This window comes from Lontra canadensis, unplaced genomic scaffold (genome assembly GCF_010015895.1).
Source record: "Lontra canadensis isolate GAN:19392208 unplaced genomic scaffold, GSC_riverotter_1.0 scaffold38, whole genome shotgun sequence".
In the NCBI taxonomy this organism is placed as follows: Eukaryota; Metazoa; Chordata; class Mammalia; order Carnivora; family Mustelidae; genus Lontra; species Lontra canadensis.
Window position 1 is genome coordinate 3246958 of NW_022631032.1, and position 69923 is coordinate 3316880.

Here is a 69923-nt window from a genome sequence, read left to right on the forward strand (position 1 = left end):
CTTATTTCTAAACTTAGGACAGTGAATTCCAGGGGTGGAATTCAGATTTCAGGCGTAAAGGAGCAGTAGAGCATAAAAGGAGCCAGTCTTTCATATGCCCAGTCAGTAGCAGTTTCTGGATTATGCCATGGGGCCATGTCTTACACAACTGTGCGGGACACTGGCTGGGCACAGGATAAATTGTGAGAGACCTGTACCCACGGGTCCGTTTGTTGGTTACTAAACTTTAATTCTAGGTGTCCACCAGGGGGCGTCAGAACCCAGGGCTGCGGTGCTCAGTTGTGAATAGCCACTGTTGATGGAGGGTTTGAAATCTGTTGGCTCATTTGGTCTTTTATGTGGCTGGGCAGAAGCGGCAGGCGCGTGGGAGCAGCTGGCAGCACTCCTCCCAGTGCCCCAGTAAGGTTTTGAAACTGTCTGACTTTGCCTGGGGGCATGTGAGCCCCGCCCATCTGAGCAGTTCCAGGGAGCTCTGACTTGCCCGATAGGGAAAGGCACGGTATGTTCTTAGTCCCGGGAGGACGTGGCCTGGGTTAGCAGATAGCCTCATGCCTCAGAATTCCTTCAGAAATCCCTCTCCTCATCTCCACTAAGAGACAGATGGTCCCTTCCTGACTAAGAAATCTTCTTCCCTTTGTCAAATTGAATTGTTTGCTTGGATACCAGTCGTGACCCCACACCTCACTCCCCTCCTGCTCAGCTCAAGCTTTCTCCTAGGCACTGGGGATGTGCGCGGGACCAAGCCACTGCCTTTTCTTGTGGCCTCCTGGAATCACTGAGCAACATTTGAAAACTGTGGATGCTGAGCCTCACCCCAGAGATGAGAATTTAATGACTCTGGAGTAGAGCCTGGGCAGTCTGTGTTTTAGTTTTGTTTTTTGTTTTGAGTAGGCTCCACACCCAATGGGAGGCTTGAACTCATGACCCTGAGATTAAGAGTCACGTGCTCTACCGATGGACGGACCCCCTCCCTCGCCTGAGCCAGCCAGGCGCCCCTGGGCATCAGTGTTTTTTAAAAGCTTCTCATGTGATTCTCATGTGCAGCATTATAAAAAATCTGTGGGTCCAGCATGCCTGGGTGGCTCAGTCGAGTAAGCATCTGCCTTTGGCTCAGGTCATTATCCCAGTATCCTGGGATCAAGTTCCACATCGGGCTCCTTGCTTGGCAGGGAGCCTGTTTCTTCCTCTGCTCCTGCCTGCCTGTGCTCTCTCTCTCTGACAAATAAATAAATAAAATTCTTTTTAAAAAAAGGTAGGGGGGAGCGGCTGGGTGGCTCAGTGGGTTGAGCCTCTGCCTTCTGCTCAGGTCACGATCTCAGGGTCTTGGGATCAAGCCCTGAGTCTGGCTCTCTGCTCAGTGGGGAGCCTCCCCCTCCCTGCATCTCTGCCTACTTGTGATCTCTCTCTCTGTCAAATAAATAAATAAAATCTTTTAAAAAAATAAAAAAAAAAGAAAATCTCTGGGTCCAAAGCCTTGCTCTTCAAAGTATACAAGCTTCATAGAAATGTAGAATCTTAGCATCTCCTTCTGTACTTGCTGAATCAGAATATGCGTTTCAACAAGATCCCCAGGTCCCTTGGTTGCTGAATGACCCTGAAGTTGGAGAAGCGCTGATGTCATAATACCCTGGCTGCTCCCCCGTGCTCTCACCTGGCCTGAACCACAGCCTCCACAATGCTGTCAAGCCGGAGCAGGGGTTTTTGGGAGCACAAGTTTTTGACTGTGACCTACAGAAATAGATTTACTATCAAGGAGCAGAGCACATGTGTGTATTTAATGGAACAAAAAGATGTCACAAGAAAAACCCCTTTACTACCTGTAAATGCAGAAAGAACCCTTCATCATTGTGCATTTGGGGAGGGAGGAAGGTCATCAGAGAGAAGTAAATCCTGAGGATGAAGGGCATGCTAGATTAATATAATACTTACTTAAAAAATTAAATGTGGAGGTCCATCTAGATGCTCATTATATATGCTCTGTTTCTTGATCTGGGTGCTGGGTATATTCAACTTTGTAAGGTGTGCATGTTTTTACACTTCCCTGGATGTATGTCACACTTTAATAAAAAGGTCAAAAAATTACATTCTCATATTTTCTATTTCATTATTGTCCTCTTCCACTAAAAAAGGGAAAAAAATCCAGTCAAAACCCACTGAACCCATTGAATTCAGGTCACCTCCTGCTCACAGGTTGCAACAGTAGTTTAAAAAAACATTTCTCTATTAAAAAAAAGAAAGAGGACAAAAACCTTCAGCCCAATCACTCAGCAGCATCCACTGCTCTTGGCTGAGCACCAGTTTGCAGGTATGAGCCAGGCTGCCCATCACTGCCCCACGGTTGCCTTCCTTGGCCTCCTGTATACCCCTCAGTGCAGCCATCTCACGGTGGAGAGTCTTAAAGGCACCCCCACAATCTTGCCTCAGGCAGCTTGGTCTGCCTCCACTTAGAACGAGACCCAACAAGCCCTTCCCCCGCTCCACAGTCACTCTGCGGTGGGCAACTCTCAAGTTCCGATCTGGGAAGAGACTGGTACAGGCACGTTACAGGGTTGGGGTTTATCCCCACAGCTGCCTTCTGAAGCTCCTGAGTTTTAGGCTTCTAGACTATGTCTCACTTCCTCCCATAAGCTGTCAGCTCCCTGGGGGCAGAGCAGTTTCCCTGGGTGTCTCCAGGCTACTAGTAGTACTGGGCTCGCAGAACAGTGCAGAGAAGGAGACAGACTGCCTCAGATACCTCTCAGTACAGCCCCCAGGGCTCAGTGGTGGTTGGGGGGACAGTCCAGGAGTTGGGACTAGGCAGGATGAGGAAAGGGAGCAGGAGACCTCTTTTTTGTGAAACTAAAGCTCCAGATAACCTTGCACTAGGGATGTAAGAGGCGTGGATCTGGCTTGTGGGCAACTGGAGGGGAGGTGGAAGAAAGGGGAGTTGGCCTCCCTAGACAAATACCTAGCAGGGCAGACCAGGATACAAGTGCCTCGACCTCTTGCTTTGTTTGATTTGGAGCTTGATTTATAGGCTTGCATCTCTTGAGCCCCCAAATCTAGTCAGCCCCAATTCATCCCAAGGTGAGGCTCCTGGGTTTGGCATTGCCTTCCGTGTGTTTGTGCTTTTGAGCAGACTCTGGAGTCAAAAACTGGATCAGGATTCTGACTTTAATACTACCAGCTGTATGACCCTGTGCAAGTTACTTAATGAGGTAAAGTCCGTCTTTAAAATGAGGATTGTAGGGGGCGCCTGGGTGGCTCAGTCCTTAGGTGGCTGCCTTTAGCTCGGGTCATGATCCCAGAGTCCTGGGATGGGATCTAGCCTCTAGCCTGAGCCTTGTGTTGGACTCCCTGCTCTGCAGGAAGCCTGCTTCTCCCTCTTCCACTCCCCCTGCTTGTGTTCCCTCTCTCGCTGTCTCTCTCTCTCTCTGTGTCAAATAAATCAATAAAATCTTTAAAAAAGTGAGGATGGTAATGAGTACCTCATTCGATTGTGGTGGAGGTTAGATGGGAATACATGCCAAGTAGGGCCTTACCCACAGGAAGCTTCCCTAAACCTTAGCAAGGGTCATTACTGAGGTAGTGTGAAGGAATTTGGGAGAGGACGCCTCTCAGATTCCTTCCCCTCTGGCTTTTCCCCCTGAGATCAGGCAACAGGGTCAGTCCTGCCTGCCCTAGACTCTTGGACCAGGTAGGGTGTATTCACCCTCTGCTCGGTGGCTCTGGCTTCCTGATTAAGGCAAGCTGCTTCACACGCCATTATCAAATGATTTAATGGAGGGGCACCTGGTGGCTTGTTGAAGCATCTGACTCTTGATTCTTGATTTCAGCTCAGGTCATGATCTCAGCCTGGGATCAAGCCTTGCACTGGGCTCTGTGCTTACCAGGAGGCAGCTTGAGATTCTCTCCCTCTCCCTTAGCCCCTCCCCCTGCTTATGCTCTGCCCTCTTTCTCACTCTCTCAAAAACAAATAAATCTTAAAAAAAAAAAATCATTTAGTGGAAAGTTGCCCTGCCTACCTCAGAGGGCAAGATACCATGTGCAAATCCACCCCATCCAGCCCCCCATATGTGTCTGGAACCCATCCCTTTTTCATTGCCCTCCTGCCCTCTGGCCAGGGCCCTGGGGCCCAATGCCCGACAATAGGGGTGCTGAAAGAGCCATCCTTACACAGATTGTTGATGTCTGATCCTTGGGACAGTTCTCTTTGGACTTGTTTTATTATTGTACCCATTTTATAGATGAGGTAGTCAGTAACAGTGCCAAATGGCTTTAAGCTTTTGGGTTCTAGGCACTATGGCTCAAGGCTGCCTTCAGCTAGCTTGGATCTGGGTCTGAGGGCTGCACTACCACTGGGAGGAGGAGCTCTGAATTTCCTCCTTCTTTGTGGCTACAGGGAGGAAAACACCCAAGAGGGAGCGGGGCAGGAGGGAGGAAGGCCTCTTTGCCAGGAAAGGAAGTGTTAGAGCCTGAAACCACCTCTCCCTTGTTGAAATGTCCTCCCTTGGCCCCAGGGAAAGGACGGGGGGGGGGGGTGTCCCAGGTTCCCAGGCCTCTGGGCTCCTGCTGAGAGATGAGTCCCGCTCTGCAAACACTCCCTGGACTGTGGCCTTGGAAGCTTTCCAATCCAGCCTCCCCATTTTAGAAACAAAGCAACTGAGGCCAGATGGAAGTGACTTTTCATACTGTTCACAAGGTAAGTCGGCAGCAGCTGAACTGCTGCTACTGAGAATTCAAGACTCCTGTTTCAGTGCTCCTCCACTGGGCCTGGTTGACTGCAAAGTCTCAGTGTGAACTCCCTACCTTCAGCTTCACCTCTGCCTGTAGGCACTTAAGAAGGCCCAAGGTGGATCTGGGGCGGGGAGATTTCTGCCGCGAGAAGAAGAAGCATTGGTGGTGGGACTGAAGAAAGGAAAGAGGGGAGGAGCAAGCGAGACCTGGCCCCCTTAAGAGGGCGGGCCAACCCCGCCGGACCCCGCCCCCCTGGGGCGGCGCACGCGCAGGCGGGCTCCAGGAACTCAGGCGGGAGGGAGGGTGCTCCTGGCTCGCGGGCCGGCGCGCGGGGCCGCAGCACCTGCGGGGGCCGGCGCTGGGCGCGGCGCCCGGCGGGCGGACTTCGACGCCGGGAGTCTAGGGCTAGGAGGCAGGCCTGGGACGTGGGGGTGGCCGCGAAACCCGAGGGGGCGCCAACGCGCAGCCCCCTCCCCAGGGGTACGGGGCGGAAGGAGCCGGGCGGGGGACGGTGTGAGCGCGCGCCGAGGGCAGCACCATCTGGAGGGGTGGGACCGCGCGGCCTCTTGGGGGCAGGCGAGTGCGCTGGGCAGTGAGGGCGGGGGGCGTCGGGCGGGGAGCGCAGGAAGAACGCGGTGGGCTCAGCCCGGCGCTGTCGGAGCAGCAGCCACAGCGGGTCGGGGTTCTCAGCTGGGGCCCGCAGCTGCTCCGCGGGCTGAAGCTCGGCGTGGAGGAGCAGGGGGGCGTGGGTCCGGCCGTGCAGGAGGAGGGCGGGGTGGGCCCGGGGGTGCAGGAACGGGGCGGCCGTGGCCGGGAGCCCAGCCTGGGGGTGGTGTGGGGTCTGTCAGACGGCGCGGACTGGAGGCGCCCGCCGCGGTGGACGGGCTCGGCGGGCTGGCCTGTGGTGCAGGAGGAGGGGCTGGGGCCCCGCAAGCAGCACCAGGAAAAGGGGGGAGGCAGCCCCGCAGTGCAGGAGCGTGGGGAGGCCCGCGCCGGGGTGCAGGAGCAGGGGGAGGGGAGCCCACGCAGGCTGCTGCAGCAGCAGGAGCCGCTCTCCGAGTTCGGGGACCGCTCCTGGGAGCGCGGGGAGGGGCTCGAAAGTTCCGGGGAGCAGGGGGGGCGTTACTGGGAGAGCTGCGGGCACCTCAGGCGGGAGGCGGTGGTCTTGGGAGCGGCCCCAGCACGCCGTGAGAGACTCGAGCTAGTGGGGAGGGCCCGGCCTGTGGGGCCCCAGGGGCCTGAGGGGGAGGGGCGCCTGGGGGTGCAGGAAGCAAATTGGCTTCCTGGGGTGCAGGAAGGACAGGTGGTGCGGGCTGTCCAGGAGACATACCTGGACGAGAAGGGGTCGCGGGAGGGAGAGGGGCCCCCTGAGGGGCCCAGGATCCGGAGGCGCCGGCGGAGGAGGAGGTGGTAACCTGCAGGCCGGCTGCCCCGCACGGGGATCGCTCCGGGGTCGAGGGGAGCGCAAGATGTAGGGGTTTGGGGATCGGAGCGTCGGAGCGTTGGAACCCACTGCGCGAGAGCAGGCAGTGTGTCCTACTGGATCTTCTGCCACCTCAGCCTGGACCTCATCGAAACTGTGTCTGCGGGGAGGCAGCAGAAGGCAGCAGGTAAGGAAACCGAATTCTCTTCGCAGTGGGAGTTGGTGTGTTTTGAAGCAGGGGGCTGCAGTTATTTCAGGAGAGGGTGGTCTCCAGACTGCTCGCGTCCCCCCTCCTGTGTTTAAACCTGGGGAGGGAGGAAGCAGTGCAGTTTTTGAACAGCAAGACCGGATCCCTCCCCCAACCACTAAAAATGCCAACTGGAGTGATGGGGCATTTCCTTAGAGTCTAGACTGGAGATGAGAGTGTCTGGGCGGCTGCCAGGCCTGGGCAGAAAACAGAGAGGGGTAGCCCCAGGCTGAGGTTGCAGAGGCCTAGGTGGTCACCCCTCCAGCTGTCTACCCCTGTTGATGGGGTGCCTCCGTGCCAGGGCCAAGATGGTGCAATCAACACAGGTTTCCTCAGGTCCTCCAGACACATTCCATAAAAGGGAAGGGGCAGCACTGCATTAACAGGACCTTATCTAGGAACCCTCTTTGCCACGTGATCTGAGATGTGAGTGTGGCCGCTCGGGACTTGAGCACGAACCTGACCTGCTCCCATCACATCTATTCACAGCTGATTAATAACCCAGGGCCCAGGGCCAAGGATGAACAGGGACAGAAGGGCAGAGAACTGCTGGTGAGGCCTTCTCCGTGTGGGCTCTCAGGAGGGGTGGTTGAGGAGGGGATGTCCGTTCTGCTGGACTCTGGGCATCATCTGGGGCCCAGAGCTCAGCCTCACCCCATGGAGGTGGACAGAGGGGCAGCTGCGGCATCCTGGATTCTGTACCAGCCCGGGCCAGCTCCTAGCCCAGCCTAGAAGTGGGGGCTTGCAGGAATGGGGACTAAATTTGGCTTCTTGTGGTCCCCCATGGCCTGGGTGCCAGACCTGCTGATTCCTGGCCCAGAGGGGCTTGGTTGGCCGGTTTATGGACCTTATCTTCTTAGGGTTGTTCACCTCCTGGCACCATGTGAATTCCTGCTTCTTTCTCTAGCCCTTGGGTCAGGGTGGGTGCCGGGTTGCTGCCGGCCTTAGCTGGGTCCCTTCTTTGACCCAACCAAAAGTGTGGTCTTGGAGTAAGATGGCCCCCCCCCAGACCCTTGTCTGAGCCTGTGTGGGTGGAGGTAGTGCTTTCTTGTTGGGGCAGAGGGCTCGGCAAAGCCTTCTGCAGGTGGCTGCTGGAACAGTGCTGGAGGAGCCGGTTAGTCTGCTCCTCACGCAAAGCCCAGACCGTCTGTCAGCTTTGTCCCATGCCTGCCTGTCACCCCGCCACCCCCAAACACTCCTGCACTGGAAGTTCAGCTGCTGTGTCCATGGTGCCTGGCTCTTCTGGGATGGCCAGACTGGTTCTGGCTCTCTGGCTTTGGGGAGACTTGTCTTTTCTAAACACAGACACACAAGCATTTATCTTTATCGTATTTCAGGTCAGCTTTTTTGAGTTTGTGGTAGATGAGGAGAAGCACTTTGACAGACCCAAGTTTAGGCCACTTACTAGCTGTGTAACCTCCTGGGGCAAGATAATGTCTCTGGGCTCCAGTTTCCATGCAGGACACTCTGTCCTGACTGTAGAGGGCTCAGACGCCTCTCTGGCAGCCTGGTTCCCTTTTTTTTCAGGGACCCTGGCTCCTCCTGGCGGAGGTTGGAGAGGAGGTGTCATGCTCCCAGATCTTGTCCTCTGGTTCCTAAGTCCAAGATTAGCCCCTGCCCTGGGCTTCAGTCTGAAAAATGAAGTGTTTATTCTTTTCGGGTTTTTTTTTTTTTTAAGATTTTATTTATTTATTTGACAGACAGAGATCACAAGTAGGCAGAGAGGCAGGCAGAGAGAGAGAGAGAGGAGGAAGCAGGCTCCCTGCAGAGCAGAGAGCCCGATGCGGGGCTCGATCCCAGGACCCTGAGACCATGATCCGAGCCGAAGGCAGAGGCTTTAACCCGCTGAGCCACCCAGGCGCCCCTATTCTTTTCGTTTTTTAATAACAGCTTTATTAAGGTATAATGATATACAGTGAATGGAACATATTTAAAACAGTAAGTTTTAACATATGTGTATATCTGGGAAGCCATCACCACAGTCAAGACAATGAACATACCCATTATTCCCAAACTTCCAAAAGTTTTTTGTGTCTCTCCCCGATTCCTTCATCATGCCCCTCCTTTGCTCTCCCTTTTCCCCAGGCAATAGACCGGTCTGCTTTCTGTCTCTCTGTGTTAGTCTGCATTACCTGAAATTTTATGTCAATGGAATCAGACAGCGTGTTCCCTTTTTTTGCCTGGCTTTTTTCCACTAAGCATAATTATTTTGAGATTCATTCATGTTGTGTATTTCAGTAACTCATTCTTTTTGATTGCTGAGTAGCATCCCATTATATGTATAAACCACAGTCTATCCATCCTCCTGTTAATGGGTTCTTTTTAGTTTTTGGTTATTACAAATAAAACTGTGAACATATGTATTAGTTTTTCTGTGGAGATCTTTTTTTTTTAATCTCTCTTTGGTGAATCCTTAGGACTGGAATTGTGAGTCATACGGTAGGGATACATCTAACTTTTAAAGAAATTGCCAGACTGTTTTCCAAAGTGGCTGTACTATTTTTTACATACCTGCCAACTGAGGATGAAAGTTCTAGTTTGTCCACTTTTTTGTCAACACTTGGTGTGATCAGTCTCTTTAATGTTAGATATTCTAATAGGTCTGTATTGATTATCTCATTGTGATTTTAATGTGCATTTCCCCAGTGGCTAGTATTACTGAGCATCTTTTCATGTGCTAGATTGCCATTTGTGTATCTGGCCACGTGTCTGTGTGTCTGTTCGGATCGTTTACTGGCGACGTGTCTGTGTGTCTGTTCAGATCATTTACCCAGGGGCGCCTGGGTGGCTCAGTTGTTAAGCATCTGCCTTCAGCTCAGATCATGATCCCAGAGTCCTGGGTTCGAGCTGACATCGGGCTCCCAGCTCAGCAGGAGGGCTGCTTGTCCTTCTCCCTCTGCTTGTTCCCCCACTTGTGCGCGTGCACGTGCTCTCTCTGTGTCAAATAAATAATCTTTTAAAAACAACAACAAAAAAACCCCAAATAGTTTACCCATTTTTCAGTTGTGGGTTTTTTTCATATTCAGTTTTGTGAGTTCTTTATATATTCTGCATACAAACACTTTGTTGAATATGTTGGGATTTGCAAATATTTCCTTCCAGTCTTTGGCTTGCATTTTAATTCTGTTAACAGTGTCTTTTGACAAGCGGAAGTTTTCAATTTTAATGAACTCCAGTTTAACAATTTTTTAAAAAAAATTTGTATTAACAATTTGTTCTTTTATGGTTTTGCTTTTGGTGTCATGTCCAAGAAATCTTTGCCTAACCCAAGTACAACGGTTTTCTCCTATTTTTCTTCTAGAAGTTTTATTATTATTTTTAAAGATTTTGTTTTTAAGTAATCTCTACACCCAGCGTGGGGGCTTGAACTCACAGTCCCAAGATCAAGAGTCTCTCTACTGGCTGAGCCAGCCTGGTGCCCGCTTCTAGAAGATTTATAGTTACGGTTTTGCATTTAGGTCTGTGATCCATTTGGAGTTAATTCTTGTCTATGGTGCAAGGTGAATTGAAGTTCAGCTTTTTGCTTGTGGAGATCCAGCTATTGCACCACCATTTGTTGAAAAGACTTGTCTTTCTGTGGAATTGCCTTTGCACCTTTGTCAAATATCAATGTCTGTGTATGGGTAGATGTAATTCTGGACTTTCTTTTTGTTCCATTGATCAATTTGTCTGTCTTTATCCTAGTACCACACTATCTTGATCACTGTAGATTATGGAAAATCTTGAAATCAGGGTAAGATCTTGAATTTTATTCTTCCTTTTCAAAATTGTTTTAGTTATTCCACATTCTTTGCACTTTCCTATACATTTTAGAATCCATTTGTTAATTTCTACCAAAAAGCCCACTGGGATTTTGATTGGGATTGTGTTGAATGTATTGATGAATTTGGGGAGGTATCCATTATCTTATCAATGTTGAACCTTCTCACCAAATAAACAATGTGTATGTCTGTATTGGATTTTAATGATTTTCACCAATGTTTTGTAGTTTATACAGCTCTTTCACATCTTTTGTCAGATATACTTAAGTATTATGTATTTTTTATGTTATTGTAAATGGTATTTTTTACATGGTATTTGGCCTTTTTATTTATCTTAACTGTAGTAAAATATATATAACATAAAATTTACCATTTTAAGCATCTTTCAGGGTATAGTTCCGTAGTGTTAGGTACATTCACATTGTTGTGCAACTATCACCACCATCTATCTCCAGAACTTTTCATCTTGCAAAATTGAAAGTCTGTGCCTATTGAACAATAGCTCTCCATTCCCCCTCCGCCCAAGCCCTTGGAACCATGTTCTACTTTGTCTTTGTGAATTTGACTATTCCAAATACCTCATAGGAATAGAATCACACAGTACTTGTCCTTTGGTGACTGGCTTTTTTCAATTACCATACACAGTGTATTCAGGGTTCATCCATGTTGTACCATGTGTTAGAATTTCCTTCTCTTTTAAGGCTGAATAATAATCCATGGTGAGAATATACCACATTTTGTTTCTCTATTCATTTACTGGTGGTTGCTTTCACTTTTTGGCTGTTGTCAGTAATGCTGCTATAAAATGGTATTTTTAAATTTCAATTTCCTATTGTTTGTTGTTAGTATATATATAAACACAACTGATTTTTATATATTGACCTTGCATCCTACCACCTGTTAAATGTATTCTAGTAACTTTTTTGTAGCTTCCATTGGATTTTATACATAGACTGCCATGTCATTTGCTAATAAAGACAATTTTTCTTCTTCCTTTCTATTCCTTATGCCTGATAATTACTTCTTTTTCTTGTCTGATTGCATTAGCTATATCTTCTGGAATAGGTTGAATAGAAGATGAGATTACTTGTTCCTGGTCTTCAGGGGGAGACATTCAGTGTTTCACCATTATGCATGATGTTAGTTGTAGGTTTTTCATCTATGATCTTTATCGGGATGAAGAAGCTCACTCTTTTTCTGTTTTGCTTTTGTCAAATGTTTTTTTCCTGTGACTGTATGATTTTCTTTTTTAGTTTGTTAATACGTTGAATTAACTGATTTGTTAAAACTGATTTTCAAATGTTAAACCAACTTTGCATTCCTAGGACAAACTCCACTTGGTCATGGTGTATTAGTCTTTAAATGTATTGTTGGATTCTATTTGCTAAAGAATTTGTTAAGAATTTTGCATCTAGGAAGAGATTATGCTGAGTGAAATAAGTCAAGCAGAGAGAATCAATTATCATATGGTCTCACTTATTTGTGGAGCATAACAAATAGCATGGAGGACAAGGGGAGTTAGAGAGGAGAAGGGAGTTGGGGGAAATTGGAAGGGGAGGTGAATAATGAGAGACTATGGACTCTGAAAAACAATCTGAAGGGTTTGAAGAGGTGGGTGGGTGGGAGGTTGGGGGAACCAGGTGGTGGGTATTAGAGAGGGCACAGACTGCATGGAGCACTGGGTGTGGTGCAAAAACAATGAATACTGTTATGCTGAAAATTAAAAAAAAAAGTTAAAAAAAAAAAAAGAATTTTGCATCTAGGGGCACCTGCATGGCTTAGTTGGTTAAGCAACTGTCTTCGACTCAGGTCATGATCCCAGACTCCCAGGATCAAGTCCCACATCGGGCTCTCTGCTGAGCAGGGAGTCTGCTTGTCCCTGTGACCTCTCCCCTCTCATGCTCTCTCTTTCCCATTCTCACTCTCTCTCTCAAATAAATAAATAAAATCTCTTAAAAAAAAAAAGTACACAAAAAGTTAAAAAAAATTTTTTTTGCATCTAGGGATGTCTGTGTGGCTCAGTTGGTTAAGCATCTATCTGCCTTTGGCCCAGGTTATGGTCCCAGGGTCATGGGACCAAGTCCTGCATTGGGCTCTCTGCTTAGCGGAGAGCCTGCTTTTCCCTCTGCCTGCCACTCCCCCTGCTTGTACTCTGTCTCTCTCTCTGACAAATAAATAAATAAAGTCTTTAAAAAAAAAAAAAGAATTTTTCATCTTTTTTTTTTTTTTACTTAAATTCAGTTAGTTAAAATATAGTGTACATTAGTTTCAAATGTAAAGTTCAGTAATTCTTCAGTTGCATGTAATACCCAGTGCTCATTAAATCGTGTCCCCTCTCTAATGCCCATCACCTAGTTACTGCATCCCTCTCCCCACCCACCCCAGCAACCCTCAGTTTGTTTCCTATAATTAAGAGTGCTTTTATGTTTATAAGGACAGTTTTCTTGTACTGTCTCTGGGAATCATAATATACATCTTTAACTTATAGTCTGCCTTTAAGTATAAATACCCATATTTTTATTAGTAATAGTATAAATAGATAATAGTATAAAATTTTTATTTCTCTCTGTTTATGCTGTTGTCAAAAATTACTCTTATACACGTTATAAACCCACACTATACTCATCTTATTTTTGTTTAAACAGTCAATTTATCTTTTAAAGTAATCTAAATCATAAAAACATCTAAACTATTTACCCATGTAGTTGCTATTTCCAGTGCTTCACTTCGCTTCTTTTCTTTTTTCTTCCTTTCTTCAAGATTTATTTATTTATTATTTATTTCAGAGAGAGAGCGAACAAGCAGGGTGGGGAGGAGCAGAGGGAGAGGGAGAAGCAGGCTCCCCGCTGATCAGGGAGCTAGTTGTGGGCTCAATCCAAGACCCTGAGATCATGACCTGAACTGAAGGCAGGTGCTTAACTGACTGAGCCACACAGGTGCCCCTCTTTTTTTTTTTTTTTTAAAGATTTTTCTTACTTGGGAGAGAGAGAGAATGCACAAGGGCAGGGGGAGGAGGGGCAGAGAGAAAGGGAGAAACAGACTACCTGCTGAGCACAGCCTGATGTGGTACTTGATCCCAGGACCCTGAGCTCATGACCTGAGCCAAAGGGAGATGCTTAACCAACTGAGCCACCCAGGTGCCCCCTTTTCTTTTTTAAGATTTTATTTTGAGAGAGAGAAACCATGAGCAAGAGGAGGCATGGGGTGGGCAGGGTGAGGGAGAGGGAAAGAATCTGAAGCAGACTCTGTGTTGAGTGTGGAGCCTGACCAGGGACTTGATCTCACAACCTGCAGATCATGACCTGAGTAGAAACTAAGAGTTGGATTCTGACTGAGCCACCCAGGTGCCTCTCTTTGTGCTTCATTTCTTTGCGTAGATCCATATTTCTATATGGTATTATTTTCCTTCTATCTGAAGGACTTCTTTTATAGTAGTGCAGGACTGCTGGTGATGAATTCTTTCAGCTTTTGTAGGTTTAAAATGTTTATTTAGTCTTTCTTTTTTCTTTTTCTTTATTTTTTTAATAATGGAAATTGAATTTTTTTTTTTTTTTAGATTTTATTTATCTATTTGACAGAAATCACAAGTAGGCAGAGAGGCAGGCAGAGAGAGAGAGGAGGAAGCAGGCTCCCCACCAAGCAGAGAGCCTGATGCGGGACTCAATCCCAGGACCCTGAGATCATGACCTGAGCCGAAGGCAGAGGCTCAACCCACTGAGCCACCCAGGTGCCCTATTTTTTCTTTTTAAAGATTTTATTTATTTGAGAAAGAGAGAGAACATGAGCAAGGTGAAGGGCAGAGGGAAAAGCAGACTCCCTGGTGAGCAGACCCCAATGTGGGGCTTGATCCCAGGACCCTGGGATAATGACCCAAGCTAAAGGTAAATGCCTACCTAACTGAGCCACCCAGGCACCACTAGTCTTAAAACAGATTTCCATTGGACTAGAATTCTAGGTCATTAGTTTATTCTTTCAGTACTTAAATAATATTTTGACACTGTCTTCTTATTTCCATTTCTATAGGAAATCTGCTGTCATCTTTTTTTTTTTTTTTTTTTTTTTTTAAAGTAAGCTCTGTGCCCAGTATGGGGCTTTACCTCACAACCCTGAGATGCTTAACTGACTGAGCTACCCAGGTACTCCTAAAAAATTTATTTTTAGAGAAATTGTAATTGAACTTCTGGAATAAAAACTACATTGTATGAGGGGCTTCTGGGTGGCTCAGTCAGTTAACTATCTGCCTTCAGCTCAGGTCCTGGAATTGAGCCTCATGTCAGGCTATCTGCTCAGCAGGTAGTCTGCTTCTCCCTCTTATTCTCCCTTTGTGCTCTCTCTCTCTCTCTCTCTCTCTTAAATAAATAAATAACTACATTGCATGAGATGAAAAAATAAACTGAATGGAATTAAAGACAGATTAGACACTGCAGAAGAAAAACTTGGTGAACTAGAAGACACAATAATAGAAACTCAGTCAAGTGAATGTAAAGGTCTAGGTCGGAAATTGCCTTCCTTTGGCATCTTGAGGATATTGCATTTAGGTTCTAGAGTTAACACTGAAGTCTAAAGTCACTCCACATCCTGTGTGGGACCTATGTGGGACCCTTTCCCTTGCCCAGAAGTATGTAAGATCTTGTCTTTATCTCCAGTATTCTGTTTCCTAATGATTTCCTAAATATGTAGCCCATTGTGGGTCTGTTTTCATCTTGTGCTGTATGCTCAGTGAACCCTTTTGATTTGGAAGCTTGTACTTCAGGTCTGGGAAGTTTTCTTGTATTATTTTGGCCATTTCCCTCCCTCCCCTCTCTCCTCTGAACTCCTTTTGTTTAGGTATTGGACCTTCTTGTACTGATCATCTGGTTTTATTTCTTTCTTTCCTTTTTGCCATCTTTATGTCTTTTGCTCTTTATTGTGAAAGACCTGAACTTATCCTCCATCCCTTCTATTGTAACTTTAGCAATTTTGATAGCAGTAAATGTCTGTTGATATTATTTTATCCCATGTTTGGCGTGGATGAGATGGACACAAAACTACTAAATTCTACTTTAGTAATAGGAACATTGGGAAAATGGATTAGGATTTTTGGTTAGGAAAATATCCACATTCACTAAAACAAACAAAAAACTCCTCCCTAAAAGGGCTTAACCTGAAAGTTTTAAGGTCCAAAGTAACAAAGAAATTAGGAAGGTTAGGGTAAGTGTGAGAATCTAATAAGGACAACATTCTCAGAATGAATATCTTGGGATTCAGTAGAATGATTTCTCCATCCACTGACATTAACAGGACTTACACAGAATTGAGGAGCATCGTTGGTGTAGGAAGTCATCCCGTAAACTGATGCTCATGGCCATGGTGAGAAGGGCCTTCAGAAAGAGTGGTCAGTGTCAACAGTGGGAGAGAACATGGGAGAACAGGACAGTTCTGGCCAGGTCAAATGATTGACACAATTACAGGCTTTCTGTGGAGCATTGGTTCTCAACTCTGGTCTGGATTCATCTGGAGAGGCTTTAAGCTATGTCTCAGTCTCATCTAGGCCAAGTTGATTAGAGTCTCAGTGGGTGGGGCTGCCACGTGGACACTCTACTAGCTCCAAGTAATTTTAATGCCTAGCCAGTGCAAAGAACAGCTCCAGAAGACCCTTGCTTCCCAGAATGTGGTCTGCTGGACCAAACCATGTGTCATTTGGGAGCTTGTTAGAAATGGAGAATCTTAGAGCCTACCTCATATCCATGGAATCTGAATCTGCATTTTAACAAGGTCCTGGGTGATCTGTGTGCATTAAAGCTTGAGAATCACTACTTCATTTATCCATTCAGTAGATACTATGAGTGAGCACTTGCTGTGGGCCAAACTCTGCTGGTTGGAGTGGGGATGCATCTGTTGAATTTTGTATGTCAAATACAAATACAAACACCTACTTTGTTTGTAATCCCCCCCCCACATAATATCCAGAAAGACAATATCTTGTCTCTCTGAATATATATTAATGAGCGTTTTTTTGTCTGAAATTTTCTTCTCCTGCATAGTTTGTTTCCTCTTGGTTGTCTTTTCCTATGTATTTTGCTCTCTCTCTTCCATGTTAGAGGCTTGCCTTGGGTGTCTGGTGATTTTGTGTTGTCTGCTCTCAGCACTGGATGGGCTTGTTGATGGAGCTCCTTTGTGTGGTGACCTGGATGGGCCATTTGTTGAGAACTGGTGTTTGTATCTTTATGTATTTCTTGATCTGGTCAGAGTCACCAGAAAAGACACTCTTTTTGCTTTTTTAATAAATTTAAAAAAATATGTATGTATTTGACAGAGAGAGACACAGCGAGAGAGGGAACACAAGCATGGGGAGTGGAAGAGGGAGAAGCAGGCTTCCTGCCAAGCGGGGAGCTCCATGCGGGGCTTGATCCCAGGTCTCCTGCCAAGAGGTGGAAGGCAGGCACCATGTTCGAGGAAGAAGTAAAGAAGGGGACTGGGATCTCAACATCTATGTGTGCTTTCCTTATTTTTGATGTAGCGCGCGCGCGCACACACACACACACACACCCCTCCCTCCTGCCCCTTCCTCCCCTCCCCCATTCTCCAGTCAGGCCCTCTGTGCCTGAAGGGATGTTCCATTTATCCCCTCTAGGGGAATCCCTGCCTTTTGCAGGATGGTAGAAGGATAGTAACCCAGTGGCTTTGTATGGGGTGGTGGTGGGGGGTGTCTTACTGCTTCTTAAATAGCTTTAAAGTAATACTCTATATTTTTAGCACTTTACCCTCTGCCACGTCTTCCTCTTGGAGAGGTTTTTGAGACTGACATTTCCCAAGCTGTTTGAGGTTTCTGTGGGGTCAGTTAGATGCTTCTCACCTTGGTTGTGACTTTTCTCAGCTTGGCTCCCACTTGTCACTGGCCCAGCTGCTTTCCAGCTTCCAAAATTTTGTTGTGGTTCTTTCTTCTGCTGTCCTTCCCATCCTTAGGGATCTCTGCTGTTCAAAAAATTTCTCTTAAAGTTTTTATTTTCTCTTTTTAAAATTGTAGTTTTGGTGGGGCTTTGGGAAGGAGTGGAACTATGTGTGGGTATGCAATCTCCTGTCTTTTTCTGAAACCTCTATCCTCTCTTGAAACTTCCTCACAGAATCCCTGAATTCATTCAGTATATATAAATATACATATATATATATATATATACATATATATATATATATATTTTAAGATTTTATTTATTTATTTGACAGAGAGAGACACAGCGAGAGAGGAAACACAAGCACGGAAAGCAGGAGAGGGGCCAAGTCTGGAGTCCAATACGGGGCTCAATCCCAGGACCCTAGGATCATGACCTGAGCTGAAGGCAGACACTTAATGACTGAGCCACCCAGGCGCCCCCATTCAGCATATTTTTAATGATGGGACTCTGTGGGCCTGCATCTTTGAGCCAAGAAATTCAGTGTGCAGCTGTATAGGAGCTGAGTTCTGGTTTTCTCTCTTACTCTCTGTGTGACCCTGGTCACCTCTCCAAACCTCAGTTTTCTCATCTGTAAAATAGGAATAATGCAGGATAGTAAGGGGAGGTTTGTAATCAGTCAATGCAGATAAAGCTTTTTTGTTTTTAAATTAAATTAATAATTAGATCAAGATCATTAGATCTTAGGTCAATATCATTAGAGCTAATTAATAATTAGGTCAAGACCCAAACTGAGATCAAGAGTCAGATGCTTAACCCACTGAGCCACCCAGGCACCCCTAGATAAAGCTTTTAAAGAACCTGTACATAGGGGCACCTGGCTAGCACAGTGGGGTAAGCATCCCATCTCTTGATCTTGGGATCTTGAGTTTGAGCCCCATGCTGGGTATAGAGATTATTAAAAATAAATTAGTTAACAAAAAATCCATTGCTTTCCATTACAAAAAAAAAAAAAAAAAAAGAACCTGCACATAGTGTCTTCTTGAGGATGCAGACTGTAACTTCTCCTGCCTTTTTATTTCCCCCAAACCCTTGCACAGGGTTAGCACGTAGTAGGTACATGGTAAGTGACTGAGGAGGGGGTTGGAGTAAGAGTTTTGGCCTGGTCTCTTCCTTCAGCAGTGGTGCCTTCTGGGAGCCCTGGAGCCAAGGGCCTCAGCTTGGTGTGAGAACACCAGGTTCTACCTTTCTCTGCCTGTCTCCTATTTTCTGTGTCTCTTAATAAAGCAGGTCTCCTCTCCTGGTCCCTCATCTTTACTCCTCCCTGGCTTGGCATGGCTGCCCCTCTGTGGCTAGAAAAGAATCACTCCCCCAGGTCCAAATGATAGCTCTGTGAGTGCTTTGAACTGGGCAAGTCCCTTCCCTTTCAGGTTCTCAGTTCCGTTATTGCTAAAGTGGAGAGGCAGGATATAGTGGGTGGGAAGTAGTTCAGCATTTCTTTTGCTCCCAGTTTCAGACTCTTCCTCTCCTGCGTCCTGCCGCCTGTCCTGCACTGGGTGTTGCCAGTTCCTGGGGTTCTGGTTATGGATGTGGTCCAGAGGGGACGAGCAGTCCCTCTTGCAGAATAAATGCTCTACCAGTCCCAGCCCTGGCTTCTTTCCCCACCCCACCTCCAGGGCTCAACAATGGGCCCCTTCAGCTCTAGGCTTTTGCTGAAGGGGTGGGGGTGGGGCGAGGTCTGAGCCGGCAGGCGGAGAACTAGGCAAGGACCAGCCCTGGAAGAGCTCTGGGAGTGGCTGGCTGCCAGCAGCTGGACTGCCTCCCTCCTCCCTCCCCGGGAGTCACTGCATCACTGGTGCTGTCGTGACGATGCCTGGGCCAGAGGATTGGCAAGAGACGGCCCTCTGCAGAACCCGCATCCCAGCAGTGGCAACAGGACGTGCCTGGGGTGCGTGTGCACAAAACCCAGACAGCTGCTGGAATTTATCCTCTGCCACACATGGGTGGTGTTCTGTTGGTGGGAGGAATGCTCCAGGAACGTGTTAGGGCTCTCAGGGTCCTGTCTCTGGGCGTCAGGGTTGGCAGGCCACTCTTGAACTGCTGGAGCATGAAACAGCACCAGAATACTTTCAAGACCAAGTTGGTACAAGTGGGGAGGTGTTGAGTTTGATGGGGGTCTGTGCAGTGGTGTTCAGTCAGATTCTTTCCTTTCTTCTCTGGAAGTCACACCTCTGCTGCAGTCGAAGACGATGAAGCTTAGTGGGTCCCTGTATCTGCTTCTGTGCCCTGCCTTCCCCCCAGCTTGGTAAGGCTGGGATGCCTGACAAACTGGACTTCCTTCCCATTAACGCTACGGTGTGTGTACTCCGGCTGTCCCTGCAGAATCTAGTGAGAATGCAGCCTTCTCCAGAAGGCGGATTCTGGGCTCTCTCTGCCGGAGGGACTGCCCGTGTCCTCCCAGGTGCTGAACCGGCTTTGCGGGAGCAAAGTAGCTTAGTGGTTCTGGGACAGGAGGGGCTGTAATGAAATTGGCAGCCCCTCTCTCCGCAAAGGTGCTTGCTTTTCTGGATTAGAAATACTGGGAGGGAGCAAAGCCAGGGTGGGTGGAGAGGGGGGAGACAGTGAACCTTATTCCTGGTAGCTGCTGGAAGTAAGGCAGCCTTCCTTTCTCCAGGGTCCATCTTATGGGTTTGAAGTCCCTTTCAGCAAACTCTCTTGGCCAGGTACCTTGTTGGCTTCTGCCTTCAAGTTGACAGATGAAAACAGATGGTGACTTTACAAGGTACAAACCACAGTAGAGGTTTGTGTTTAGAACTCTCAGTAGAATTATGTACCAATACAGATTGTTATAGGAATAGTTACCCATTAAGGATCAGAGCATGATGGATAATTAAACATTTTCAAGGTTCATTTGTCTATTTTTCACATGTATTATACTGTAGTTGACTCTTGAACTATTTTGGGGTTGGGGCTGCTGACTCCTCACACAGTTGAAAATCTGCACGTGACTTTTGACTCCCCCAAAACTTACCTACTGATAGCCTACTCTTTTTTTTTTTTTTAAAGCATTTTTTTTAAGGGAAGGCAGATATATATATATATATATATATATATATTTTTTTTTTTTTTTTAATTTATTTGTCAGAGAGAGGGAGAGAGAGCGAGCACAGGCAGACAGAGTGGCAGGCAGAGGCAGAGGGAGAAGCAGGTTCCCCGCCAAGCAAGGAGCCCGATGTGGGACTCGATCCCAGGACGCTGGGATCATGACCTGAGCCGAAGGCAGCTGCTTAACCAACTGAGCCACCCAGGCGTCCCTGATAGCCTACTCTTAACTGGAAAAATTAATCAATAACATAAGCAGTTAGCACATATTTTATATGCTGTATGTATTGTATACAGTATTCTTAGAACAAAGTAAGTTGGAGAAAAGTAAATGTTACTAAAAATCATAAGGAAGAGAAAATACACTTCTAGTACTGTACCATATTTATGGAAAAAAATCCACATATAAGTGGAGCTGCCTTATTCAAACCCATGTTGTTCAAGGGTGAACTATACTATATGTTTATACCATTCCTGTTTTCAAATATCATTTTAACAATAACAGAAAGAATGGCAAAAATAAAACCTTTTGGGGGTAGGAAATGGCAGTTTACAGAGGAGATGACATGGGTCTTGAGGAATGTGTCATCATGTAGACAAAGAGAAGAACCATCACGAAGAGAATAGCTCAGAGACATTAAAATTAAAGGAGGGAGTAGGTCTAGGGAAGGGCAAGTATCTTTCTAAAAAAAATTTTTTTTTTAATTTAAATTCAGTTAACATATAGTGTATTATTAGTTTCAGCGGTAGAATTCAGTGATTCAACTGCCTTTTTTTTTTCTTTTTTTTTTTTTTTTTAATTTATTTGTCAGAGAGAGAGCGAGAGTGCACAAGCAGGGGGAGTGGCAGGCAGAGGGAGAAGTAGGCTCTCCTCTGAGCAAGGAGCCCAGTGCTGGCCTTGATCCCAGGTCTCCGGGATTACGACCTGAGCCGAAGGTAGTTGCTTAATCAGCTGAGCCATCCAGGTGTCCCGATTTATCAGTCTTATATAGCAACTAGTGCTCATTACATCACATGCCCTCCTTAGTGTCCATCACCCAGTTACCCCATCCCTCCACCCACTTCCCCTCCAGCAACCCTCAGTTTGTTTCCTATGATTAAGAGTCTCTTCCGGTTTGTCTCCCTCTCTGATTTCATCTTGTTTTATTTTTTCCTCTCTTCCCCTATGATCCTCTGCCTTGTTTCTTAAATTCCACATATCAATGAGATCGTATGATAATTGTCTTTCTTGGGTTGACTTACTTCGCCTAGCCTAATACCCTCTAGTTCCATCCATGTTGTTGCCAATGGCAAGAATCCATTTTTCAGTGGCTGAGTAGTATTCCATTGTGTATGTGTACACACACACACACACACACCCCACATCTTTATCCGTTCATCTGTCGATGGACATCCGGGCTCTTTCCACAGTTTGGCTGTTGTGGACATTGCTGTTATAAACATTGGGGTGCACATGTCCCTTCAGATCATTTGTATCTTTGGGGTAAATACCCAGTAGTGCAGTTGCTAGGTTGTAGGGTAGCTCTATTTACAACTTTTTGAGGAACCTCCATACAGCTTTCCAGAGTGGCTGTACCAGTTTGCATTCCCAGCAGCAGTGTAGGAGGGCTCCCCTTCCTCCATATCCTCACCAGCATCTGTCATTTCCTGACTTGTTAATCTTAGCCATTCTGACTGGCGTGAGGTGGTATCTCATTGTGGTTTTGATTTGATTTCCCTGATGCTGAGTGATGTTGAGTAATTTTTCATGTATCTATTGGCCATTTGGATGTCTTTTTTGGAGAAATGTCTGTTCACGTCTTCTGCCCATTTCTTGATTGGATTATTTGTTCTTTGGGTGTTGAGTTTGATAAGTTCTTTATAGATTTTCGATACTAGCCCTTTATTTGATATGTCATTTGCAAATATCTTCCCCCATTCAATTGGTTGTCTTTTGGTTTTGTTGACTGTTTCCTTTGCTGTGCAAAAGCTTTTTATCTTGATAAGTCCCAGTAGTTCATTTTTGCCTTGAGAGACATGTCTACAAGAAGTTGCTGCAGCTGAAATCGGAAGAGGTGGCTGCCTGTGTTCTCCTCAAGGATTTTGATGGATTCCTGTCTCACATTGAGGTCTTTCATCCATTTGGAGTCTATTTTTGTGTGTGGTGTAAGGAATAGTCCAGTTTCATTTTCTACGTGTGGCTGTCCAATTTTCCTAACACCATTTGCTGAAGAGACTGTCTTTTTTTCATTGGACATTCTTTCCTGTTTTGTCAGAGATTAGTTGGCCATGGAGTTGGGTCCATTTCTGAGTTCTCTATTCTGTTCCATTGATCTTTGTGTCTCTTTTTGTGCCAGTACCATACTGGCTTCCCAGAAGGAAGTTATTACAACTTTGTAATAGATCTTAAAGTCTGAAATTGTGATGCCGCCAGCTTTGGTTTTCTTTTTTAACGTTCCTTTGGCTCTTCAGGGTCGTTTCTCGCTCCATACAAATCTTAGGATTATTTGTTGTAGCTCTGTGAAAAAAGTTGATGGTATTTTGATAGGGATTGCACTGAATGTATAGATGCTCTAGATAGCATAGACATTTTAACAAAATTTGTTATTCCAGTCCATGAGCATGGAACGTTTTTCCAGTTCATTGTGTCTTCCTCGATTTCTTTCATGAGTGTTCTGTAGTTTTCTGAGTATAGAGCCTTCACCTAAACCTGGTTAGGTTTATTTCAAGGTATCTTAAGGTTTGGGGCGCCTTTGTAAATGGAATTGACTCCTTAATTTCTCTTTCTTCTGTCTCATTGTTCGTGTATAGAAGTGCAACTCATTTCTGCTCATGGATTTTATATCAGGAAGGGGCAAGTATCTGATTTCGTTGGAAAATGGAGACATTTGAGGAAAATGATAAGGTGTGGAGGTGACAAATAGGCAAGGAGTGGATCCTGAAGCACCTTGTATCTGGCTTATTGAGGAGTTACAGAAGGATAGAAGCAGGGGAGGGACTTCAGATGACAATAACAGCAATAGGCAGCTGTGTGCCAGGTGCTGTACTAAGTGTGCTATTCATTATCTCATTGAATCCACCATCTCATTGAATCTACGAAGGAGGTGCTGGTTATTCCCATTTTACAGATGAGGAAATTGAGTCTTAGAGGTTAAGTCATTTGTCCAAAAGTTGCCCAACTAGAAACTGACAAGAGCCAAGATTTCAGCTCAGGTCTGTCTGATTCTTGATCCCATTGGTATTGATTGGATTTTGTGGCTTGCCTAGTGGGAAAGGTAGGGAGTTACGGTTGGGAGAGGTGGGGGTGAGGTTTCTAGCCTGGGTGGCCAGTGTTGGCTTGTGATATTTTCAGTCAGGATATAGGAACATGTGTTAGCTAGCTTTAAGGGGGGGGGTAACTCATGAGCTCAGTTTGGATATATAGAATTTGTGGTACCTGTGCATCGTCCTGGTGGAACTGTCCTGGAACTGTCTGGAAATGGGGGCCTAGAGCTTCAGGAGGTTAAGAAATGGAGACAGAGCACGTGGTAATTGGAGCCCCAGGAGGAGAGAAAGTGACACCCAGAGAGCAGAGCATCCACTGAGAGAAGGAAGGGCGAGTTCGGAAGTCTTTGGGAAACATCAGTTAAGGAGATGGGTGAAGAGGCTCCAGGGCTGGACTTGGGGCCTGTGGGCTCAGCACCACTAAGCCAATATGCCTCAGCTTTGTCTCTCCTCAGAACCACAGCTTGCCAAGCTCTCCTGGGAGGGGCTGGGCCCTGCGTCCTGGAAATGGAGAGGGTGTGGACAGCCATGGTGTGTTTCTGAATCACCCCCTCTCTCTGTTGGCCCCAGGCCAGCCTCCTCCCCAGACCAGTGTGATGTCAAACCTGGCCTGACCTGAAGGTGTGGGGTTGCCTGCTGCAGTTCCCTCTGGGATGAGGTCCCAAGGGGAGCCAGCCTGGCTTTGGTTCAGAAGCTTGCGGCCTGTGTACAGCAGGTGAGCTGAGGCTGACTGGGCTTGGTGGGGCTGGCATGTGGAGGCAAGATAATCCTCTGGCTGGGAGAGGAACTATAAGCCTCCCTCCTTTTCCCCAGTATGTTGTTTTCCCTCCAGGGCTTAGAGAAGAGGGAGGGTGGGGGTAAGAGAGGGCTGGCTTGGAGTTGAGGTTGGCATATATTCCCAAGAATACGGTAGATTGTTTTGGAAAAAATCTCTTGGCCGGAAATTACATGTCATGTCTGCTCCTCAGTGGATCTGTCACTTCACTGATGCCGCTGGAGAGGCTGGGGGAAGGAAGTGGGCACCAGAGGCAAGCTGGTTCTTAGCCACTCCCAGCTCCCTTTAGAGAGGGGACAGGTGATAGACCAGAGGGGTTTCATGTAGGGTGGATTCCCCAGATCCTAGAGGCGGTTTGGATCCTGTGGATCTCTTACAGCAGGATGGCATTAGGAAGCAGGGGAGTTGGAGAAAGCAGGAAGGAGGAATGATTTGGAGCAGACCCTTCATCCAGCGATGGGCCTGGCATTTTCAGCCTCTTTTCTTCTAACTTTGGGTCAGCACAGCCTCCTGACTTTGGGTTCTTATAGCCTCCCACAAAGCTAGTTTCTGCTATAGCTGTGGTATGGTGCCCAGGAATTTCTGCCTTGAATAGATAGATCACCTGCCTGGCGGGGTCATCCCCCACCCCAGCATGCTTCAGGGTGGAGAACGAGCTTGTGAGGGGAGTGAGCCTTGTGGGAACGCACCTAGTCTCGTCCTCAGTCTTGACGTTGAGTTTGTTGGGGGAGGATGGAGGGGAGCGGTATCTCAGCATCACCCCCTCCTCCGCCCAGCCCCGGAAGGGGAGGGTTCCCTGAGCTCAGCCCTAAATACCTGGCACTAAGGAGTCAGTGGATGCTTCAGATGCCTGTAGAATGAGAGGGTGCGTGGGGTACCGTGGGGCCCTCAGGGTTGGCGGGAGAGGAGGAGCTCAGCAGTGGGACTTCCTCTGCTAGCAATGGCCTCACCCTGTGTGGGCACGTGTTGGAGCGCCTCCTCCCGCCGGGAGTGTGGGCACTCGAGGCACACTGCTGAGGCCAGAGGTCAGCCCCAGCGCAGTGCCTTGCCCTGAGCTCCCAGGCCCACTGGGGGAGGGGGAGAGGGGCAGACAGGGAGATGTCAAGGCTGGGCTGGGAAGAAGCGTGGGGCTGGGCGGGCCTGTGGTCTCCCTCCAGGTGCCGGAGGCGTGGCTTCCACCGCTGGGCAGGTTCTTGGGCGCGGAGGGAGTGGAATGCTGAGTGGAGCAGCAGGGAGCCCAGCAGGTGGGCGCATGCTTGGATCCTGGTAGTGTGGAAGCCGGGCGGGTGGAGGGATAGGCATCAGGCCCGAAGGAGGGGAGGGGTCTCAGGTCAAGTCAGGATGGGGCTCCTCTTCTGTGAGCTTCTATTATGTGAGCCCCCTATTCCATAAGGAGGCTCCTTTTTGAATCCCCAGGAGCTAATTGGTGGCGGTGGAGTCCTGGAGTCCTGGGGGTGGCCCAGTTGCTGAGGGGAGCTGTAGTCCTGCGGGTCATCGGAGGTGGGGCCACGCCACGGCACCTGGCTGTTTCCGGGGGTCAGCGGGTGGTGGTGCCGCGGAGAAGCGGCAGCTCCTTGGAATGGAGGCTGGGGACAGGGTTGGGGGAGGGGCAGAGCGCAGCGCAGGCGACCGCGACCATTCGGGTTGGGCTCGGGCTCTGGCCGGCCAGACAGCCGCGGATGAGAGGCTGTGGGCGGGTGCAGGGGGGTTGGGTTGGGGAGATGGACCGGCCTCCCCGGTTGAGGCGCTCTAGCAACCCCTGCCCTTCTGGAGGATGCTGGAGGCCCGGCCCCTCAGGACGCAGGGCAGTGACGCTGCGGCTGCCGGTGCTGCCGGAGGGGCGGGGGCTGCGGGAGGGCTCTGCTCCCCTCCCTGGCCCCAGTGCCCGGAGTGTGGATGCCATGGGGGAGAGATCTGCGTATCAGCGCCTGGCTGGGGGTGAAGAGGGACCGCAGGTAATGGGAGAAGCCTGGGGGTTAGCCAGGTACCCCGGTGGTAGACCCCATCATCCGCCAGTGAGCTGAGGGCCCAGCCCTGCTCTGCAGCAGCCTCCCAGGAGTGAGGGGTATCTGTGCTTCTGAGCCCCCAGAGGGATCCTGGGGGTTGAGGGGCTGGGTAAGGAGGTGTTCGTGTGTGTAGGTGTTGGGTGAGGGGCCAGTGATTGGTGGTAATTACGGATTACGGATGCTGCCACCTGCTTCAGCGTCTCTGGGTTCTCAGGGACCCAATTAAACTGTCTTTTGGGCTTTCTTCCCGCTCTCCATGGGAGCCTCCAGGAGCAATGCCAGGATTTGGGTGTAGTCTCTTATGGGCACTGAGTCCTTGTTCCCTGGACATTCCCACGTACTTTCCGAATATGCGTACGAAGCCCAATGTCCTTGTTTGCTTTAGAAAAGATGATCCTGTGTTCTTGGGGCTGCTTCCCTTCTTGGAGATCATGCACTTTCTCTCTTGGTCGGCAGAGGGCGGTAGCTGATAGGACAAAGGAGGACAGAAAAGGTAGAGGGTGTTTTCCAGGGCTAGGAGAAGGGGTCCAAGAACTGCCCGAGCTCTGACCTCTGACCTCTGACCATGCTTTGCTTTTCCTCACAGCCTTTTCCAGCTGGATTGCTAAGCAAGCTACTGAGGCTTGTTCTTACCCGACATCTAAGGGAAGAGTTAGGTGTGGGGTTCTGATGGATTTGGGGCACATCTTTTGGGGGTAGTTAGGATTTTTAATCTGGCCATTCTGATCCAGCAGCCCCTCTTACAGTAAAGGGAGTAATTTTTCTTAAATTGTTTCCTAAAGTCAGGTTCCCGGAGCTCCTTCAGGGTGGTGCCTGGTGGGAAGTAGGCAGTAGGCTTCTCTGAGCCATGGGTATTGTCTGCCAGGGTTTGGGGAAAAGTCAGTTCCAGAGTGACCTCAGCCTGACTTCATCTTGTCCAGTAGTTCTGACCCCAGTCTCAGACTGGTGATTCACTGGACCAAGGGGAGGCTGTACCTGGCTGGCTCCACAAGCTTTCATGGTGATGACATGGGGCTGGGTAAGAGGGACTGAGTCCTGGGAGTGTCCACCAATACCCACACCCCCTACATACCTATCCCCTCCAAACCCGCCCCCCCCATGGGGTCGGGGCAGGAAATGGCTGACCTTTCAGGTAACCTCCCTGCTAGGAAGCTTGGGTCCTAAGAGAGGTCCTGGAAAGAGAGCCTAAGATGCTAACTCCCCAAAACTCTCAGCCAGCTGCCTGCCCCACCAGCCAGCTGGGGTTCCCAGAGCTGGTAGCCAGCTGGATAGGGACAAGAGAGCAGTGTACAAGAAGTGGGCTCCCTGGGCATGGCTGCTAGGGGGTGGGGAGGGGTTGCTGAGGGAGACTGTGAGGACTTCCTGCAGCTGTCAGGTGTGTCTGGGGGCTGTAGTGAAGGGGGTGTGAGAGCAGCTGGTACTCTTGAGGAGGGGCAGAGGGATCATTTGTCAGCTGTAGGAACATGGGGGGCCTATGGAGGCTTGATGGAGTATCTCCAGTTCCTTTTAGCTGAGGCTGTTGTCTTTGTAGGGGGTTGCTATACAAGAAACATCCTATAGTCTGGAATCCTATTGCTTTGGTGGGGGGAGATCCCAGCAGGGTCTGGGGGCATATTTGTTTGTTTTGAGGGGGCTTTGGATCTAAGCCAGCTGGTCTGGGGGAGGAGGCACCCTGGATGTTGTGGGCAGTGCAAGGCAACCCCAGGGGAGGGGGTGGAGATTCCTCACCCCCATAACCCCCCCTTGCTGTTGGCTGGACTGCCCCACTCTGGCAGGCTGCCGGCCTCCTATTTCCGTCGGGCACCAGGGTAACGGGGCCACATTAGGGTCTGAGCCAGGAGACGCCCAGCCAAGGCTGGGACTTGGAGATGGGGGAGGGTCTCTGAGGGGTCTGCCTACAGGGCCCGAAAATGACTTTCTGGGGCCCAAGCCCCCAACTCAGGCTGTCTTCTAGCCCCCACAGCCCCAGACAAGCCTATATGGGAGCCTGTAGCCCCTCTTTGTACATTGCTGCTTGATTCACATAGCGCCCACCCTAAAATCCCAGGAGTTGTCTGCAACTATGGGGGTTGGGGTGGAAGCCAGAGACAGGGGGCCTTGTGTATGGGGAGGCAGGGGGGGCCAGCGCGGGTGGCTGGGAGGAAGAGTCCCCCCATTCCCGCCACCCTCTTGGCAGTGATTCAGAAAGGTCCTTTTTCAGCCAGTGTCAGAGCTGCTCAGATGGGGAGGGAGGGAAGAGGGAGGAGGGCGGTCAGGCGGGGGAGCCAGGGAGTACGGCTGAGCTGTGACCACTGCACTGAAGAGAAGTCAGAGAAACAGGACAGAGCACCCAGGCTGCAGCCAGCCCCGGAGAAGAGCTGACCTGCTCCTGCCAGACCAGCCAGCTGTGGAAACAGCTGTGCAGCAGAGAAAAGGGGCCCGCCCTGTTCTTCTGCCCCATTTCCCACCCCTGGTGTGGGATTTGGGGAGCTCCTGGGACAGACCTCTGGTCAGCTTCCATTCTGGGCAGAACCTTGAATTCAGGAGCTAAAGCCCCTGCTCCCCCACTTCTTGGGCCAGAGCCCCAGTGACCTGGTCAGGGGGTCCAAGTCCGTGGAGATGCCAGCAGCTCGTCGGTTCCCTGGCCTAGAGCTCTCCTTCCCTCTCCTGGCCAGACTACGGCGACGCCTGTACACAGTGAGTGGGGGCTGGGGGTGTGGGTAGGACTGACTGGGGACTGGGCCAGGCCCCCCCGCAGAGCCAGCAGTTCACTGAAGGGTAGAGTACAGGACTGGGAATGGCTGAGGGCTTGATAGGGGTTTTGGGCTTAGGGCCTCTCCCCTCGGCCCCTGCATCCTGGTTGGTGCGTGTGTTAGAAAAATGTACGTGGGAAGTGTGCGGGCCAGGAGAGTGCTGCGCCCTGCGTCAGACACAGGTGTGGGACTGCGGGTGTGCTGGGGGCTGGGGGCCAGGCACACGCAGAACTGGAGAGTGTGAGCAGGGTCGGGGAGAAGCCGGGCCAGTGCCCTCCCTGTGCTCTGTAGACAAAGAAACTTGCTATGGAAGGGGCACTTAGCCGAGGGGAGGGGGCCCGTCCAGGCTTACCCTGGGCCCAGTGGTAGAGTCAGGACTGAGACCCTGATTGCTTCTCCTCACTGGGATCCCAGTGTTCTTCTAGTTCCCCGCACACCCCTACGCAGAGCAGCCCTGTTCCTGGGGCTGGAGAAGCAGGGAGGGGAGTGTCCAGCTGAGCAGGGAGATCTGTTCGCTGGTGTCTCAGGGAAGAGAAGCAGGCCAGGCTGGGCTTTCTGAGCAGCTTCAGGGGAAGGGCTCTGTGTCTCCCCCAGTCCTGACCACCTAGGGCATGGCTTTGAGCTATTCTGAGGAGCAGCTGCCTCCAGGGGAAGGTGGCAGTGAGGAGCCTGGTGAGACTTGGAGCCTGGGCAAGAAGAGGAGGGGGTCTTTAGACCGCTTGCCCTGCTGGCAGGCACATGCTGGGGCACGCAGCGGGTGCAGTCCCTTTGGTCCAGGGACAGGGTAGTGGTGGTGGAAGTACTGGCCAGGCCGCCGAGAGCTACGGTCAGTGATTTTTCACAGTGTGCCCTTGGGGCCTTCTTCTGGAAAGCGGCAGCTTCCTGCCCTTTCATTATCCACGCTCCCTTGTGCGTAACAGATAGTTTTGTTGAGAAGTGAGTTAATGCAGCAAGATGCTTAGAACCATGCCTGGCGTGTAATAACTGGAGTTCAGGTGTCAGAGTTATTTTTACTGTTACTCTTCTTCAATTAAATTATTAGAAATATGTCCTTTTTACCATGTGTATAGTCCGCCAACATGATGTCACCTGTAGTTTGAAGGAGACATGAAAGTGAGGATGACATTTTAGGTATTCTGATATGTCGGGAAGGAAGAAGTAGTCAGCGCTGAGCCCTCCAGTCAGTGTGGAGGCAGCGCATGCTGGTGCTGACTGAGAGGGGAGTTTTGAAATCAAAGGCAGGTTGCCTTCAGTGACATTTTTCTGACCAGCTAATAACTTACACAGTGAGTTCTGAACAAAACAAAGGCCAGTTTTCCCTCAGCTTACGCGTTAGTTCCATTCGAGGGGGGTTCAGTGTATACTGAAACTGCAAAATAACTTTTGTTCACACATAAGATGGGATTCAGTTCTAAGTTCAGATGATCATAAACCCGTTTTTCACCTGCATGAACTAAGTTGTGTGGGATGTGGGACAGTGAGTGAGATTTCCCGGTACGTTACAGGGTAACTTGTGTTCTTATCTACCAACCACCCACGAAATGCCACTTGTGGCCCCCCAACATGATGACAACCAAGAATGTCCCCTAGGGGACCGTCCAGCTCTTGGGAGAACCATCTGGGTAAAGGGTCACAGCTTGAAGTTTGGAACACCCCTGTGGCCCAGCTGCCTTTGCTGGGGCGGGGAGCGCAGGTTTGAAGTGACCCATGGGACCCATCCCATGGGTCACTCTTTGTACTGCCCTGAACTGCCTGGGGGTCTGAAGTCCTGGCGCTGGGCTGGCAGCGCCATGGGGAGTTGTGGGGGCAAGAGACGCATGGCGGGCCTGAGCTGTCAGTGTCTGCTTTTCTGAGTGCACCTCGCGGTGAGAGCTGGGGGCCAAGGCAACCTCTGACTTGTTGGAGGGCGGTTGAGTGGTCGCTGGCCTTTTCCCTCTTTTGGTTCTTCTTTGGTGGGGAACTGAATGCGGGTCAGCCCTCAGCTCTGTGGTATCTTACTTGGACAAGGATGGGTTTGGGTTCAATCCGTCAGGCTGCTTCATTTCAGGGGGGCCCCTGTGTCCTCTTTCTCCTGGCCTCAGAGAGTGTAGGTCACAGGTTGCTCCCTGGCGGCCCATTGGCTGATTATAGCCTGCACTTGTATTTTGCTTGGCCAGCACAGAATGTCTGTGCGCGTGCGCGCGTGTGTGTCTGTGTTTCAGAGTTGAATTGGTTGACATAATTAAAAAGTTAGGAGAAAGATGTAATATTAAGTGAAAACAAGGAAGAGAATGGTGTGGTTGATGGGCGAATGTTGGTGTAAGGGGAGAAAACAGTCTGGAAGGATACGGAGAAGTCATTTATGGCAACTGGCTTTGGGGGTGAGGTGACTGCGCAGGAGGGCAGGGAATGAGAATTCATGGCTCCTATGTGCCTTTTGAATACTTTACCATGTGCATATATTACCTTTTCAAAAAGAATTTTAGTGGCTAGATTTCACATCTAGATTCAGATTTCCAGTATTCCTTGAAGAAATTGGAAGCTTTAATGACGCTGGACAGTGGTCTGCGGTGACAGCGGTCAGTGGAGCTAAGCAGGGCTGCCTCTTTGAACCGGCATCTAAAAGTCCACCCCAGGGGCACCTGGCTGGTTCAGTCAGTTAAGTGTCTGCCGTCGGCTCGGGTCATGATCTCACAGTCCTGGCATCGAGTTCCACGTCAGGCTCTCTGCTCAAAGCTGCGCCTGCTTCTCCCTCTGCCTGCCGCTCCCCCTGCTTGTATGTCTGCGCTGTCTCTCTCAAATAAATAAATAAAATCTTAAAAAATAAATAAATAAAAGGCCACCCCAGCCTCTGCTCCCTTTTTATCTTTCACTTGTGTGGACCTGTCGGGCACTCAAGTGGTCTCCTGTGGGATGGTTTTTGGATCGGGAGGGGAGGCTCTGCTGATGTCAGGCATTGGGTGGAACTCAGAGCTCATCTAGTCCACAGTGCTTTCTCTGGGGTCCATCAGGTCTGGGGACCCTATGGGTGGATCTCAAGGGACCCTGTATCCCACCAACTATATATACATATAGTTGTATATATACAGCTATATACATATACATATATATATATATATATATACACACACACATACAACCCCACCAATATATATACATATATATGTATATATATTAAGTAGGCTTCACACCGAGAATGGAGTCCAGTGCGGGACTCAAACCCATGACTGTGAGATCAAGACTTGAGCTGAGATCAAGAGTCAGACACTTAACCAACTGAGCCACCCAGGTGCCCCTAGAAAAATTTTATTTTTAAGTAATCTTTACACGCAGTGCAGGGCTCGAACTCACAGCCCTGATCCAGAGTCACATGTTCTACCGACTGAGCCAGCCTGCTGCTTCTCCCCAGTTTTTTTTTTTTTTAAAGATTTTATTTATTTATTTGACACAGAGATCACAAGTAGGCAGAAGGGCAGGCGGGGGCGGGGGGAAGCAGGCTTCCCGCTGAGCAGAGAGCCTGATGCGGGGCTCCATCCCAGGACCCTGAGAATGTGACCTGAGCCAAAGGCAGAGGCTTAACCCACTGAACCAGCCTGCTGCTCCTCCCCAGTTTTGTAACGAAAACTTTGTAAGAATGTGTCTGTTTTTCTGGAGACACGATCAGTAGTTTTCGTGGTTCTCATAGGGTTTGTGCCTCTGAGAACAGAGCGGTGGCTCTCTGGTCACTCAGCCACAGATGCAGTTTGGACTTAAGACCCCGACGCCAGGGCTTGGGCTGTATTCCGGCTGTCGCAGCTCCGTCCTTGTGGCCAGTGGGAAGAGGGCACAGGGCCGCACAGCTGTACAGTTTGGGGGAGCGGGCAGGTGATTTGGGCCCTTTGTTGAAGCAGCTTAGTAGGAGGTGGGTGAGCCGAGGGCCCTCGGGGAGGGGTCCCCCACCCCCTGCCCACACCCCAGGTCCCTGAGCCGTCCCCCCCCCCCCCCCCCCCCCCGCAGAGGCTGGGGAGCAGCAGCATGCAGCCGGAGGAGGGCGCGGGCTGGCTGCTGGAGCTGCTGTCCGAGGTGCAGCTGCAGCAGTACTTCCTGCGGCTCCGTGATGACCTCAACATCACCCGCCTGTCCCACTTCGAGTATGTCAAGAATGAGGACCTGGAGAAGATCGGCATGGGCCGGCCCGGTAGGTGGGGACATTGGCCTTGCCGCTTGCTTCCCCACTGACCGTTCACCTCTCTGCCCTCAGGACGGCCAAGTGCGTGGAAGAGCCCTCCTCCTCCTGGCTTGGGGTGGCAGAGCTGAGGATGCCCGCGGCCTGTCCTGGAGCCCCCACGGTGGGCTGGAGGGCCATCGGTAGATGCCGCGCACCGTGAGCGCAGGAGAGCAGTTGGCAGTGGGAGCGGTGACCTGGAGCTGGAGGACAAGGCAGTCTTAGAGCTCTGCAGACTCAGGATTAAACACACACCCCTTCTGGCTTGTTCAGACGTTTGGGGATGCACTCCTCCAGCTCCTCCTCCACTGTGAATGTGGACTTGAGTCTGCCCTGCTCACCATTCTGAACCCCAGAGGGGCCGGGGTCCAGAGATCCATGTGACTAGGAGAAGATAAGAACCCCTCAGATGGTTAATTTTGGTCCATTTTCTCTTAATCTGTCTCTTTCTCACAAAGATCTGCTGTACAGTGAACTCGTTCTGTCTCTTTCCCATGAACCACGATCTGCCATGTCAGTTGAACTCATTTTTTTCCTATGTATTTATCCTAAAAGTACTGACTGTAACATCTAGAAGCAATGGTATTTATTCCTTGCATTAGAAACTTACTAGTACATTCAGCTTAAAATAGCTGAATAAGTAATAACATGCTAAAGTAGACATTGACACAGGCTAGTTTTGGCTTTGATAGTTGGTATCTGATGCCAGGAACATAATAAAATGGGAGGAAAAACTCAAAATTGGGCAAATTCTACCCATTACCTTATTATTATTATTTTTTTTTTCTTGAAAAAGACCACTGGAAAAAGACAACTGCTATTCAGTTTTGGTGGTTAAATGCCTCCCTCTTGTTCAAGAACCACTGCCTAGATGTGGAATGCCGTCTGGTTAACTGTGGCCCCTGGTTGGTTGGAATGCTCTGTTTCCTGGTGTCACTGTGCTGGGCAGTACCTAGCGGTGGATGCACCCCAGGGGGACCAAGGAAGGATGCAGGTGGGCAGCTTCTCTGGGGGATATGAGTTACCTTAACAACATCTGAAACCCCTTCCTTCCCCGCAGGCCAGCGGCGGCTGTGGGAGGCTGTGAAGAGAAGAAAGGCCATGTGCAAACGCAAGTCTTGGATGAGCAAGGTGCGTGGACGAGGAGTGAGATGGGGTGGGCAGCCGCTCAGGCCTCCTTGTGAGGTCAGTCCTGGGGATCTCCTCCGAGCCCAGGCAGGTGTGATTTGTACCTGGTCCAGACCTCCCTCCTCCAGGGTCTTTCTGGGCAGGGTGCCTACAGAACTCCCCAGCTAAGTGTCTCGTCCCCACTGTTGAGGGCATGTGAGCAGCCCGTGTGCCGCGATGTCTTCCCGCCCCCGCCCGCCGTGCAGTTGCGTTGGGCGTGGAACAGGCACTCGCTGACAAGCGCGCGGTAACCTGAGCCCTTCCTCTGTCTGCCTGTTGGGGCCAGTGTCCAGGGCAGAGTGGTGGGGACTGTCTGGACCCAGGACATCTTTGCCTGGCTTCCCTCCTCCCCCACTTTTCCTAGTCGGCAGGGGGTTTCTCTGGTCATGTGGGCCTGCTGACAGCTTCCTTCCCCACTGCCTGCCCCCCTTCTCCCTTTGTCCTAATTTGGGTCTCTGGAGTGGTGAGTCCCTGGTCTGACTCAGTGGAACTTTTCCCATTGTCTGGAAGACAATGCGAGAGGAAGTGAACCAGCCAGGGCTTTCCCTCCCCGCTTCTGGCTTCAGGGCTGGGGTGGGGGGTGGGCAGGGCAGAACAGCTGGACCAGGATTGGGCAGCAGAGATTTCCTGGCTGTCATCTGGCCAAGGGGCTGTCTCTTGGGACTCTGTGGCCTTTTCTGGGGACACTGTCCTGGTCCCTTGCCCAGGTTTTAGGGAAGGATGAGTTTGTTGGGTGGATAAATGCAAGAGGGAAGAGCTGTGCAGTGCGCCTGGATTCAGGGGTCGTGGACCCACCACCCAGGACATCTTCGGGTTGGTCGGTGAACCTGTCCAGACCTGAGGCCTGTCTTCAGTGAGAGTGCTGGCGGTACTTGTCTGGCTCACCTCATTGGGCAGTGGAGAGGATCCCTTAAAATAAAGGCTGTGAAGGGCCTTGTTAGCTGAACACTGCCTGCAAACATAAGGTAGTTTAGTTACTGGGAGGAAGGACAGAGCAGAGGCTAGAAGAGGCCCTCATATTGGAGACACCTCCTAACCCATACAGGTAAGGCTCTGCCAACCTTTGGGGGCCAAGGGCCCAAATGGACAGGGTCTGCGGCCTGAGGCCAAGGCTTCGGATGCCCCAGTGCAGGGGACCAAGTCAGATCGATGGGGCCAACTCTGCTACTCAAGGCCTCCTTCCTCCTGTCCCCTGACCTTTGGCCCCTTCGCACCACAGCCCAGGCTGCAGAGTCCCCTCCAGTCTTCCTTTCTCAGCTCTCAGCTCTAGGCGCCCCTCCAGGAGCTCAGCTGTCTTCCTAGGCCCTTCCCCAGCAAGGCCTTGCTTCATCTGCACCCCCCCTCCTCCCGCCACACACACACACATTCATGGTCCAGCCTCAGGCTCAAATTATCCTCTCCCCTGGCAGGATGAAGGGCAGTCAGCTCCCCAGGGAGGGTGGAGACAGACAGCGCCAAATGGGCAACCCAGAGAAGGGGCCAGGGCTAAAAATGGAAAGGGAGGTGTTTGTGGAGGGCCCCTCGGGCTCCTGCCCATCTGCTTGGGTTAGGGGCTGGAGTCTGTGCTGGGGAGGGGGACAGGGAGGGACAGGTGGTGCAGAAGATGGGTCTGGAGGGGCTTTGGTCTCTCTCTGACCCCACAGCTGGGTGTGGGGCCACAGCAGTCACAAGCCGCATGCCTGTCAGTCCATTTCTGGCACATACCCCAAGGCCACATTGAGACTGTGGGTTCCTGTTTGAGGGTGTGGTCTAGAGGAGGGAAGGGCCTCCAGCCCGGCTGCCCCCGGGCAGCTTGGCAAAGCCAGGACCTCTCTGGAGGCCTAGTTGACGATGCTGTGGGGCAGGGCTGAGTGACCTGCTCCGGGACCTCAGGCTTCCATCTGGCCCCTGGCTGCCTTCAAACAGGTGTTCAGTGGAAAGCGACTGGAGGCTGAGTTCCCTCCTCATCACTCTCAGAGCACCTTCCGGAAGACCTCACCCACACCAGGGGGCCCAGCAGGGGAGGGGCCCCTGCAGAGCCTCACCTGCCTCATTGGGGAGAAGGACCTGCATCTCTTCGAGAAGCTGGGAGATGGCTCCTTTGGCGTGGTGCGCAGGGGCGAGTGGGATGCCCCCTCAGGGAAGACGGTGAGCTTTCTGGGTCCAATTGGGTGCGGCAGAGGGACAGGCCTCTATGAGACTCTGGCAGAGTGTCCCCAGTGCTGCCTCTTTCCCCTCTACTGGGATGTGAATGGGGCTGGGGACAGGTCGGAAATGGGCTTGCTCTGGACTCCATGCTCACCTTTAACTAGACACGTCTATTTCTTTTTTTAAGTTACAAAAATAATGTACTTATTATAAAACTTCAGAAATTATTTTAAAAATACGAAAAAACAGTTGTTTGTAATCCCACCACTCAGGAAGCAGAGTTAGCATTTCAACTTAGTGAGTTTTTATGAATGCACAGACCTATGTAACCACTGCCCTGATTGTGACAGAGAACAGTCCCAGCACCCCAGAAGGCTCCCTCTTGTCCCTCCACTGAGTGTCCTCGTCCTCCATGGGAAGCACTCTTTTGATTTCTCTCACTATAGGTTCGTTTTTGGCCATATATGTAGCTTTTTGGGAATATATGTGTATGTAAACATATATACACATACATTTAAGACTTCATTCATTAGAGAGAGACAAAGAGCGTGCACAAGTTGGGGGGGTGTTGGGGGAGAGGGAGAGGGAAAAGCAGATGCGGGGCTTGATCCCAGGACCTGGAGATCATGACTTGAGCTGTAGGCAGATGCTTAACCCACTGAGCCACCAGGCGCTCCTTTTGGCATTGTATTTACAGTGTTTTCCTTCCACACCAAAAACATTTTTAGTATTCCATTTATGACAGCATTTTAATACTCTGTCACCACACTGATCATCTCTTTTTGTCGAGTTGCTCTTTCATCTGGGTATTTCCCCAGAAAGGGGAGGCCCTGCCCCAGCCAGGCCACAGGCCCCTGTGACGTCCTCGCCCACCCAGATGAGCAGACCCAAGTTAGGGCTGTTTGGACTGAGTTGGAGGGAGGAGCAGGCTGGCGCAGACCACTGGAGCCGGGCACCCGTCCTGACCCCGCCCCATCCCCACCCCGGCAGGTGAGTGTGGCTGTGAAGTGCCTGAAGCCTGACGTGCTGAGCCAGCCTGAAGCCATGGACGACTTCATCCGGGAGGTTAACGCCATGCACTCGCTGGACCATCGCAACCTCATTCGCCTCTATGGCGTGGTGCTCACGCCACCCATGAAGATGGTGAGTGCTGCTGCTGGTGGCCGGGGGCTCAGGCAGGGTCTCTGGGCCCCCAGATCTGCCTGTCCCCCTGCCTGCACTGGGCTTTGTCCCTCCATCCTGATGAAGGACGCGTGGGTCCCTTACCTGATGGGGCCGGGCCTGGTCCTGTGGCCACTGGAGCCTGTGTCCATCTCTGGGTTTTGTTTGTGCTCACTGGCAGAGAGTTGCACTCATCGGAGGGGCTGGCCTTAGAGTTTCATTTTTAGAATTTCTAATCTGAGCCTCTGCGGTTGCTTCTTTCGGGGCCTTGGGTTCCCCCATTACCTGGAGGGAGAGGCTTGGGGAGCCAGAGAAGACCTAGAGGTCCCCAGAGGACAGGCCAGGGAGGAGCACGGAGCATGGCTCAGGCCTTCAGCAGAGGGACTGGGAGCCCAGCATGGGGCACCGGGGAACAGGCAGGACTCTGCCACACTGACTCCTCCCGCCTGCCCCGTGGCCTCAGGTGACAGAGCTGGCGCCGCTCGGATCGCTGTTGGACCGGCTACGCAAGCACCAGGGCCACTTCCTCCTGGGCACTCTGAGCCGCTATGCTGTGCAGGTGGCCGAGGGCATGGGCTACCTGGAGTCCAAGCGCTTCATTCACCGAGACCTGGCTGCCCGGAACCTGCTGTTGGCTGCCCGTGACCTGGTCAAGATTGGGGACTTTGGGCTGATGCGTGCGCTGCCCCAGAATGACGACCACTATGTCATGCAGGAGCATCGCAAGGTGCCCTTTGCCTGGTGAGGGACAGGAGCTGCCAGCTCATCGGGTCTGGATACTGTCCTGCTCCATCCCGGTCCCTGCACGCCCCGGCCTCGGAGCCCCCAGGGCTTCAATGACCACAGTAGACTTTGTCTTTTCTGGACCTGGGGTGCCTGTCTCGTGTGCAGTCCATCCACTCATCCATCTAGGAATTCTCTGGGCCTGTGTGCTGGGTAGTGTGATGCACAGGGGTGAGGACTGTGGGGGCTCGGAAGGGCTTCCTGGAGGACACCTTAGGAAGCTCCCGAAATGTCTGCGGTTAGCCAGGCAGACTGGTCGGCAAGTATGTTACAGGGAGAGCTAGCCGCAGGCAGGGATGGACTGTGCCGGGCCTGTAGGGCTGACAGGGACTTTAACCTGTGCACGGAGGGTACCTGGCCCTGTGCCGGCCCTTGTGTGAGCTTGTCCTTGCTTAGGCCATCGTGGTCCATTGCTTCCAGACATCCCCGAAGGACTGTGGTCTCCTGGCTTTGGGCTGCAAGGAGTAGGCCTGGTTCTCCTTGCCAGAAGATTCTTCTAACCCGGGATGCATGGTCCCCCTAATTAATAACCTACTTTATATGTGGGGTGACCACACATTCCAGACTTTGCCTATTGTTCTGGAGTCAATAACAGTGCCCGCTTCATACCCAGGCATCCCAGGTGGGGTGGTAAATGATGAAGTCCCCTCATGACAGCCACTGTGAGACGAGCAGGTTATTGTCACTCCCGTTTCACAGATGAGGAACATGAGACTTGGGGATCTTGAGTGACTGTCCCCGTGTCTTGCCCCCTTGGAGTGGCAGGGCCAGCTCTCCAGTCCCAGGAGAGAGTCTCTGGTTCTGTTAGGTCAGCTTGCCCGACACCCTGCACCTTAGCCCCCCAGGGAGTGCCCTTCTGCTGCCTACACTCTGTGGCATTTCTCTGTCTCACCCAAAAGGGAGTCCCAGAGGGAGTATGGGATACTTGGGTGAAGCCAGTGTAACTGTCTCCAGCCATTTCGGTTCTTCCCCAGACCCTATCCAAATTTCCCACCCACACCTTCCTGCTGAAATGACCCAAATCTCAGGATCCTGCCCCAAATCCGGAAATTGTCCTCCTCCCACCACAATTAGAAAACAGCCTGAGATTTTATCCCATCTCCTCCCCCTCACTGACTCCTGGAACCCCTGACCTCCCCCCCCACAACCCCCAACTGCTTCCCTGACCTGCAGACTTCCCCCTCATCCCGCCCAGGCTCCAGGGGAATAAAGACATGAGCATAGATGATTTTCCACAAGTCTGTGCCTCCCCCAGTCAGTAAGTCCTGTCCCTGGTCACTTCACTCATGTCACCAGTACCTACTGGTGAGCCTGGCACACAGGCCCACCACATGTTGAGTGAGTGTTTAATGTCCGGTGGGCTGATGTGGGTGGGCGTGCTCTGAGAGGCTTTCCGTGTGACCCCTGCCTCTGCCAGGTGTGCTCCTGAGAGCCTGAAGACACGCACCTTCTCCCATGCCAGTGATACCTGGATGTTTGGGGTCACACTGTGGGAGATGTTCACCTATGGCCAGGAGCCCTGGATTGGTCTCAACGGCAGTCAGGTGAGGGGCTGGAGATGCTCTCCCTACAGGACGGGTGGGGGTCGATTGGGTTCCCTGTTGGAACTGACTCTTACTCACTAGGGTCCCTGTCCCCCCTGCCCTGTGGCCTCATAGGACCTCCCAGATTGCTGAGCAGAGAGAAGGGCCCCTGATGGTGAGGAGAGGGCCAGACTGGGGCTGGCTTACCTTTTTTCCCTTGCCATGGCCACCTACCCAGAGGCCCCAGCCAGGGGTTGAGGGTCAGAGGCCCGGGGATAGGTTCCTGGAGACCTTTCCTCTGGGGTCCAGGCCTGGCAGCCCACAGCTCCAGGAGTTCCATGGGCTGGAGGGAAGGTGGGAGGCAAGGATCTGGGGGCTCCGCTCATGTTCAGATTGTGCCACCCCACCCCCAGATTCTGCATAAGATTGACAAAGAGGGGGAGCGTCTGCCACGGCCCGAGGACTGCCCCCAGGATATCTACAATGTCATGGTTCAGTGCTGGGCCCATAAGCCAGAAGACAGACCCACCTTTGTGGCCCTGCGGGACTTCCTGCTGGAGGTGAGGGGAGGCCGGCACCATGGGGCTGGGGTATCCGGGCAGGGGTCCGGCCCAGGCTGGGCAGTGACCTGTGTCGGCCCCCAGGCCCAGCCCACAGACATGCGGGCCCTCCAGGACTTTGAGGAACCAGACAAGCTACACATCCAGATGAACGATGTCATCACCGTCATTGAGGGAAGGTAGGGAGAGCGGGGTTGCCCCTGCACTGCCTCAAGGGGTACAGGGTGGGGATGGCAGAGAGCTCTGCTGCCTCCATGGTTCCCATGACAACATAGGGTGCGGGGAGCCTGAGCTGTGCAGTAAGGGGAGGATGGGCCTGGCTTCGCTCTCGAGTGCCTGGGGTTAAGTACCAGACGCTGCCGCTCCAAGGGAATGTCCCTGACCAGCACCACCTCCTTTACCCTTTCCCCACTCGGCTCCAGCCCTGGCTGTGTGGGTCAGCGCCAAGCTGCTGTGACGGTGAGGCGTAGGAAGTGGCTCAGTTGGCCTCGGGGCCACAGCTAGGGACTCTGGAACTCTTGAACATTCCTCTCATCTTCCCCTTCCCTTCCCGCCTCCTCCCAGGACAGGGACTCTTGACTGAGTGCCTGTCAGTACCCCCAAAGCAATCTGCCCTCTTCCTGGCAGCCTCTGTCCTCCCACTGAGCCCCACTGCCCCTTCCCAGGGCTCCGCTCCACTCTGATGGGCTGCCCACATGGGATCCCAGAGCCCTCTGTTCCTGAGCTCTCCCCGAAGCCAGACACCTGGGATGCTTGCCTCTGCCTCCAGGCGGCATCTCCTGAGTCACGTCAACTTCCTGCAGCCCCTGTTGGAGCCCTTCTGCCCAGGAGGCCCTACCCATCACTCACCCCACCCTCTGTTATCTGATCCCCAGGGTGGCTTGAGAAACTGGTTGGGGCAGCGCAGACTTGAGGTGCCTTTGGGGTAGGGGGTGAGTATGGAGGACCAGGAAGAGGAGTGAGGCAGAGGAAATCCCCTGTGCTCCTAGCTTCTGTGACGCATGGCCAGGCTGTGGGGTGGGAGGTTGGGGGCAGGGGTCGCTTCCCATGGAGCCCTTTCCCTGGGCCTCAGGTTTGGGGGGTCTGAGCTCATAGTTAAGTCCTGTCCCCATGGGGGTTGGTAAGGGAGGAGAGCTTCTGGGTTGAGTCAGAGTGATGGAGTGGGCCTTGGAGCCCAGGGTGCTTCTGGGGACACACCCCCCCTGCCCTCACTGTGGCCAGACCAGGGCTCCCCTAGCCTTTGGGCCCGGTATCTGGAAATACAGATGACATATCAGCGAGTTGTAGGGGTGGAGGTTTGGGGAGTTAGTGGTGGTGGACAAAAGCAGAAAGCTTCTAGGAGGTGAGAGGCCCCCAGGTCAGGAAGGTAGATAGTCTCTGGATTTGGGCCTGGGGGCCAGGCAGGGGACTATAGGCATGGGTCTCTGAAGAGCATTCTGGAAATAGGAAGATGCCCCATCTGGAGGGGCATGGCAGGGCCTTAAGTTAGAAGTCTGGACCCATACCATGCCCACCTTCAGGAACCCGAGGACCTTGGACCTGACCCCTCTTGTGCACCATAGCCCTCGGGTCTTTATTTCCTCCCAGTCAGTGGGGGCCCAGTGTTCCCCAGAGGGTGACTTAATTGCTGCTTGTGTTCTGGAGTGTGTGTCTCAGGAGCTGGTGGCCTGGGTTTCCACCAGAGCGAGGCGGGTAGCAGGTGGGGCCCTGGGGGAGCCACTCCTCTTGGGAGGCACCGTGGTCCTGCCCTGCCCCACCCACCCTTGCGTCCCAGGCCTTGGTTGGCCCCAGCTGTGGGCTCTGCAGCTGCCTGCCGGTGTGAGCTCCCTGGGCTCCTCCTCCAGGGCCAGCGCCGACTTGGACCACGGTGCCTGCACAGGGTTCCTGGAGCTGCTCAGGAGGTGGGAGGTGAGGGGCAGCCGGCGAGGCTTTGGGGGTGGGTCTGTGTACTTTCACTCTGGCCCCTTGTTTTCTCGGTGCCCAGATGTCTCTGTATTTGTTTGGCTGACTCTCTGTCTCCATGTCTCTGGGTGGAGGGTCTGGGCTTGTACGCGTGGTTCTCTGGTTCTCTGCTTCCCTGTCTCTTAGCCTGGCTCGCAGCTCTGTGTCTGTTTCTCTGGCAACCATGGGTTCCCTTTGCGGAAGCAGTGCCAAGTCTGGGATCCCCTTGTCCATAGCTCGGGGCTTCTTGGGGTGCCAGGCATTGGGCAGGAGAGGACACCCAGATGCTCTGTCGAACTTGTGAGGTGCTGTCTAGATGGAGGGACAGATGACAAGTGGGTCTTTTCCAGGGGGATCTTGTTTGGAAGCTGGGATGGCCGTAGCACTTCCATGTTCTGTTTTTACAGAACTAGAGAAGGGAGACAGGTGTGGAAATCTATTTTCAGGGCCTTGGCCTGGCCTGGTCCTCGGAGCCTCTACTTCCAGGGGTAGGTGGGCAGGGAACCAGGGGCCTGGGTGGTCCAACACCAGGGATGCCTGAGTCACTCAGAAGTGAGTTGGGCTGTGTTTTGAGCAGAATGTTTAAGCAACAGTTATCAGCCGTTTCTGGGTTGGACTACCTTGGGCCAGGACTGGGTGGGGGCTGAAATTTCCAGAAGTTGGTCCCAAGTAGAAGCTGGGGCAGCCTTAGGCAGTTCTCAGTTCAGACCTGGGTTTCCCAGGTGCCACTCAACGTCTTGCCTGTCCCTGGATGCCAACAGGCAGCAGGAGACAGAATGTTTGTTTGTGCCGGAGGTGCTGGGCCCTGGTCTCTTTCCCCGGGGACTTCTGTCTGCGCGGCAGTATCTGCCCATAGTGGGCCTGACCCCTCCCATTGCTGTGGAGACTCTGGCCCATTTATGGGGCGGTGGGGGTGGTGGTGGTGGGGAGCGTGGGTGTGGCCAGTGCAGGCCGGGTAGGACGGGTGGCTTCCCTGTGTGAGCGGCTGGTGCCTGGGTCCCACCAAACCTCGGAGGGGGTCGGTGGGCAGCGCAGGAGAGTGTCGGCCATCTCAAGAGTTACGTCTGCTGCTGAGTGTGCTTGGGATGTGACTCCCAGAGTGTCTTTTTCCTAAGCGTGCTCTGCATCCCCAACTCCCCTCCCCGGGGAGCAGAGTGTGGAAACTGATGTCACTGATGTCAGGACTCTCAGTGGGCCCAGCGCTCTTGCTCGGCCATACCCTCAATAAGAGGAGGGGGCTGACATCTGTCACTCTCCTAAGTGGGTCCAGAGGAACCCCTGTGTCAGGACTTCAGCTGTGCTGGCAAGAGGCAGAGGGTGGAGGGAGGGACCTCCTGGCAGTCTCACCTTGCTCAGGGTCCACAGGGAGGGCATGGTCACAGGGTGGACCTGGCCTTGGACGTGATTCGGTTCTCCACTGGATTGTGTCTCTGCCTCAGCCGCCTCTCTCACCCAGGTTAATATGCACCTCTGAAGAGGCGTGGAGAGCAGAGTCCATTGTCCAGCCTGGTTGGGCGTCCGAGAAGTCTGTGGAGAGGCCTGCAGAACCCAGGGTGCCAGTAGGCACAGAGGGGAGGGGAGACCAGCAGCAGAGTCCCCTGGTGGCAGGCGTCCTTCTTCGCCCTGCTTCATGGGCAGATGTCAACCTCAGCCTGCCCCCTGGGAGCTGCGGTGCTGGCTGGGCGTTTCTCTCCTCAGAAGGGCCCTGCTATATTTCGATGGCTTTGTCCCTTTATCCCTTCCTGGGTGTTGTCCTCTCTTCTTCCTTCCTCTCCTGCCCTTCCCACTCCAGGGCAGGGTGTAATCACAGGGTTGCTGTGTCTGGTGGTGGGCTGGTCTGCGGTCCTGTTTAGAAGGAGGCTGGCTTCCCAGCCCTCCCCTGCCCCACCTCTTGGCTTCCCGAGACCTGCCGGACTCGTGGGGCTCGACCTGACCTCTAGAGCTGGTGGTTTGAGGTCAGCTGCTCCCAGGGGGCCACGTTACCTTCCAGAGGAGGCTCCAGGAGCTCAGCCTCCATGCCCCCTCGGCCCCTGCAATCTAGCCCCAGCTTGGAGGAGACCTTTACGCTCCTGGCCTTGTGGATGGGGGATGACTGGGTATGCACACGTGCTGCACAGCAGCATGAGACTGTCCTTCGCCTGCCTCAGCGTGGATTCTGCCCACGTCATCAGGTGTAATGAGCCCAGCAGCAGATAAGGGAGCTGCAGCCTGCCATTCGAAGTGTCCAGGAGGGCCCCCTCCTGGCCCGACCCCCCACCCTAGGCCCGGGCTTAAGCTGCGTCAGCAGAGATCAGAGTGAGGAGCTGGGTCCCACAGTCCAGCTACACTGGGACGCTGGGTCCCTTTCTAGACCCTGTATTTAAGACAAGAGTGGTGTTCCCCAGGAGATGGCTAGGGATAAGGGTGAGGGTCCCACAGCCCTGCCGAGAGGTTGCAGAAGGCACTGGAGACGCAGAACTGGTAATGGGATGGCGTGGATTGCTTTGAGTGCTTCCAGGTGCATGAGGGGCTGTGTGCAGGAAATAGTGTGGTTGGAGGGCTTGGTTCCAAGTTCAGTGCTGAGACCATGGTGCTCCTTTGGACCCTGCAGCTCAGGATGCCGGGAAACTGGGCTGAAGAGCAAGGTCCGGTGGCCAGAGGGTGGGGGTTCAGGCCTTGCCCGGAGGAAGGAGGTGAGACAGCTTTGTAGGAAGGGTGCTGGCTTGCAGACTAACAACTGAATTTGAATCCTGGGTCTGCTATAATCTTTCTGGGAACTGTAGGCAAGTCCTGTCACTTGTTTGAACCTGTTTCCTTATTTGTAAACTGTAGGAAAAGCTGTCTGACCCACCTAGGTATCTTGGGGTAAGGTGTGTGCAAACAGCTGGGCCCTGTACCAGAGGAGTGACTGGTCTTGGGGCTCATAGCAGACTCCACTGGTCTCAAGGTTGTAACCCTTGGGCCCCTTCTGCCCGGCTGTTCAGATAGCATGGCTAGAGAGCTTGGTATGGGAAGGGTCCCGCTCCCTGCCCCCACCCCTACATGCCCTGGGGTTCACCATGTCATCTCTGTTGAGCAGGGCTGAGAATTACTGGTGGCGTGGGCAGAACACACGGACGCTCTGTGTAGGCCCCTTCCCGCGCAATGTGGTGACCTCCGTGGCTGGCCTGTCGGCCCAGGACATCAGTCAACCCCTGCAGAATAGCTTCATCCACACGGGACATGGCGACAGTGACCCCCGCCACTGCTGGGGCTTTCCCGACAAGATCGACGAGTGAGTGCGATTGGGGGTGGGGGTCACCTGTGGCTCTGGAGTCATAGGCTCTTGCTGGCTTCCGAGGTCCTTGTCACAGCCGTGGGGCAGAGGGTCTCTTACTGCCCAGAAGCTGTTCCCTGCAGGCAGAACCGGGGTTAGGAGCTTGGGGCCTGGAGACACACTTCTGTCTGGTGGAATCCCCCACCCCTGGCGCATTGACCTTAGGAAAAGGGACTGGGAACAGCCTTCGGAAGGAGCTCAGCAGGGAAGCTATGATGCTCCCTATGTAGAAGCTTCCCTTCTTGGGTTGCTAGAGTCCTGGAGACTGAGCCTGTGGGCCCAGCGGTCAAGTGAGCTCGTGTTCCTAGACTCGGGGGCGCAGAGAAAGAGCTCCCTGTGGGGAGACGCCAGATGGAAGGTTAGGCAGCATCCCCACTTGCCTGCCAACTCTGTACCTGGTGGGGGGGTTCAGTCTCCTTTAAGCAAAAGGATGAGGTCATTGGGGGGCATCTGGGGAGGACACAGAGAAGAATTAGTCATTTCCTGAGTGCCCTGCCCCAGGGGGCTTCCAGGCAGCCCTTTCTCCTCTGACTTCTCCTGACGTTTGGCTCTGCCCTGAGAGGCCGGTGAAGCAGGCCTTCTCCCCCTTGCCCTCACACACCAGAAGCCCTGCAGAGCAGCTGGTGTTGCTCACCTCCCAAGAGCCAGGCGCGGGCCTGAGGGAATTGGGGCGAGGTGTGGAGACGCCTTCCGAAAGGAGGCCCGGTCCCCTCTGCCCTGCTCATGGCGTGCTGTGGCCGGCCCAGCCCCATTCCTCCGGGCTTTAATCAGCCCAGTGACTAAGTCCCAGGGCCTGACAATCAGCACCGGGCTGGAGAGGGTGAATCGGGAGCGGGCCAGACAGCCCGGCCCCTTCTCCACCTGGCCGTGGGGCAAGAGTGTGCTTCCTGCCCACCCTGCCAGGGTCGTGTGGCTGGGTGCTCCCGAGAGGGCCGGCAGGTGGCTGCCAAGTGTGGGTGGGGTGCCCTAGCCATTGTGGACAGCAGCTCTGCTCCTGGAGGGTATTCTTGGAGCCCCTTCAGCCCAAGCCTTTCAGCCTGCACTCAGGACTTTTGCCCTGCCATCTCTCTGTGACCCCTGTCTCTGGGGTACAGTTTGCGGGGAACTGCGGGGAGTTGGAAGTCCTGTGCTCCCGGCCCAGCTCTGTGCAGGGCTTGGACAGGATGGTTCCTGGCACGTGCCCAGGGTCTTAGTCTCCACCTGAGGTTTCCCCACGGTCGCTACTGCACAGCCTTCCCCCTGCTTCCCCACTCTGACTTGGTTGTCTCCCCACAGACTATACCTGGGAAACCCCATGGACCCTCCTGACCTGCTGAGTGTGGAACTGAGCACCTCCCGACCCACCCAACATCTAGGAAGGGTGAAAAGTAAGAACCCAGCCCCCCCCAAGTTCGTCAGCTGCCCAGGAAGAGGTACTGTCCTCTCCGGGCATGCTGAGCCGGCTGCTCTGGCTCTGGGACAGTTGGGTCAGGGCTGCTGGGGGACAGCTGAGCCCTGGCTCCGGCTGGCCGTGGGGTGGAAGATGAGAGGCAGCTGTATCCGCCGAGGTGGGCACCCGCGGCCAGTCCTGTGCTGGCCTGCCCACCTCAGCTTCCCTCCACCCTCCTCCCGGCCATGCTCAGATCCTGGCTTTCCTCACTCCCTCTAATCCTGCTGTCCTCTCCCGAGCCAAAACCACCCCACGGGCTTCACGCTGGCCAGGAGCCTCATCCATCTCCCGGATCCTGTGCCTGTCCTTCCGGAACACGGTTCCCCCCATCCTGCCGCCCCACTGCTTCCCATTGCTGTTGGGTTTGTACGTTCACGCGCCCCTACTCACTGCTCTCTCTCTGTCTCTGTCCACGCTCTGCCCTCCCGTCTGGCCCTCTTCCCTCCCCGCCCTCCGTCTGTCCCGCTCCGCCCCTCTGCTCTCCGCACGGCCTTTCTTGCAGGGCAGCCTCCGCCTCGCCCACCTCAGCCTGCCATCTTCGCTCAGAGTAAGTGGGGCTGCTCTCGGTGCCTTGGCCCCTGCCCCCGTCCCCTCTCTCCTCTCATTCCTCCTCTCCTTCTGGAAGGTACAGAGCCCCAGTGGGCTGGCTGGGTGGGAGGGGGTGTGGGGTGTGTGCTGTGAGCTTTCGCTGCTGACCTGGCCCAGCATGCCTGCCTCTCCCCCGACCCCTAAAAGCTTGGGCTTCTGGAGCAGGTGTGTGGTCCTGGTGCCCACCTGTCCCCCATCAGCTGGCCCTGCCCCACTCCCTTTGAGACCTGCAGAGGCGGCTGTGTCTGGGCTTTTGTGGTGTTTGGTCAGGAGCTCCGTGCTCTCCAAGGACAGCGCCAGCTGCCCTGGGTGGTGGGCGATTGCCCGTAGCCTCCATCCCGCACTAATGGCGTGCCGAAACGGGGTGGGGGTAAGCAGGGACTGACGGGGCCCAGGAGCCTGGGGTATTTGGGGGTCTTGTGTGTTGGGGTGTCAGGCTGCTGCAGGGTGTTGCTTGCTCTAGCCGAGATGGAGGCCGGGGCGTGTCAGCCCCCCGGAGAGCTTGCAGTGTCCAGAGCAGTTTCTGTGCTCCTGTTTGAATAGGGTTGGTGTGCACTGAGAATTTTGGCAGCCGAGGGCTAACCTCTGGGGGCAGTGGGAGTGGGGAGTTGCGGATGATAACTTGCCTTTCTTCCCCTGTCCCCCGGTCTGACACTGCCTTCCTGGCGGGGTCTCCCTTTCTATCCTAGAGCCAACCTATGACCCTGTGAGTGAGGACCAGGACCCCCTGTCCAGCGACTTCAAGAGGCTGGGCCTTCGGAAACCAGCCCTGACCCGTGGGCTGTGGCTCGCAAAGCCCTCGGCTCGGGTACCGGGCACCAAGGCAGCTCGAGGCAGCGGGGGTGAGGTCACGCTCATTGACTTTGGCGAGGAGCCTGTCGTGCCTGCCCCGCGGCCCTGCGCACCCTCGCTGGCACAGCTGGCCATGGACGCCTGCTCCTTGCTGGACAAGACCCCGCCACAGAGCCCTACACGGGCCCTGCCCCGGCCGCTGCACCCCACGCCCGTGGTGGACTGGGATGCGCGCCCGCTGCCCCCACCTCCCGCCTATGACGATGTGGCCCAGGATGAGGATGACTTTGAGGTCTGCTCCATCAACAGCACCCTTGTGGGTGCAGGGGTCTGTGCGGGGCCCAGCCAGGGGGAGACCAACTACGCCTTTGTGCCTGAGCAGGCACCTCTGCTCCCTCCCCTGGAGGACAATCTGTTCCTCCTGCCCCAGGCGGGGGTCAAGCCGCCCAGCTCGGCCCAGACCGCACAGATCTTCCAGGCGCTGCAGCAGGAGTGCATGCGGCAGCTGCAGGTCCCGGCGGCCTCCCTGGGCCCTTCTCCTGGCCCGGCGCCAGTGGGTGAGGACAAGCCCCAGGTGCCCCCCCGCGTGCCCATACCCCCGAGGCCCACTCGCCCACGGGGTGAGCTGTCTCCGGCCCCCTCGGGTGAGGAGGAGCTAGGGCGGTGGCCCGGACCTGCCTCCCCTCCCCGGGTGCCTCCCCGGGAACCCCTGTCCCCTCAAGGCTCGAGGACCCCTAGCCCCCTGGTACCACCTGGAAGTTCCCCGCTGCCAGCCCGGCTCTCCAGCTCACCGGGGAAGACCATGCCCACCACCCAGAGCTTCGCCTCCGACCCCAAGTATGCCACGCCCCAAGTGATCCAGGCGCCTGGCCCACGGGCGGGCCCCTGCATTCTCCCCATCGTCCGCGACGGCAAGAAGGTCAGCAGCACCCACTACTACCTGCTGCCGGAGCGCCCACCCTACCTCGAGCGCTATCAGCGCTTCCTACGGGAGGCCCAGAGCCCTGAAGAGCCCGCCCCTCTGCCCGTGCCCCTGCTGCTGCCCCCGCCCAGCACCCCAGCCCCTGCCGCCCCCACGGCCACTGTTCGACCAATGCCCCAGGCCGCCCCAGACCCCAAGGCCAACTTCTCCACCAACAACAGTAACCCAGGGGCCCGGCCACCAGCCCTGAGGGCCACGGCTCGGCTGCCACAGAGGGGCTGCCCTGGGGACGGGCCAGAGTCTGTACGGCCGGCGGACAAGATCCAGATGGTGAGTGCCGGGCCCGGGTGGTGGGGCGGGGGGCAGGGGGTGGGCAGGGGCCCCAGGGCCCTAGAGGAATGGGCCCAAGCGGAGCTGACGGGTAGGTGGGTGGGTGTGCCCAGCTGCAGGCCATGGTGCATGGGGTGACCACAGAGGAGTGCCAGGCGGCCCTACAGAGCCACAGCTGGAGCGTGCAGCGGGCGGCCCAGTATCTGAAGGTACTGCCACCTCCCGCCCACTCTGGCTTTCAGGGACCCTGAGGACTGGTTCTGCTGCACTCGCCTCCCCCTGCCCCTCCCCACCAGCCTGCCTCTGGCTCTCCTCTGCCCCCACCCTGGCCGCCCCGGCTGCCTGCCGCCCTTCAGCCCCGGTGTGTCCCATGGCACCACCCTCTGCTCCCTCAGGTGGAGCAGCTCTTTGGGTTGGGTCTGCGGCCGAGGAGCGAGTGCCACAAAGTGCTGGAGATGTGCGACTGGAGCCTGGAGCAGGCCGGCTGCCGCCTTCTGGGCTCCTGTGGCCCTGCCCACCACAAGTGAGTGAGCCCCGGCCTGAGGAGCCATGTCCCAGCAGGCACTGCGCCAGGGGACAGCCTGGCCCCTCGTGGGCCACACACCCGGAGGCGGGCAGCAGCCCTAAGCCAGGACAGGGACAACTCTGGGGGAGAGCCGTTTCTCCTGAGTGCCTGTAGACTACTTAGCCCCTTGGTTCAAATGAACTAAAGAGTAAGAGGGAACTGGAGCCTCTCCTCTCGTGGGGCTTGTTTACTGTGCTTGTCGCCCTCTGATCGGCTAATAAACAATACTGCTGTTCTCTTTATTATTATCATCATTATTAAAGATAAAAGGTATCCCAGGATGATAAATTCCAAAATTACTGCTGACTTTTCAACTCGTGCCCACCCACGCTGGACGTTCCCTGCTCTGTTGCATCCATCCCTCTGTTGATAGAGGCCCTTTCTGGTTGTTTCCCACCCTTCAGGCGCTGAGATGTCGGGAGAGCCAGAGGGTCTGCCCTGAAGGAATCACTTGAGCCTGTCCATCTGACAAGGGTGGGGAGAGACCCTGCCCGGGCCTGGAGGACCTGCTGCCACTCGCGGCTCCTAGCGGCAGGGCAAGGCCAAGTCTGCGGGAGACTGGGAGCCCCGCCTTGCCATCCCTCCCTCACCCAGTGCTGTCCCTGCAACTTTGGATCAGCCCTCGGTGCCCTCAGCCAAGGGGCGGGAAGAAGCCCTATGAAGGCAGGCCTGGTGGCGGCCTCAGCATGCCCTGCAGCCAGCCTGCCTCTGGCTCCAGCCCTGGGTGTGGGGCCTGTGGTCGGAGCGTGTCCCCAGGCTCTGCTGGCCGGGAAGCCAGGCTGCACCCGTGCAAGGAGGATGTGTTGGCCACACAGAAAGGGGGACCAGCACCCATAGGCCCTCCGCAGGGCAGGGCCCTTTCTCCAGGGATCCCCTGGTGGGCTGTTGGGGTGTCGGAGAGAATGTGACTTGTGGCCTCGCCACGGATACGTTATGGGACTTGGCTAGTCTTAGGATCTTGTGCCTGGAAATAGCCCTGAGTGGCTCAGGAAGCAGAGCAGGGGTGCCAGATTGTTCTCTGGCAGGGACCAGGGCCCAAGGCCCCAGGGTTGGAAGGAGACCAAGGGGGCAGCTGCCCTGGAGGGACACCAGAGCTTCCTCTCTGACCCAGCTCCTCCCCTATGCTGTTCCCTGTTTTCCTGCCAGCCTCTGCCGCCAGAGTTGCTGCCCCAGCTATGGATCCCTGCTTCTTCCAGATAAATAAAGCTAGTTTCTATTTTATGTTAACTTACTTGTGCCTGCCTATTTCTTTGCCTCTTGGTCAGCAGCCCAAGGCCCCAGGGCTTCCCAGGCCACCATCTGTCCAGGCAGCAGGCCCTGTGGCGCCACCTGTGGACAGAGGGAGGAAGTGCGGCCAGGGTGACCCTTCCGGCTCCCTCCCCTTCAGGGCTGGCAGAGGGGCAGAGCCTCCCTGATGCAGACACGTACTTACAGTCCCTCTGTTCTTGCTCTAGAGTTCCCAGAAGGCAGGGTATACTGCAGGGGAGAGCTGGCGCAAAGCCAGAAACTTCTGTAACAGGGAAAGCTTCAATAGGTGTTTAAATTTCGTTTTTCTGAGTATTTCATGTGGTTTAAAGTTCAGAAGGTATCGAGGAGTCTCTAGTGAAATCTCCCACCCCAGCTGCACACACACCCCCCCCGCCAGAAGCTGCCATTCAGCATCAGAGTCTTTTCCACTTACAGTATTTTGAGGAGTTCATAGCCATACTGAACGAGCATCCCCCTTCTTGTTTGGGGTTCCAGGGCTGTACCATGTTCTGTTTAACAAGGCCTCGCAACCATTGCTGCAGTAAAACGGCACATGCGGATTAATTTTCACTTACGAGTCAGTCTGAAAGATGCGACCCCAGGAGCAGAGCTCCACGGTCAGAGCATGTGCTTTCATGATGAGTCTTGCTGAATGGCTGTCCGTGGGGGAGGTGGTTCCAGCAGCCACGGCCACCAGCACAGGAGAGCTTTCCATGCGTTACTGAGCTTTCTGATTTTTGCTGGAGAGAGAGGTCTCCCTAGCTTTAATTTGCATTTCTCTAATGAGGGCATACACACAAAAAATTATTTGGGCCATTTGTATTTCCTTTTCTGTGAGCCACCTATTAACACCCTTGACCCATTTAAAAGGTAAATGATTAGTCTGTTAGTGGTTCTTAGAAAATGACTGGATCAAGGGAATTAGCCCTTTGGGCTTAACCCTGCCTCTGAGCAGGACGAGAGCTAAATCATGGAGAGGAAGCTGATGGTTTGGATTTGTTAAAAACACAAAGACCACTTAGGGTGGTCTTGGGGGCTGTCTGTAAATCTGCTGCTCCAGGCTGGCCTGCGCAGTGGGCCCTCAGGCCTGGGAGGTCTGGAGTCTTCAGATGGAGACGTGTTTAGCGACCCTGTGTGCTAAGTCCAGAATTCAGTTATATTTAACTGCAATTAAAAAAATGCTTATTTTAAAAGATTTTATTAGAGAACGTGTGAGTGTGTGAGCACAAGTTGGGAGTGGGAGAGGGAGAAGTAGACTCCCTGCTGAGTGGGAGCCTGATGGGGGGCTCCCAGGACCCTGGGATCATGAGCTGAGCCCAGGTCAGATGCTCGACTGAATAAGCCACCCAGGCACCCCTAAAAATATTTGGTCACTATGTATCACCAAAGAGAAGAAGTTAATATTAAGTTAATTTGGGGCTTTGCTGTTAGATCTAGATTCCATTCCAGTTGTGTCTGATCTTGGAAAAATTACTTAACCTTTCCAAGCCTATAACCCCAGGGACAGTCATCCCTGCTTTTTAGAATGGTTGTGTGGATTACATGAGGTTGCACAGATCAAGTATTTCGCTTAGTCCGTGGACCATGACAAGTACCCAGTAAACTGTAATTGTACGTTTTATTTCTTCATGTTCCTGCTGTTGCTCATTACTCACTGACCGCAACTCTGGTGTACACACACTTGTCTTCTCTTCCCATTTCCCTTAATTTCATTTTATTTTTAAAAAATAATTTGTTCTTTTGCTACAGAGTCATTCCTTTTTGTCACTCATAGACATTTTCAACTTCATTTTTTGAAATGTTGTTTCTGGGTAAGCAACTGCAGAGCTAGTACATTTCAGAAAGATATTTTGCAAGGGTGACTCCAAAGGATCGGGGGCTACTCAGTGTATCAGGAAACCTAATGTACTTTTGCCAGATCCCCAGCTCCGTAAGTCCCAGGGCTTCCTGCTGTTTCTCTCACTCCAACCAGCCTGCCAGCTTTTGCCAGCATCTCCTGGGTTTACTGAAAAGATCTTAAGGGAGGCTTTTGAAAAAGTTGACCCAAGCTTGTTTGCCAACAAGGAGAATCAATGAATCAGCAAGGATTCGCTGGGTACCTTACTGAGTCAAATCCTGAGGAGGGAACACAAGCTGAACAGACAGTGTCCAGGGGATGCCGCCATTCTAACCAGGTGACAAGTACTCTCAGATCATTATGTGCCAGGTGCCTTGGGAGCAGAGGAGGTGGCTTCCTGGAGGAGGTGACATTGTGCTGACTTGCTGGAAAGAACTAGGCAGGTATCGGGAAGGTGAGGGGCATGTCAACATTGCAGCTGGAGGGAACAGACTGGGTTTAAGTGCTGAAGTTCGGTAAGTCTGGAAGCCATCCTTCTGTTGTGTTTTGGGATGAGCTGGAGGTGGCTCTTGTCCGATTCTGATCCTGGTGAGTGAGGCAGGCCTCGATCATAAAGCTGCTGGTGTGATATCCTGAGTCCTTTTGACAGCAGAGGAACGGTGTGATCAACCTGTGTGGTGTTTTGTTTTTGTTTTTAATATTTATTTGTCAGAGAGAGCGTGCGCACAAGCAGGGGAAGCAGCAGGCAGAGGGAGAAGCAGGCTCCCCACTGAGCAGGGAGCCTGATGCGGGACTCGATTCCAGGACCCTGGGATCATGACCTGAGCTGAAGGCAGACGCTTAACTGACTGAGCCACCTGGGCATTCCCAACCTGTGTCTTTAAGAGATAGCTCTGCTTAAAAGTGGCTCACTGCTCCACTTTAACCACGAGTGGAGGAAAGATCTAGTAGATATGTCTCACTGCACACTGGGAACATAAAGGCGTTCTTAATTTTTTTTTAAAGATTTTATTTATTGATTTGACAGAGAGAGATCACAAGTAGACAGGCAGGCAGAGAGAGAGAGAGAGAGAGGGAAGCAGGCTCCCTGCTGAGCAGAGAGCCCGATGCGGGACTCGATCCCAGGACCCTGAGATCATGACCTGAGCCGAAGGCAGTGGCTTAACCCACTGAGCCACCCAGGCAAGGCGTTCTTAATTTGAAGCAAATTGATATTTATGGAAATTTGACATCGGGGAATAGAGGGACCTCAACTCCTGGAATCCTTGGCTAGAGCAGGGATTCCCAAAGGCCAGTTCAGCACCAGTGCTGGTCTAGGGTTGCGCTGGTCTAGGGTCAAGTTTTCATTGGTCTGAGTTGAAATAACAAGAATAAGAATCATACAACGGAGTTTTTCTTAAAATGTATTCATATTCAAGAATTGCCTTTATCCTGAGATTTCTGTCTTCCTACACTTATATTGAAATGGCTAGTCCTGTGTGGTGATGGTAGGGATAGTGGCAGGTGGTAAGTTTGTCTGCATGCCCTTAGGTAGCTATGCTATGTCATCCTGCCCTCTCCGGCAATTATTACAAGGATCCCTGAAATCTGTCTCAGAACCGCGGGGCACTAGTGCTTTTGTGTTGCACAGCACCACCTATTGGCTAAATAAGACATTGCAGTCTGGTTTAATTTCAGATTGCAAAGAGATAAGATTGTGTAAAGTCATTGCCCAATAAATCCATTAAATCCAAAAGCTGCTGGCCCGGGCCCATTGGTGCTTAAAGGACTCATACCATAGAACCTGGGAGGGGAGGGAACCGGTTTGCCCACCATCTGGAGCCAAATGGAGGCCAGCTAGGATCTAATGCCTGAAAAATGGACTGGGTAAGAGGCTCTGAAGACCAGTGCTAAATCTAGAAAAGAAACCAGGGACTGCCTGGGAGGATGCTGTGGGCTGAAGGAGTGCATGCAGTCACTCACCAGTGACAAGTCCTAGGATGACACCAGCACCCTTTGGGAAACCCCAGGCACCACTGTATTTTTTGTTAACGTTTTTATGATTGCCGTACACTCTCATTGTTCACTGAACACTCAGAAAAGCGCAATGAGAAAATTAAAATTACCCAGAAAGCCACCTAGAACTTTGATATATTTTCTTCCAGTTTGTTTCCTGTGCACATACATGTTGTGTGTATTACAGTGTTAGAAATTAAGGTCATCCTGCTTCGACTATATTTTTTTAAAGATTTTATTTATTTGACAGATAGAGATCCCAAGTAGGCAGAGAGGCAGACAGAGAGTGGAGAGGGGAAGCAGGCTCCCTGCTGAGCAGAGAGCCCGATTACGGGCTTGATCCCAGGACCCCGAGATCATGGCCTGAGCCGAAGGCGGAGGCTTAACCCACTGAGCCACCTGGGTGCCCCCTGCTTCGACTATTTTATAACCCTTTTTTACTTAATATTTTATACCAAAGATACTTTTTCCTATCTTGAAATTAATTCTCTCAAATGTCATTAAATGTCAAATCTTAAAACACTGCATGGTTTTCATTCTGTAGAAATGAAATGCAGAAATTTTGTTAATTTAATCCACTGTTTTGTTAACATTTTTATTTTGAACAAATGATCTTTTAAAAGATTTACTTATTTATTTGAAAGAGAGAGAGAGTGTATGCGGGCTTTGGAGAGCTGGGAGAGGGGAAGAGGGAGAGAATCTCAAGCAGACTCCCCGCTGAGTGTGAATCCTGATGTGGGGCTCCATCCCATGACTCCGAGATGACAACCTGAGCCGAAATCAAGTCAGTCACTCAACTCACTGAGCCACCCAGGCGCCTGTATTTGGTGACAAATTATTTTACCAAATACTGCTAAATGGCTTTTGAGGAAAGCTTTCTCTTCTTTATTAAAACAAGGCATATAGTTAGTAAAGACAGGACTCATATTCTGGAGATATGTTTTAAAATATTTTTGAGTGAAGTGATCTGTTGAGAATAGTCTGGATGGTTGGAGGAAATGGGCCACAAGTTGATAACTGTTGAAGGTGATGACGGGATAGGAGGGGTTATGGTGAATGCTCCTTTCCACAGGAAAAAGAGAAGCAAAAATGCATGCTTCCTCCAGCTGGGGACACTGCCACTAGGGCCTCTGTCTTCTCTGAAGTTGCCTTTGTGGGTTTCCCTGTTCCTGCTGCCACAACCAGGAGGCTGCCCAGGATGAGTGACTTGCCCCCTTTGTGGCCCCGGCACAGAGTGTTCAAAACCCCTTTCTCTTGCCCGTCTCTGTGAGGTAGAGTCAGGGTGGAGTTTTACAAACCACAGAACCAAATCCTGAGAGAAACCTCTCCAGTCCTGTCACCAGCCTTGTCACAGGCCCCATCCCCTGTGTTCACCCTTTATCCCCAGGTCTACTAAAAGGGTAGCATGATGTCCAGCCACAGCAGCATCACCTGGAAACCTGTCAGAAATGCAGAACCCAAATCCCATCCTGGACCTACAGAACTAGAATCTTAGTTCTACCAAGATTTCCAGGGGGTCATGGAGATGATCAAGTGTGTAAAGCCTTGAACTAAAGGCAGCTCTGCTCTAATCCTAGAGAGCTGTTGGGCCTTGGGTAACCCCTCTTGGCTGTCAGGAGCCCCTGGTCTCTCAGGCCAGAACTGTGCTCCCAGCTTTGTCCCACCCACCCACCCCCACGACCCATCACCCATCCTAACTGCTCTTTTTTGAATAAGCAATTCACTTAAAAATGTATGCAAGGAATTTAATTGCCAGGCGTTCATAATAGTAATCAACTAGAAGCCATCAACATGTTTTGTAATAGAGGATTGGTTGAATATTAACTATTTTATCCACAGAATGGGAATCAACACAGCAAATCAAAGAATCCTTAAAAGAGTATTGATTAATATTCAATTAATATTAAAATTAATTATTTCTGAGATATGAGAGTGTGCTTTTTTAAACTTCTGTATCCCATACTGTAAAATGGCTTCCTGTTATAGTTTTTTTTTTCCATTTTTTTAATTGTGGTAAAATACACATACCATAAAACATACTTTTTTTTTTTTTAATAGCAGTCATCTTAATGAGCATGAGGTGGTGTCTTGTGGTTTTGATTTGCATTTCCCTAATGATTAGTGATGTGGAACATCTTTCATGTCCTTGTGGTCATTTGTCTGTCTTCCATTTCTTAATTGGCTTGCTTGGGTTTTGCTGTCCTAATGGCCCTTTTGCTAGACACCATGACCAGGGCCTCATCTCCCACCATCTGGTTTCACTGGACTTGAGTACTGCTTTCTGCCTTTCACCTCTCTCCAGGCATGGGACGTGGGCTTGGCTCTCCCTCCATGCACCTTCTGCTTGGCTCTCCCACAAGCACCTTCTGTCACGGCTGTTTCTTTTTTGAGGGTATTCTCAGCCTGTTCTTGGAGGAGCAGAGTGTCTCTTGGCATCCCCATCGAGCCTGGTTCTACACTTGTCCAAGGACTGCTTGCATTCCTGCTGATGGTCTCCAAGCCTCACGGAATGCCACCTTCCCCACGGCAGTGCCAGCCCCTCAGGGCAAGGCTGCCTCCCTCGCATGCGCACACGCCCGCTGCCCTTCACTGCTTTTCCAGCCCCGGAGCCTCCCTGGAGGGAGATCAGGTGCTCTAGACTCTGGGTGGATGAGAAGAAAGGGCAGGTTCGAAGGAGCAAAGATCTGAAATCACAGAAGCTCTTGTGTGGTAGGAAATGGTGGCTGGACAGGGGTGCCTGGAAGCAGGGGAGATCTCACCCAGAAAAAAAGTTGGTAATGTGGCCTCAGGGGATGGTTTTGTCTCTATGATTAGGGTTTAAGCTGTAGAGAGCAGATTTGTATCTTACTCCACTTTATGTGCTCCAGGAAAGTGTGTCCATTATTTGCTTTTGTAGCATTTTTATTTCATTTCCCTTCCTCCCTCCCTTCCCTCCATGCCTTCCTCCTTCCCCTTGTTACCTCCCATTTCTTCCTTCTTCCCTTCCTTTCCTCCCTCCATCCCTCCCCCTCCCTCCTTCCTCCTTTCCCTATCTCCTTCCTTTCCTCCCTCTCTCCTTCCTCCCTTCCTCCCTGTTGGAACTGAGTGAGCGGGTACTTAGAATACATTCATGGTATTAATGTAAGACATCCTGTCAATGGTGGCAAATCACTGGCTCCCCAATCCCTTCCTCCCTGCCAGCACCAGGGAGGCCCTTAGACGCAGTGAGCACCTCGTGTCAGGGGCAGGACTCCTGAAAGATTCAGCCTCAGGGGAAGCCCCCCACTCTCCCTCTTCTTGTCTTGTCAGCTGCCCCCTTTCTCACTTACCTCCTTCCCCTCAGAACCTCAGGAAGGTTGTGGCCTTAGAGGTAAGGGAGAGCTGGTCAGAGAGAGATGGCAGAGCTGCAGAAAATCCATGGCTGGCCTGTGTTTTGGAGAAGTGGTTTGGCTCTCCAGAGCACTGGGGTTATGAGCACCATGTCTTGTCTGATGCTTACACTGTTTCCCGACAGCCTAAGCCACAAGTGAGGAGGCTAACAGATTCGTGTCATGTGCCTTTATTTTTCTTTGTCTCAGTTACATAGTTCCCATTTGGAATAATTCTTATTTTCAACTCCTTTATGTCTCTACTAGGTATTTTAAAAAGTCAAGTATCAAGTATTTCCAAATATGCCATCCATCCGTTTATTCAACCAACATTGCCTGCCTTCCTACCTCAGACCTGACACTGATCTAGATGCGGAGGTTTGCTCAGGAGCAAACTGTGAATGCTCTACCCAGCATGGTGTTTGCTTGACATCAGATAAGCCATTGTTCCAGCTATGCCCCCTACCAAAAGAAACAGAGTGATATGTTTTGTTTTATTCTTCCCCCAGAAAGCACTTTCTTCTTTGTCCAAAGAACGTTCTCGTTTTAGAATTTCTGGAACATGAGAAAATAAGGTCTTTAGCTCATGTGTAGTCTGACAACCACTGTTTAACATCTTGCTATTTGGTCTCCCTCTGTCCCCCACTGTGTTCACTTCCTTGTACTTTCATAAACATAGTCCCCTGAGTATATCTGCTTAAATGTCCTCAGTCTTTGCCCTTTGGTTGGGCATACAAATAGTTCCCATTTTTCTTCTATTTAATCAACTTCTTTCTGTGCTTAGCATTTAATCTGGTGTATTCCTTACAAAATAATTACCTATCGTGCTATTTTAGCAAAGTATTAATTAAGCACATCTACACCTAATGACATTTTTCTTTTTTTTTTTTTAAGATTATATTTGTTTATTTGAGAGAGAGAATAAGAGAGAGAGGACATGATGGGGGGAGGGTCAGAGAGAGAAGCAGACTCCCCACTGAGCAGAGAGCCCGATATGGGACTCGATCCAGGGACTCCAGGATCATGACCGGAGCTGAAGGCAGTTGCTTAACAACTGAGCCACCCAGGTGCCCCATATTGTTTCTTAAATTTTGGCAAAAATGAAATCCTTAGTGAAACTGAAAAGCTTTGATGTATGTGATTCCTCTTAAATACAGAGAGCTCAGGAGTGCAGAAATGGGGCTGATCAGTTGTGAGGGAGCCAAAGTGTCAGGGTTTCCAGCCATGAGATCCTATTACCTGCTAACTATTGTTTCTCCCCTACAGGCCAAGTTGGAGGTGAGTTCTTGGCCTGCCAGATCCCGTTTTTTTTTGTTTGTTTGTTTGTTTGTTTTTTTGTGCCTCCTGCTGTGTGTAGGGCATTATGAAGAGAGGGAACAACCATCAGGCCCCCCATAGGGAGCTGACACCAGGATGGGGAGATGGGCTCACAGAGGAGGTGGTAAAGCAAATCCAAATGGTAGGCTGGAAGGGCAGCCCAGCGGGCTTCTGAGCAGGGATCTGGTGTGCCCGGGGCCAGGGAGGACTGGGTGGATTCACACATAGGCCTCCGTGGCTGCCACACCAAGGGTTCTGGGATCAAAGCCACTTGGTTGTAGCTGGCCTCCGTGGCTCTACCCTAGTCTGCAAATCTGTGAAGCCCATGGCTTGTGGCCCACTCTGATACTGTGCCCTCCAGTGAATTTTTAATTTTGGCAGTTGTATTTTTCACTACTGTAATTTCCGTTTGGTTCTTTTTTTTTTTTTTTTAAGATTTTTATTTATTTATTTGACAGAAATCACAAGTAGGCAGAGAGGAAGGCAGAGAGAGAGAGGAGGAAGCAGGCTCCCTGCTGAGCAGAGAGCCCGACTCGGGGCTTGATCCCAGGACATCTGGGATCATGACCTGAGCCGAAGGCAGAGGCTTTAACCCACTGAGCCACCCAGGCACCCCCGTTTGGTTCTTTAAATTTTTATTTCTCTCCTGACGTGATCTTTAAAAAATAATTTTTTTTTTAAAGATTTTATTTGTCAGAGATAGAGAGAGAGCACACAAGCAGGCAGAGTGGCAGGCAGAGGCGGAGAAAGAAAGAGGCTCCCTGCTGAGGAAGGAGCCTGATGTGGGACTTGATCCCAGGACCCTGAGATCATGACCTGAGTTGAAGGCAGCGACTCAACCGACTGAGCCACCCAGGCGCCCCTGAAATGATCTTTTTATTCAGGTCAAGAGTGTTATTACTTCTTGGAGCATGGTTAAAATAACTGCTTTAAAGCCTCCCAGATAATTCTAACATTTGCCTCATCTTGGGATTTACATCTGATTGTCTTTTTTTCCCCTTGAGATGTTAGATTTTTTTCTTTTTTTGTACACTGAGTAGTTTTTGGTTATGCAGACATTGTGAAAATTCTCTTATAAGACTCTGGTCTTATAAAGCCTATGGATAAGATTGTTTTGTTTGTTCTAGCATGTAATTGATCCAGTTAGGTTCAGACTACAAGTTACTACTTGCCTTCTGTGAGCTGTGGTTCCAGTGCCAATTTGCCTGTCATCTTTGCTAGTGCTTGGTAGCATCCTTCCCATCTGCCCATGTATGCATCACGTGGCCAGTTTGGGCCACAGGTGGCAGTCTCTCCCAGAGTTCAGTTCCCAAAGCCTTTGGGGCATTTGTTAGGTTCCGATCCATGCATGGGTGGCTGGGGGATGAGCCCAGGAATTCATCTACACCTTTATGGGATTGATTTCCTGAGGTTCCTCCTCTTCACAATCTCCTTGGCACTTTTTTTTTTTTTTAAGATTTTATTTATTCAGAGAGAGCGCAAGCACAAGCAGGGGTAGCTGCAGAGGCAGAGGGAGAAGCAGGCTCCCCACCACCGAGTAGGGAGCCCGATGCGGAACTCGATCCCAGGACCCTGGGATCATGACCTGAGCTGAAGGCAGACCTTAACCAACTGAGCCATCCAGGTGTCCCTCCTTGGCCTTTTTTTCCCCCATGACCCCTCTTTCTGATTCTCTGGACTTGAGTTTGTGTGCTCTACCACACACATCCTACTTGGACCAAGCAAAGAGGGAACGGCGGTGGTAGTGGGGGGAGCAGTGGGGTTTCTCTCGTCCTTCTAGACCACAGGCTGTCTGGTCAGGGACAAGGGTCCTCACCCTTGGAGCTGTGCTTGCCTCTCTGGCTGCTGCCACCGCTGCTGGTGTAAGTTTGTCGGGGAGCAGGGATAGAACGACGAGTATAGATTTCTTCCACTCATTCAGACGCTTGAGTCCCTTTCCTGTTCCTTGGACCAGAAATAGGGAGCTTCTTTGGAATTCCTTCTCTCTGCCCCCAGACAACAATTCCAGTTTTCAGCTGTTTCTGAGTCCAAGCTAGGAGATGCCAGAGGGAGAAAAAATGCAAGCTTCCCTGCTGGTTCACTGTTCCTTCAAGGTCTGGGTTTCTTCCCGGGTCCACCTGCCACCGTTTACTTTTCAGGGTCTCAAAGAGCAGACCTCAGATGGAACAGGGATCTGCCTTTCAGCTATTGATAGCGGTTCCATTGTATAATTCTGTACTTAAAGGAAATCAGACATGATAGAAATAGACCCACTGTAATAATTTTGTTTATTAGTGAGTTAGAAAATTATCTGAGGTTGATGGTTCCTGATTCCGCAGAGGGTCTATAGAGGAGCCGGGCTGGAAATCCAAGCTCCTAGACTCTCAGAAAAATGCAGAAAATTGTGTACATGTTGATTGACAAAGATAACTGTTCTGTCCCCCGACTTGGGCCCTTACCTGGGTGTCCGTGGGGCCTTGGGATGGAGATGAGCATTGAGGACCCACACTCAGGACAGAAACTGGGATCACCCCATGGAGGGGCCAGTGGTACCAAGGGTTGGTGTGGAAGGGCCTCCTGCCCAAGACCCTCTCTTTAGCTCCTTGACTGGGCTCCAGTCTGGGCACATTTCTTCCAGAAATGAGTCAGTGAGGGCCTGGGTGCCAGATGATCTAAGGGAAGGAAAGCTGCAGAGGGAAAGCTCAGAGTGGGCTTTGAGATCCCCAGAAGGTGGCCTCTGGCTCACCCAGCAATGCGTACTCCAGTTTCATCCAAAGGAAGCATCCCCTATGCTCCCAAACTCTTTGGCATGATAGTCATCCTGCTCCACAGTCATGCCCCATCTCCTGAGCGTGTGACTCCCGCTAGCCCTTGGCTCACCCGCAGTGAGGGTCTGAGCACCTCCCTTTCCTGGCCCAGGTCCTGGGGCATTTCAGTAAACATGGGGCTCAGACTACCCCGTGAATCCATTCTGACCTGTGGGTGGGCTTTGCTGAAGCAGTGAGAGGTGTCCCTCAAATGGCCCTAGAACACTGGTGACAGCTATATAACATGTCTGTGGGGACACTGGCTGGATTGGAAGAGATTGGAGGGATTTAATGGTCTTTATCGTATTACTATTGTTTTCTTGTCAAATTGTTTGCAATGACTCAACAACCACCCCCCCACCGCCCCAACCCCAGCTGTGAGTAGTGCCGCTCTCTTAGAGCTCTTAACTTCTTCCCCTGACAGCTAGGACAAGGGGGCAGGGACTGAATCAATCATCTTTGTTTTTCAGCACCTTTGGGTTCAGGCACTTAGTAAGAATTGAATGAATGAATAAATAAATGATCGAATGAAAGGTTGGGCAAGAAATCATCCAAACCATCAGAGCAGAACCCTGGGAGAGGTTTTCCACTGGAGCTGAGGCAGAGCCACTCCTGAGCCACCGCCCGCCCTTCACATCACTGAAACAGCATTTGTTTTCTGCCCTTTATTCTGGGGCCCAGGCTGATGAAGGACCCTCTATCTTGGACATACCAGAGATTCACTGCAGAGAGGGCTGGAAAATAACACAAAGGTAGTAATCCGGGAAATTTTTGCCTCAAAATGCACATACTTCACTTCCACTCCAATGGTGAAAAGCAAGTGGCACGGCCAAGCTTGGCAACACGGGGCTCCACACAAGGAGGGTGTCAGAGGGAGGGGCAGAGGAGACTGGGCCAGTAATAAAATCTATCCCAGTCTACCACCTTGATCCTCCCTTCCCCCAAGGAAACAACCTACACATTTGGAGCAGTCCTGCCTGGGGCCATAGTCCTGGCTCTCTGGAAACTCTCCTCAGCCTTTTAGATGTGATTTCCCTCCTAGAGCCCTCAGAGCCCTTTTAAACTTGGACAGATATATTATTCCTATTAGTACTTTTTTCTCCTTTACTAGCTTGTTTTAGTTATGCATTTTTGCATAATCATTTTTGTGTGTATTTATTCTTTCTAATGATCTCATCTTCTTCCTGCAGGTCTGTGCTTCTATCTGCGGCCATTTTCCTTCAGCATGAGAACTTCATTCAGTCTGTCTCACGGTGCACGCTGCTTGGTGACAAGTACTTTCAGCTGTTGAGGAAGACCTCACCCATCTGTCCCCATTTCCCTAAACAGGGTAATCCTAGTTATTATTAAGTCCTTGAATAATGCTGTCAATATTGGGATCATGTGTGGGTCCATTCTACTGTCTACTTTCCCACCATGTCAATCAGTTATTTTGAGGGGCTCTTTCTGTGCCTGAGGATTATTATCTGATGAACAGTGTGCAGAGAGGACGGAAGAGGCGTCAGAGGACATCTTCCTTGAAGAAATGGTTCTACTTTCCTTTGTTGGGTTTTTAGGGTGGAATTCATCAGGCGTTGGGCTAATGCTGTCGCACATTACTAGGTGGCCCGCTTACCCTCCCAGAGGATCTGCGACACATTCCTTTTCTGCTGAAAGTAGCCAGAGGAAGTTTCTAGGGCTAGTAATGAGATCTTGAGTGAGGTGAGTGATGAAGCCAGAAGGATGAGAAACAGTTACACACAGACAGCCCGGATGGAGCAGGAAGAGAGGAGAGACTTTCGCCGTGAACGAGGTACCCCCTGATTGGCACAGGTTAAGGGATGGGCAGCGGACCACCGGGAGGGCAGATGCAGACCCAAAACTGAAAACCGGGATCACCGGGTCTGTAACCCCTTGGCTCCTTGCTAGAATGTAACCTCCACAGGGGCAGGGGCTTTGTTGCTTGGTTCACTGATGGATCTTCAAGTGCTTAGAACAGTGCCTGGCACATAGTAAGCACCCAATCAATGTCAAGTTTGGTGAGCTATTATTTGTACCATGTTCAAAGGCTCTAAATTAGACCCAAAGCTCCCCTTCTGTAACAAATATTTTGAAACATCCTCTTTACTATGGTAAAATGAAATTTCCTAGGTAATATTACCTATTCACCTATGCTATTTTAAAAACTCTGAATATGCTCACACAGGATGCCAGGTGTCCTGCCTGGATCCCTCATGCAGGAGAGGTCCTCCCCGTCCCCAGTGGCAGGAGTGTTGGCTTTGGACCACTCACAGCTGACACCTCCCTAGGAACTGCAGAGACCAAAGATTATGTTCCGATCACGTCCAGGGACCCCTTGATGTGGGATAAAAGCCGGCCCCTCCTGCTTCAACGGGAGACATCTCTGAAGGGCCAGCTGTGGGCTCTGAGCTCGGCAGGGGTCAGCGGAGGCCTCTCCCATGACCCCATCACGGCACAACTTCCTCTGCCCGGTCCTGCGTTTCCCACCCCTCGTGGGGGCGGGGGTCCGAAAACATACCCCAGGGACACACAAATGTCTCTCAGAGTCTGTTTCCTGGGGAACTCACCCGAAGATGGTGCCCTGTCATATAAAGGAAGAAAAAAGAGAAGTAATCTCTAATAAAACACGTTCTCCGTGATGTTCGGGTGCGGCTGCGCTAAGGACCCTGCAACAGCGGCCCCTCCTGGGGGTTTGGGAGAACTGCAGACTCACTCTCACCTCAGACCGGCTGGATGAAGTCGGAACCTTAGCAGGGATCCCAGGGGATGCGTGTGCACAGTAGAGTATGAAAAGCTCACTTTGTGGCCGCTCAGATACCACAAGTGACAATACTGTCAGTGGTACGATTTGCTAAATCCATGAACAACTCTTGGTAAAATGCCAAACGAAACACATGAAATTCCCTCAATTTACCCAGTAGCTGCTTTCCTGGAAATTCAGTGTGTCTTAAAATTATGCAAAAACCTGCTTTGCCGTGTAGAATAGAGGGCATTTTCTCGTTGTACTTTACTGCTCAGTGTACTGCAGGCCTTTTACACCAGTGGCCTGAGGCAGGTTGACAATGGAAAGCACCCCCAGCACTTCCCAAACTGTCCTCTAGGGGTCATCACTGTCCTCATTTCCAACCCTCAGTCCCCTGGAGAAAACCCTGTGCTTGGAACTTTTACATGTTATTCATCTAATCCTCCCAATAAGCTTAGGGGGTAAGTGTTGCTATTACCTCTCTTTAGCTAAGAAAATCAGGTTCAGAAAAGTTAAGTAATTTGTCCAGGTTCACACAGCTAAGTAAGTGGGAAGCGAGGAAGATTTGAACCCAAAGCTTCCGGTTTCCCCTACGGGTTGCTTTGCGGGTGTTTGTTGTTTATCGAGTTGCATGGCTGCTAGGCTGTGGCCAGGTTTGTTTATCATAGAAAAGAATAAACCTCATTTAGAGTCACCCTCTATGTGGACACAGGGCAATGCCAGGAACTCGAAGCTGAGTGCACCTGGGCCTCCCTGAACTGTGCTGGGCCCTCAGAGCCTGGGTGGGCAGATGGGACCACAGCCCAAGGCTTCCTTCCTCAGGTGGCATCCCAAGTGACTTCTGTGAGCTTGGCCTTGGTCATTCTGGAGCAGCCCAGATGCTGTGAGGCCAGGAGCCAAGTCCTGGGTCTGCAGGCCAGACTTCCTCCCCGTCCTCCTAATGACCGCATTATCTCTGCCATCCTGTGCTCCCTGAGCACAGTGACTAATACACAGGAACCTCCCCAGGAAAAGCAGAGACCAGCCTGAACTCTAGAATGGAAACCAAGCCCAAAAAAGTGTGGTTGGCACCCGGGGGAGCCGCCTGTCACGCCTGCGGGTCTAGGGCAGAGATCTGAGGCCCCGAGAGAAGCAGGAAGGGGATCAGGCGCAAGAAGAGGGGTAGACAGAGGGAGCAGGGGCTGGGGACTGGGGAGAGAGTTCCCACTAGCCTGGGCCCTCCGGGAGGACCAGAAGCAGGTATCTCATGTCCCCCCATTCCACCCCAGCCCACCCCTGCGCCAGGGCCTGGCAAGCAATTAGCGCAAAGTAAGTCTGCAGTTGATGGACAGGCTGAATGTTTGATTTTGACCAATTTCACCTAGAGGATGAGGAAAATGGGGCTGGGGTGAAGGGAGCTAGTCTGCTTCCTAGGGGAGGTAGCGTCAGGGCACAAACAGAAGGAGTCTGTATGTCCCCCTGAATGGCAGACCTTTTGGAGCATCTAAGCAGCACCATGGGTGGGATCTAGAGTGTACATTTAGGGGGTCCTCCAACTGCTCCCATGGTCCATGGTCAGTCCCCAGTGTCCCAGAAAGCCTTCAAGTGGGAAAGATGACTGGGGACATGAAATCTGAGGAGCTGTCTCCTGCTGGGTGCTTGCCATGAACCGAGTCGGCCCCAGCGTGGGTGGCTGTGGGGCCCCTGACACACCGCCAGCCCAAAGGGAGATGTGTCGTTAGGGTAAAGTACACCTTGAAGACTTAGGATTTCAAAGCTTTCATATAAAAAAAAAGTTAAATATCTCATTAATAATTTTTCATATTAATATGTTGAAATGATACTATTTTGGATATACTGGATTAAATTAAATGTATTGTTAAAATTAATTTCACCTGTTTCTTTTTACTTTTTTTTTTTAAGATTTTATTTATTTATTTGACAGAGAGATCACAAGTAGACAGGGAGGCAGGCAGAGAGAGAGGAGGGAGCAGGCTCTCTGCTCAGCAGGGAGCCTGATGCGGGACTCGATCCCAGGGCCCTGAGATCATGACCCCAGCCGAAGGCAGCGGCTTAACCCACTGAGCCACCCAGGCGCCCTGTTTCTTTTTACTTTTAATGTGGCTGTTAGAGAATTACAATTCCGTGTGTGGCTTACATTACATTTCTCCTGGGCAGTACCACTCTGCACAGTATTCTTTCTTTTCTTTTTCTTTCTTTTCCTTTCCTCTTTCTTTCTTTCTCTTTTCATTCTTTCTTTTTATTTCTATTTAAATTCAATTAATTAACATATAGTGCACTATTTGTTTCAGAGGTAGAGGTCACTAATTCATCAGTCTTATATAATACCCAGTGCTCATTACATCACGTGCCCTCCTTAATGCCCATGACCCAGTGAACCCATCCCCCCACCTACCTCCCTTCCTGCAACCCTGTTTATTTCCTATGATTAAGAGTCTCTTATGCTTTGTTTACCTCTTTGGTTATGTCTTATTTTATTTTTCCCTCCCTTCCTCTATGCACCTCAGTTTTGTTTCTTAAATTCCACCTATCAGGAGATCATATGATAGTTGCCTTTCTCTGATTGACTTATTTCACTTACCATAATACCCTCTAGTTCCATCCATGTCGTCGCAAATAACAAGATTTCATTTTTTGATGGCTGCATAATATTCCATTGAATATATATATACCACATCTTCTTTATCCATTCATCTGTTGATGACATCTGGGCTCTTTCAATGTTTGGCTCTTATAGGCATTGCTGCTATAGGGGTCGGCACATTCTACATCTTTTTTACCCACATAACATATTATGGAAATTATTCCAAATCAATACATATGGAGCTGTCTCATTCTTGAAAAGATGGCCACATGGTATATACATGGTAACTAGACCTGTTGTGGCAATCCTTTCATAGCGTACACAAAGATCAGAGTCTGGTGTACACCTGCAACTTGTATAATGTTCTATACCAATTTCACCTGAATTAAAAAAAAAACATTATGTGATTTTTAGCAAATAGGATCTATTTTCACATTAAATATAAATTAGTCATTTATTTTATATATATTTTTTATCAGAGAGATAAAATTTTATATATGTGTTTTTTATCAGAGAGAGAGCGCACAAGCAGGGGGAGCAGACAGAGGGAGAGGAAGAAGTAGGCTCCCTGCTGAGCAAGGAACCAGATGCAGGATTCGATCCCAGGACCCTGGGATCATGATCTGAGCTGAAAACGGATGCTTAACTGAGCCACTCAGGTGTCCCCATATATTAGTCATTTAATATATGATTATCAAGTCCCTTCCGTGTGACACGCTGTGTTCTGAGGTTGGGTTCCAAGATAAATAAGAAACACAAGATTCTTGCTCTCATGGCACTTACATTTTAGTGTGGGAAAATAGATAACAAAGAAGCAATCAAATTAATAAGGTTTCAGGTAGTTATAAGTGCTAAAAGTGAAGTGGAGTGACCAGGGCGGATGGTGGCATGGCATGGTCAAGGAAGGCCTATCTGTGGAGGTGACACGGTGACATCTCAGTGGAGTTGTGAACAAGGTGCCCAACTGCCGTGGCAGGGCTTGTGTGGGTTCTAGTCCCATCTGGAGCCTGGGCAAGAGATGAAGAGCGTCAGACGGAAAGTGGCCACCGACAGGAGTCTTTTTCAACGAGCTGCTGTTTGTCAGGGGAACAGCCTGGCTGGCTCAGGACAAGACGTTCGGTGGGCTGGAGAGCAGGATGCAAGACAAGCCTGAGAGCCAGGCAGGACACATGGCCAGCAGGAATTTGTAAGCCGTGCTGAGAAACTTGGGCTTTATCCTAAGGACAGTGGGTAGGCAGTGAAGGATTTTAAGCAGGGCGCAGACATGGTCAGCTCTGAAAATAAGGAAGATCATGCCCACCATGTTGTAAAGGGTGTATGGAAGGGACAGGGCTGGAGGCAGGGTGACAGTCTAGGAGGAGCGGGCAGTCATCTGGGTGAGAGGGGAGGGTGTCCTGCACTGGGGTAGGGTCCCTGATGATGGATAGCGGGGTGGATGGGTGGTGATAGAGAGAGGTATAGGATTCACAAGACTTCTATTTTACCTGAATTATGAAGGTGAATGAGAGGAAAAGATCAAAAAAGGCACTCTGATTTTTGGTGTAGAACCTGCAGGAAGGATGGGACCACTCAAGAGATAAGGAAGGCTGGCACAAGAACAGGTTTGGGATAAAGACCTGTACTAGATCTGTACAGTGAATAGGATTCGGCCCTAAAAAGGAATGAAGTAGGGACACGTGCCACCACACAGATGAACCTTGAAAGTGTACACTGAGAGAAGTCAGACTCAGAAGAAAGCATGTTGTATGGTCCCATTTACATGAACGGTTCAGAACAGGCAAATTCATAGGGACAGATAGTAGCTTAGTGGTTGTCAGGGGCTTAGG

General features: G+C 51.5%; 1 protein-coding gene across 10 annotated transcripts; it reads left to right on the forward strand.

Moving 5' to 3' along the window:
* The first annotated feature begins 5031 nt into the window (after positions 1-5031).
* On the forward strand, positions 5032-51471 carry TNK2 (tyrosine kinase non receptor 2). Of its 10 annotated transcripts, XM_032869394.1 has the most exons (17): positions 5032-6326; positions 19691-19798; positions 32850-33030; positions 34118-34188; positions 36130-36351; positions 37342-37494; positions 37976-38253; positions 39713-39839; positions 40232-40378; positions 40463-40557; positions 45378-45572; positions 46890-46981; positions 47546-47668; positions 48321-49675; positions 49789-49884; positions 50071-50198; positions 50645-51471. In XM_032869394.1, exons 3-17 carry the CDS (start codon positions 32868-32870, stop codon positions 50649-50651), a joined length of 3252 nt encoding a protein of 1083 aa, XP_032725285.1. In that variant the 5' UTR covers positions 5032-6326; positions 19691-19798; positions 32850-32867; the 3' UTR covers positions 50652-51471. The 10 variants fall into 10 exon arrangements, with proteins under 10 accessions (XP_032725285.1, XP_032725284.1, XP_032725288.1 ...); XM_032869393.1 differs by lacking the exon at positions 19691-19798; XM_032869391.1 differs by lacking the exons at positions 5032-6326; positions 19691-19798 and adding an exon at positions 25989-26091.
* The last annotated feature ends 18452 nt before the right edge of the window (positions 51472-69923 follow it).

Bases quoted from the DNA above. Each gene is read 5' to 3' on its own strand.
- TNK2 (XM_032869390.1), top strand. From the start codon at position 28,741: ATGCCAGCAGCTCGTCGGTTCCCTGGCCTAGAGCTCTCCTTCCCTCTC. The intron at 40,379-40,462 runs GTGAGGGGAGGC...GTCGGCCCCCAG, and splicing joins TGCGGGACTTCCTGCTGGAG to GCCCAGCCCACAGACATGCG. The intron at 45,573-46,889 runs GTGAGTGCGATT...GTCTCCCCACAG, and splicing joins TTTCCCGACAAGATCGACGA to ACTATACCTGGGAAACCCCA.